The 60,948-nt window shown below is 36.9% G+C and overlaps 2 protein-coding genes across 3 annotated transcripts; both read left to right on the top strand.

Moving 5' to 3' along the window:
- The first annotated feature begins 7,755 nt into the window (after positions 1 to 7,755).
- On the top strand, positions 7,756 to 43,993 carry Clca2 (chloride channel accessory 2). Of its 2 annotated transcripts, XM_020151345.2 has the most exons (14): positions 7,757 to 8,221; positions 9,079 to 9,216; positions 11,671 to 11,821; positions 14,205 to 14,313; positions 15,458 to 15,617; positions 17,536 to 17,763; positions 21,750 to 21,980; positions 22,514 to 22,691; positions 23,423 to 23,529; positions 34,362 to 34,586; positions 36,517 to 36,787; positions 39,720 to 39,890; positions 41,274 to 41,507; positions 42,623 to 43,993. In XM_020151345.2, exons 1-14 carry the CDS (start codon positions 8,036 to 8,038, stop codon positions 43,063 to 43,065), a joined length of 2,832 nt encoding a protein of 943 aa, XP_020006934.1. In that variant the 5' UTR covers positions 7,757 to 8,035; the 3' UTR covers positions 43,066 to 43,993. The 2 variants fall into 2 exon arrangements, with proteins under 2 accessions (XP_073935627.1, XP_020006934.1); XM_074079526.1 differs by lacking the exons at positions 41,274 to 41,507; positions 42,623 to 43,993 and adding an exon at positions 37,238 to 37,308 and having other exon boundaries at positions 7,756 to 8,221; positions 39,720 to 39,852.
- Positions 43,994 to 54,802: 10,809 nt separating this feature from the next.
- LOC141424650 (receptor-type tyrosine-protein phosphatase kappa-like) lies at positions 54,803 to 58,832 on the top strand. Its single transcript, XM_074077930.1, has 4 exons — positions 54,803 to 55,062; positions 57,052 to 57,188; positions 57,390 to 57,539; positions 58,410 to 58,832. The coding sequence occupies exons 1-4, from the start codon at positions 54,849 to 54,851 to the stop codon at positions 58,530 to 58,532; spliced, it is 624 nt and encodes a 207-aa protein (XP_073934031.1). The 5' UTR covers positions 54,803 to 54,848; the 3' UTR covers positions 58,533 to 58,832.
- The last annotated feature ends 2,116 nt before the right edge of the window (positions 58,833 to 60,948 follow it).

The following is a 60,948-nucleotide window of genomic DNA, read 5'->3' as shown; positions in this document are numbered from 1 at the left end:
GCAGAGAAACTGAAGCAGATACCTTGAAAGCAACTGAGGCCAATAGGTAAAGGGGACCAGGAACTAGGGAAAAGGTTAGATCAAAAAGAATTAACCTAGAAGGTAACACACACACACAGGAAATCAATGCGAGTCAACTCCCTGTATAGCTATCCTTATCTCAACTGGCAAAAACCCTTGTTCCTTCCTATTATTGCTTATACTCTCTCTTCAACAAAATTAGAGATAAGGGCAAAATAGTTTCTGCTGGGTATTGAGGGGTTGGGGGGAGACGGAGGGGGTGGAGTGGGTGGTAAGGGAGGGGGTGGGGTCATGGGAGAGAAATGACCCAAGAGTTGTATGCACATATGAATAATAAAACAATAAAAAAATGAACTGAATGTAAAACCTGAATCTTTGAAACTACTAAGGGGAAACACTTTGAGATATAGACATAGGCAATGATTCTCTGGATAGAAATCCAGTAGCTCAGAAAACAATAGCAAAAATTGACAAGTAGGATTGCACCAAATTAAAAAGCTTCTGTACAGCTAAGGAAATAATTACCAGAGTGAAGAGAACTTACAGAATGGGAGAAAATCTTTGCCACCTATTCATCTGACATGGGATTAATATCCAGGATGCATCAAGAACTCAAAAATTAAATATCAAAAGAACAGATAATCAAACCAATAAATCAGCAAAGGAACTGAATGGATACTTATTAAATGCCTTAATTTAATGATGGTCATTAATAAATGACCAATAAATACATGAAAAATGTTCAACATCTTTGGTTATCAGTGAAATACAAATCAAAACTGTATTGAGACTTCATCCCACCCTCATCAAAGTGGCTATCATGAAGAAAACGAAACCAGCAAATGCTGGTGATGATGGTAGTGATGGGTCTGGAGACCTAAGGCAGACGAGTAAGTAGCCCATTCCCCATGGAAAGCCCCATGAGCCCTGCACCCTGAGAAGGAGTTATAAATCTACATTCCTGCATCCTGAGAGGGAGTTATAAACCTGCATTCCTGTACCCTGAAGAAGAGATACAGGGTCTCACCAATCTGCCAGGAAGAGATACAGGGTCCCACAAATCTGCCACAGGACTGATAAACAAAATTCTCTCAATGTTGTTTTCTCCCCCAGTAAGGGGCAAACAGACCAGCTCATCTAAGGAGGCCCCCAAGCAAATACATGACCAATAGGAAAAACCCACCTAACTGATACACTAACCCAGAGTTAAAGCATTCTTAAAAAGCCCCAGACCTCACCTGAGCAGTGAGGTACCGGCTTCCAGGCTCTGTTACTCTTCTTTAGCTGTAGCCTTTCCTTTCTCTCTAATAAATCCTGCTTTATATACCAGCTTTAGCTCATCATTCAGCTGCCTCATGAGCCAGTTCTCTGGCCTGTGAAGGCGAGGACCCTCGACACCGTCCTGAAACACTTCGACACCGGCCCGTAACAGTAGGTGAAAAAGGAACCTTAGACACTGCTGGTGGAATGCAAAATGGCACAGCCACTTCAGAAATCAGTAAGATAGTTCTACCATATAATCCAACTCTCCTACTGAGCATATTCTCAAAAGAACCAAAGTCCAACTACAATGGAGTTACCTGCCTCCCTGTATTTTTTGCAGGACTATTCATAATAGTCAAATTATGATGAACCTAAGTGCCATCAACAGATGAATAGATGAAGAAAATGTAGTATATACCTATAAGAGGATATTATTTAGCTGTAAAGATGGTAGACATCATGTTATTTGCAGGAAAATGGATGGAACTGGAGATCATCATGTTAAGCAAAGTAAGTCAGTTTCAATAAGTTATTTATCACATGCAGAATCTAGATTTTGTTTTTAAGAAAAGTCACAATAGTAGAAGGGGGAACTATTTGGGCAAAGGAAGGGGACTGGGGAAGAGAATAAGAGAAAGTAATGGGGGTGAATATGACCAAACTATGTTATATGCATGTATGAAAATGTCATCATGAGATCCATTATTTGGTACAGTTAATATATGCTAATAAAAATGTTAAAAAAAAAAGAGGACACAGGAAGCACAAAAGACTGGGAATAGCCAAGACAATACTGAGAAAAAAGAGCATCACCGGAGGTGTCACAATACTGACTTCAGACTATACTACAGTGCTGTGACAATAAAAACAGCATGGTACTGACACAAAAACAGACACGAAGCCCAGTGGAACAGAAGACCCAGATATGAATCCATGCAGCTACACCCACCTGATTTTTGACAAAGGCACCCAAAACATACAATGGAAAAAAGACAGCTTCTTCAACGAATATTACTGGGAAAACTGGGTTTCTGCCTGCAGAAAACGGAAACTAGATCCATGTCTTTCTCCCTGTACAAATATCAACCAAAGTGGATTAAAAGACCTGAAACTTTGAGGCTAGTACAGGAAAGATCAGGGAATACACTGGAGGCAATAGGCATAAGCAATGACTTCCTCAGTAGAACTCAAGTGGCTCAGCAATGAAGAGAAAGGATTGACAAATGGGACTATGTGAAATTAAAAAGCTTCTGCACAGCAAAAGAAATGGTCACCAGAATGAAGAGGCAGACAATAGAATGGGAGAGAAAATTTGCCAGCTATCTATCTGACAATGGATTGATAACCAGAATATACAGGGAGCTAAAAAAAACCCCTAAACTCCTCAAAATTCAATGACCCAATGAAGAAATGGGAAAATTAACTAAACAGAGCTTTTCCAAAAGGAAGAAGTCCAAATGGCCAAAAACGCATGAAGAAATGTTCAACATCCCTGGCCATAAAGGAAATGCAAACCAAAACCACATTAAGATTTCACCTCACTCCTGTAAGAATGACTAAATCAAGACCACCACCAATAAGAAATGTTGGCAAGAATGCAAGGAAAAAGGAATCCTCATACACTGCTGTTGAGAATGTACATTAGTATAACCACTTTGGAAAACAGTATAGAGGTCCCTCAAAAAACTAAAAATAGAACTGCCATATGATCCAACAATTCCCGAATGTAAGTTGGATTAAAGGCACCTGACACCCATGTTTACTTCAGCATTATTCACAATAGCTAAGCTATGAAAACAGCCAAGATGCCCCACTACTGATGAATGGATTAGGAAAATGTGGTATTTACATACAATGATATGTTATTCAGCCATAAGGAAGAATAAAATTTTGTCATTTGCAGGTACATGGATGGAACTGGAGAACATCATCTTACGTGAAGTAAGCCAGGTTCAGAAAGCTAAAGATTGAATGTTTTCTCTCATATATGTAATATAAGGTGCAACACAAATACAAGCAATACTATGAAAAACAGTTCATGCTAAGAGGAGGTCACTATTGAGAGAGGGAGGGTAAGAGAAGGAAGTTAAGAAGGTGAATATGGTCTATGTGCTTTCTATGCAAGAATGAATATAGAATTTTTAAACCTGTTGAAATTACCCTAAGAAGGAGACTAAGGAAGGAAGGAGAAAAATAAAGGGGATGAAAAATTTGGGTTGTGGAAATGTCACAATAAAACTCCCTGTATAGCTATCTTGAACAAATAAAAATGCCATTTTTGCTTTTATAAAAAAAGAGAACAGGAAGGCAAAACAGGTCCTGTCTGAGGGGTTGGTACCAGTGGGAAGGGGAGGATATAAGGAAAGGGTGTAGGAGGATGAATATGATAGAAATACTATGTACACATGTATATAAATGGAAAAATGAGACCTGCTGAAACTATTCCAGAAATGGGTGGGGGGGAAATAAAAGAAAATAATGGAGGGGGTGAATCCAACTATGATATATTGTAAGAACTTTTGTAAATGTCAAAATGTACCCTCAGTACAACAATAACATAATTTAAAAAATTTTTAAAGGGTACACAGACTGCATTGGGGTTGTTATCAAGAAGTAATCCCTGTACATTCCCTGCTATTTTCTCATATACCGACTACTTCAAATGGGGCCCCAAGAATCCCAGTCACTTTCAATGTAAATTTCATATATTGGTCACACTAAGGTTAGTGTAAGATATTAATGGTTACCATAATGATTCATAGGTTGTTTATAGGCTATCCTCTTGGGTTAAATATGCTATTGATGGAGCTGAGATGAAAAATTCCCTCTTAATCCATAACTCATCTTTAGGTGGTAGTTACAAAATTTAAAAAAGGCTACATCAGTCATAAATAAATTTGTATTCATATTGGAAATTTATGAGAGCTTGATAGATATGGTAATATTGATCTCACTCTATAGAGTAAGAATCTATCTACATTTGAACTACTAATGATTCTTAAGTATGACAAAATTTGAAAAGTACAGCCCTGAATAGCTTTCATTGCACCTTGTAAAGGAAGTCTGTGGGGATCGATTCCCTTTGCTGAGAATTTTTTCTGGAGATTTGGTGCCTGAGATACAAAAACAGAACAAGAACAGAAGGGGGAGCCCTAATCCAGTTGCCAGATCTTTGATTTGGTTGGCTTCCTGTTCACAGGCCTGGCAGGGTGAAATGAAGTATTAAGAACAGCAGAAAGAGAGGAAAGAAGACAAAAAACCACTTGCTACTCCTTCTTGGTGGGATTGAGGGTAGCAGGAAAATCTAGCAAGGCCCTGGCATCTCAGAGATGCATGGAGACTGGAGACAGGGCAGAGGGAAAACCATAGACACTAGGGAAAAACAGTCACTGAGAGGCTTTGACACCTCAAGATGTCACATCTCCTCATTTCTCTGATACTGATCAGATGCTTTATTTGTATGTCTGTGACTCTTACCAGTGAATTCTATGAAAAGAAATAGGCCCTTCAACCACAGAATCACACAATGAACAAAGATGTTCTTTAGATTCTTCAGTTACTGAAAGAGAACAACTCTTATTTTCTTGAAAGCAGATAAAAGCAGAACAGATTCCTAGACTTTACATAACGTTGAAATAAACCCTTGAAAATTGTATTCCCAGTTTTCTTCACTTCAGGTAGATTTTATTGCTCAGAAAATCTATGGACGTGACCAGTAAATACTTCTTGGATGAAAGGAAAAATTGCTCACTTAGAGTCACATCTTATCAGAAAAGATAAAAAGTCAGGGATGACTTTTAATCATTTAAGCAAGTCAGTTGTCTCCAGCCTTTTAGTTTTGTCTCCTGTAGGGTCAGCCTGGTGAGATGAGAAAGCAGTAAGAAGAAATTTTCACATGGCCTGGCCCCAGGCTGGATGTAGAGTGGGTTCTGAAGCATAGTTTGGAGCAGTTGTGATGGGGTTATGGGAAAGGCTTTCAGAAGTGAATGTGGTTCCCAAGACATGGTCAGAAAACTAGTTAGTTACTAGGGATCTTATAGGGAACAGACAGTAAATGTGGAGTCCAGTAAAGTTGCCAGAACAAGACTTTGGGTCTAGAACCAAGGAGCCAAAAAGGAGATAGACATGAATGAATGTCATGCCTGTTTATAAATTTTAATCCAGGTGAAGTTGGACAAGACTGCTCCCATGCAGTGTTCTTTGTAAAGCCACATGCACTCCCTAACCATGTCTTCCATACTCACATCCTCAGGTTGCCATTGCAGCTATTGACAAAAACAAGTGGAGAGAGTGCTGAATGTCAGTTCATAATTGTCCCTTCAGTCCTTGAACAATTTACCCATGTACATGGTGGCAAGAAACTCTTCCCTGATTGCTGGCAAAAAGCTATTCTTATACTATGTTTACAAATTTAACTTTTGAACAATACTGTCTTCCTGTTGGGGGTAATTTTTTTCTTGAAAGCATGAGATTTGCATAGAAAATAAACTGCCAAAGAAAGCTGAAATGAAGTACTTTGTTCTTCTCATGAGTCACAGTTACAGGCAAACCTTTGGAGTTGCCATACCAGACAATGAAAAAATTCCACAAACCTATGCTGGGAACCAGCTTCAGAAGACAAGGCATCTAAGCTGATCTCTGAGCTGTAGGTAAGCAAGTTTGGCATCCACATGGTGACAAGTGACATTCCATTCTTCAACACACCCAGGGGAACACCAAGACCTAATAGCTGACTGCCTGGAAGGAGCAAGAAGGATGCCTTCTCTCACACAATAAATAAAATGCCTGCATGGTAAGTGTTGGTTAAATACTGTCCGTGGGGCCAGATGCAGTGGTTCATGCCTATGATTCTAGCTACTCAGGAGGGAGAGATTGGGAAGATCACAGTTCAACACTAGTCAGGGCAAAAAGTTAGAGACACCCCATATCAATAAGTAAGGCCAGTGAGGTGGTGTGTACCTGTGGTCCCAGTTATGCAGAAAGCAGAAATAGGACAATTGTGGTCCAGGCTGGTCCTAGCAAAAATGCAAGATCCTATCCAAAAAAATAACTAAAGCAAAAAAGGGCTGGGGCATGGCCCAAGTGATTGAGCACCTGCCTAGTACTATGGCTGAGCTTCCTTCTGAATCACAGTCGGGCAAGAAACCTTTCAACCCCTCTGATTTTATATCTCTTCAGAAGGAAGGGGGAAGTAAGATGAAAGGAGCTGGAAAGCTAAAGGCCCTGAGTTCAAACTCCAGTACCATAAAAACAGAACAGAAGAAAACAAAACAAACAAACAAACAAAAGCCCTGTCTGTTACTATGATTGTTTGTCAGGGCACAGGAGGCCAGAACTGGCTCAGAAGACTCCAGTTGTTTGAAGAGGAAGAATGATATTGAACTGACCCTGTAGACGGTAAGGACTGTGAAATCCATGTGGAGATCTAGGACAGATTCTGCCTGCCTGCTCCCCACCCTTCTCAGAAGCCTTCAGCTGGAAGCCACAGCAGAGAAAAGTGTGCAGGTGACCAAAGTTTACAACAATATTACAACAGCTGTCATTGTATTAGGAATTCTGTGTAAACATAGGCGAGAAAGGGGATTCCTAGGATAATTTGGTAACTGACAGAGAACATGACATAGTGAAAAATAATGGAATTTGGGGTCCATTGGTCTTTTTGTTTTAACACAGTGATTATACTCCCAATCTTAAATAAGCTTTTAAATTTTCTGAGCCTTAGTTTTTCACCTATAAACTAGGCATAATAAAACCTACCACTCAATAAGAACATTCATTCCTCTCTCCTTGGCTAATTTATCATAATTGTTCTGAGACTCAGTGTCTTTACTTAAAAAAATGGGAATAAAAATTATACCTGTAACTAGGAATTGATATTTAAATGAGACAATTCATAAACTCAAAACCAATATATAATTATCAGGTATTATTAATCAGTTATAAAATATTTGCAAAGCTTACTATATACTAAAACCTGTGATGGGTACTGGAGAAATAGGTTATCAATCAGGGCCCTGCCCTCAGTTGCTAGGAGATAAATCCATTCTTTTCCCTGGTCTGGAGAAAAAAGGCAGAAAGGCCAGGGGGAAAGGTTTTGTGGCCTGTGCAGCATCCAAATTCCTGGCACTCAGCCCTCCCTGGGGGATATTTGATACCCTATTCCGGCATGGCCTGAGAGCTTGGCCAGGCTGCATGACCCTGGCTCAGAGGACAGGACTGCAGGGTGATTTCCAAATCCTTCAAAATAAGCAGGCAAGGGAATCTTACAACCAATGACAACCTGAGTGTAGAAGGGAAGTAGCTGTGCTGACTAACCAAGGGGGCTGTCAAGGAGGAGGAAAGAAAAATCACTAGCAGTTTCTGTGTTTCTATTGCAAGTGAATTGACCAATCTTAATACACTGATTTCCACTCCAACCAGGGAGGCCTCCTGCTTTTAAGCACCTTTTGTTTTATTTTTCTCCTCCTTCTGTGAAGATATAAAATGAGTAAGGGGTGGAAGATTTCTTGCCCAACTATGATTCAGATGGAAGCTCAGCCTCAGTACACACAAGTGCAGCTTCGCCTTAGAGAAAAAGAACTTGTAGAGGCAGGTCCCAGAAAGATCCACCCTAGATTTTTCAAAGAAGACACCTCCTTCATCACCTGTCCTAAGACTTACCAGTTCAGGAAGAAACCCTCTGTTTCCACATTGACCCCTGATACAATACAGCCATCGGGCTCCATGTGAGTAAACCAGCAATCTCTACAACATGGCCCACAGGGGTGCTGCAGGCTCTGTCTGCATCCTGAAGTTTGTGGCTCTGCTGGTTGCCCTAAGTCCGGAACTTCTATTCCTGGGGGCAGAAGTGCAGCTTCGAGACAATGGATATAATGGATTACTCGTTGCAATCAATCCTCAAGTACCTGAGAATCAGAACCTCATCCCAAGCATCAAGGTGAGTGGTGATTATAAAGTCAATATCATTATCCCATTAGATTAGACCTGTAGCCGTCTTTAAAAAGCTGACCACCCTACCTTTGAATGTGAGCTGTAAAGAGAGCAGTATTCCTTAAAGAAAGTACCAGAAACTATTATTATGGCCAAGCCAGTTTGTTCTCTTAATTGTGCATAGTCTCAGTATTCAGGTGACAATCTAGCCTCCTTTTGTTGTTGCTGGTGTTAATTTTAGGATTCTGTGGTTCTGTTGTTTTCCTACATGACTGTTTCAGGAAAAGCAACTTAGAAAAACAACTCAGTATAGCAAAAAGAAGATAAGAAGTTTGATGAATAAGCATGATAGTGCTTATTAAAATCATCTTGTTGGATTTCATCCTGAGGGTGAGAATTCTCAGACCGAAAGGGTGAGAGTCTGTGTGGAGTGCCAGAGAGAAAAATTCTTTCCTTTTACCTAACATTCTGTAAAGTAATTGACTATTTTCCCTTTAATATGGCAAGGGAGGATCATTACTTAAGAGCCCTGTGTGGTACTGCTTGAGTGAAAATAGTATACTCATAAGGTGTGGTCCTGAACATGCCCACAGGTGTGACATGAGAACATGTCAGTAAAAGCTTCAAACCCTTTCAGAAAGTTAGGAAAATCATGAAGGCAAGCCCAGACACACAATTAGTGTCCTAAAGTCTCTTCCAAATAATTCTTTCACTATTTTTTATTTTGCTCCTAAGTTTCCATGGGCTCCTTCAAGATATCTTTATTATTATTATTTATTATTACCTATTTTAAGTGTAACCCAAAAGGCAAGACTTAAAGGATTTACAAGCACTAAAATGAACTTTTCTTTTGTTTGGTTATAGGAAATGATAACTGAAGCTTCTTTTTACCTATTCAATGCCACCAAAAGAAGAGTGTTTTTCAGAAATATACAGATTTTAATACCTAACACTTGGAAAGCTAATAATTACAGCAAAGCAAAGCAAGAATCGTATGAAAAGGTAAGAACTCAGGATTTTCACCAAATGAATTTAACTCACATTGAAGGGAAAAATTCAAAATATAGTGTGTCAATGATATTAATGCATGGATGACATTGCTGGGCAGAGTGTTATTAACAAAAATATGTAGGCTGTACCCCATACATATATACGATTATTATGTGTCAAAAATTTTAAATTAAAGAATAGAAAAGAAAAATATGAAAATAAAATAAATGAGTGTAAATTATGGAATAAAAAAGTAAGCAAAATACTATTTTGCCCATGTAGTTCTCAGAAAATCTCTTTATTCTATAACTTGGAAGTTTCTTGTGAAATTTTCTGCTGAGGACCAAGAATCAGTTTTGTTCTGCTGAAGATGAGCAGTGAAGGGAACAATTCCAGCTATGACTGTCTTCATTTACCACCCTGTCAAGGGCAGCAACATGCATGTCCAGACAGAAACACAGACACCCACGCATGTAAAAATATGACTATTATCTCATGCCATGGTGTAAATGAGCAGAATTTGACCTTAGCCCAAGTCTAGGGTACTGACTTATAGTAGTAAGGAGATAGAGAGGAAAGCCAGAAGGTAGTGAGTATTTGAAAGGATGGCTACGTTTTCTTTTCCAACAAAAACAACAAAAACTAATTTAGCCTTGAAGAACTCTCATAAGTGGCAGTTTGTGGGTAAGCACCTATGAGGATGCCGTCACATACTGATATGGACCTATAAACAATTATTAAATAAGTTTGGCACATGACTTGAGAGTTGCTATGAACAAGAGCCCATGGAAGTTATCAGGAGTGCAGGCAACGAGAACAACTCAGCTCAGGGCTTCAGCAGAAGTGGGCTTGAGGTTTGTAAGGGCTCACAGGCCTGTCATAATGACAGATCCCCTTTTCCTTATTCATGTCATTTGGTATGAAATTTCATGAGATTATTTTAATTCTTAGCTCTCCTTTGAAGAAACTCTCAGAAATTGAATGTTATACTAGTGTAGATAAGTAATGTCATGGAGAAGTTAAAGAAGTTCTTAAAAGCATTTGACTTATGACCAGATGAAAGCATTTGATAATGCTCGGCATGAAGATAAGATAGGTAGGGAATGGGATGAACTGGGGGGAGACCTAGTGTTTGTTAAGCTTCAACTAAAGGCTGGGTGTTTTACATATACCACTTAACTTTCATGCAGTCTAAAATTAGTTTTTATCACTAATTTCCTTAAACCTCATAATGTCAATTAAACACTCAGTGAATGGGGCACTGCAGGGAGAGGACTATGCAAGAACATGACCTCTTTAGCCTCTTTTGTGGGTGTTACCTTGCAATGCCCATGTGTTTATTAGTTTATTACAAAAACAACTCATGCTCCCTGGGAAAAAGTCTCCAAGTACGCAAATATGGAAAATTTTTATCTTATCTTTCTCTAGTCCTCAGTGGTTCTTTCTCTTTCTCTCTCTTTCACACACACACACACTCACACACACACACACACACACACACAAACATACACAGCACATGTACTGATAATTATATTTATTAGATCATATTAGATCCAACTGTTCCAAAATCAGCCTCATCCACCTCTTATTTAACAGCATACTTAATGTCTAAGAGCATGTCTCAGGCAATATGCTATTTTGAGTCCTGAAAATGAGAAACAAGCTTTTATACAAAATTGTGCTGTCTTGATGGCTATGTAAATAGATATTTACTTTAGTTTTAGGCTTAAGAAATTGTGTTTTAGTGATAGTAATTAAAATGGTCAGGACACACAAAGAAATAAGAATGATTGCATTCCTGATATGCCTGGTTATGGAAATGAAATGAAAAGAAACACATATAACCCACAGAAATTTGTTTGCAAAAGGCTGCAACTCTTTACAATACAGTTCTGAATAACATGTAAATGCTCTTAAAAGTTCTTTAAACATTTTATTATATTTTATAGTGTTGACTTTTGAAAGTATTTTAATCTGAACAATAAGCAAATCAAAGGAGATAATGAAGTTCCTTGGAAATTGCTAAGTTTTTTTTTTTTTTTTACTCAGAGTTGAGCTGCACCCTCAGGTAATTTGCTTTTACTTGTTTTTCAGATAGAGTCTCACACTAATATTGTCTGAACTGGCCTAGAACTGTGATCCAACCACTTTTACTACTGAGTAGTTGAAGTTACAGGCATGCACCAATGTACCACCACACCTGGTGACATCTGCTGTTTTTAAAATAAATGTTTTTGAAAATGCCAAATCATTTAGTTAATGCTTAGCTATGAGTACATTCTAAATGCTTTCTATAAGGTGCTTCTTTTTCTTTAATCTGTTTTTAAACTAGGATGTAATTATATATGTAGTAAAATGCACAAATCTTAGGTATACAGTTCAAAGTGCTCTAAAACTTGTATTCATTTATATCACCAACATCACAGTCAAGATCTAGAGTACTACAATGCATTTCTTATAATCTAGGCAAATGTCATAGTGACCGGTTGGAATGGGGTACATGGAGATGATCCATACACCCTACAGTACAGAGGGTGTGGAAAAGAGGGAAAATACATTCAATTCACACCTGACTTCCTTCTGAATGATGACTTAACAGCTGGCTACGGATCACGGGGTAAGTTCAACTAACCGAAAAATAGCCAAATAGTACTATTTTCAGTATTTTGTGCTTGGCGCTAAAAGGGACTTAGAAAACCTGGAATCTATCAAGGACTTAGCATTTGGATGGGGAGATAGTCCACATGCACATGCAAAGATGTGTGACAAAGTGAACCAGGAAGGATTAAGCATCAGATTAGTGGTCCAGAAAACTGGGGGGTGGGGGAGCTCTAAGAATTCAATGAAGGAATTTTGAGTCACTGGTGGTTAGAGCAGACCTCACCAAGGAGATATCATTTTGATTAATGGGAAGAGGGAGATAAACTGTGGCTGCAGAGTCCAAGGCATGTTTGAGAGAGGCAGAGCAGTAGAGCTGCTGATACTGCAGAGACTGGTATGGGAGAAAATGTTGGAACGCTCATGGGACAGGTGGTATGATGAATAGACTAACAGGTGACACGATCAAGTCATCTCTGAAGGTTCATAAGCATAGGAGAGACTCCATTACAGCAGTGTTTGCAGAAGATGAGTCTGGCTGTGTGGATAACCTGGCCCAACCAAATCAATGAGGGAGGAAGTGTATATCAGAAGAATGACCAGGAGCAGTCCAGGTAGGAGGCCATGAGACCTGAGTAAAAATGGAGGCAATGAGAAGGGAAGTGTAAGAAAGATAGAACCATGAGAGCTTCCTATGTGCCAGGGACTCTGCTGCTTGATTTGTAAATATTTTCTTGTTTAATCTTAACAACTCTAAGTGATGGGAAATATTTCAGAGTTTAAAATGAGAAATAGAGGTCTAGCCTGCAGCAGAGTGTGCAGGGAAGCATTAAGGAAAAACGAAGTCATCAGAAATAGAGGAGCCAGCTGAAAAGGAAAACCACAAGTCTGGATGTAGGCAAGAGGATGGCAGGTGTGATAACTGTCCTGCAGAAAGTTCAGATTGTGGCTGGAGGTTGATGGTTGGAGCATGGGAGAGAAGTGACCAGTCACCAGTCATAGTCCTGTGAGTGACAGTGGACAGTGAGACAGATCTGAGGGAGAAACTAGTGAGCACAGGCCAGCTGACCAAGGACTGACTCTCCAGTCTTAATTTCAAATGTGGTTTAATTTTTCACCCAACTTAAAAATCTAAATAAATTTTTGTTATCTTCTGTATAGTTAGCAAGAAGTAAGGTGATATGTTCTATAAAATGTACTTTATAAAATTTCATAATTCTTTTCTTCTGGTAACCATGAGGTGCTGTGATCTCTGCACCAGCACATGACTTCATCAGTACTTCTGAATTCCATGAGTTGACACAAACTTCCCCTTAACACTTTCACCTAGGATTGTTCTCCTCCCTTCCTTTGTTTCAACTTTCAAAAATTGCACAATATGCCACAGCCTGAGTCAGCTTGCAAACGCTGCCGGGGTTCCCAGAACTTAAAGTAATTCAGGAATTAAGGAATGTGTGCTTTGGGAGAGGAGTTCATCTGGAAAGCTTCTACATGGAAGCAGTATGTGTCATGCCCCCAGTCCTTTTTACTTTACTTTTTGGGATCTTGCATTTATTCCCCTGGCTGCCTGGACCAGGATATTTATGCTTCCTGCATAGTTGGGATGACAGGTGCATGTCTCACCTGTCATCCAGCTTTTTTATTGGTTGAAATGAGGTCTCACAAACTTTGTTGCACAGGCTAACCTAGGAATAGAATCCTCCCAATCTCCACTTTTCTAGTAGCCAGGATTATAGATATGAGCCATGGCACACAGCCAAGAAGTAAGTTCTGATCTGATCTTTGAAGGGAATATAAGATTTAGAGGGGTTCAGATAAATGTATAAAGGATTTGATGTTGAGGATGAGAATTTCCATGAACTGAGTTGGAAATAAACATAAACATGGAGAATAAGGGATAAAATAAAAGACAAAGGCACATCCAAGCTGGGAAGAGGATTCCATGTTCTCTTTTTTTGTTCCTTCCTTCCTCCCTGCTTCATAGGTGTTGATCATTGTCATATTGTTGTGGAATAGAAGTATCTGCAGGCATGCTAGGATAGCACAGACTGGAGATTAAGAAAGTTTATTTGCTTGCCTGGCTAGACTTCCTCCTCTTTCTCCCAACTCCAAACTTAGGAAGCTAAATTTTCATTGGGAAAATGAGAGGATGCAGGCCTCTTCTTTATTCTTTAATAGATGTGTGATGCTATGCTTTACACTTACAGACCAAGCATATTTTCATACAGCTTTTTAAAAATGATGGTTAGGGTTGGGATAGGAGTGGATGGAAGAGGAAAGTAAGAGATAGAATTGAACTTTAATTCTTTGGAATGAGTACATGAAGTCAAGTTCACTGATTATGAAGGTTCATTGCTGAGATATTTTAGGAGCTCAACAAAGAAAAGATCTCTCTTCCACAGGCAGGGTGTTTGTCCACGAATGGGCCCATCTCCGTTGGGGTGTGTTTGATGAATATAACAATGACAAACCTCTCTACATAAATGGAAAAAATCAAATTAAAATAACCAGGTGAGTACTTTTTCTCATGTTTAAATTTTATTATTTGTTTGACTCTAACATTAATAAATTTACTATATATTTCAAAAAGATAGAAGAAAGAATATTGCATGTTTTTATCATAAAGAAATAAATGTTTGAGAAGGTAGATATGTTTACCTTGATTTAAACATTATGTGAGGTAAATATATAAAAATTAAAAAAAAATTTATAATAGCAACTAAAAATGAATAAGGAGGAGATCTTTCTATTTTTGTTTTTAAATTTTATTGTATTTTTTAACAAAATAGGTAAATAGTTCTGTGGTTTGAATATTAAACAATACAAAAAGTTATACTTAGCTGTCTTGTTTTCATCACTGTCTTCATTCTGTTCCCTCTCATCACCCTCTCATAACCATTTGATTAGTTCTTATTTATTTTCTCTTTTTCTTTGGAAAAATTCAAATAAATATGAATATATATTCTTTCTGGCCCTCTTCAAAATAATTACATAGTATTTCATTGTGTGGATATGCCACAGTTTATTCAACCAGTCCTCTCTCAGTAGACATACAGACTAACATTGCAGATCATGACATTATACACATGCCATTTTTTATGTAATAGGGAGAGCCATATATCTACTAAATTCTTTCAAGAAATACTGGCTCAACAAGTACTCTCAGCTATAATTTTGGTAGAAAGAAATTCAGTGATTCTTCTCCTTAAAATGGCACTGTTTTTCACTACCACCCACGATATTTGAGATTGCTTATTGAGGAAGGAGTATTTTAAATATCATCATTCCACATTCATTCTCTTCTTTCCCTGATGTCCCGTGGACATGGACTCAAGGGAATACTGGCTCCAGATGGTGCTGCTCATGCTCTTCCTTGAGCTACCCAAAGTTCTTCTGGGCTTCCTAGTCTTTTGTGGTGATACTGTTTGGTTGTTGAGGTTCTTTGACACTACAAAACTCTTCCATCAAGAGCTAATGCTTTAAAATAAAGTGGAGTACATTTCTAAATTAATGTTATTAATTGAGTAGTTTTAAAAAATGTTCATGTATATCAAGCAAGCTACAATACTTGAAACAAATTATTATAAAAGCTAATCAAGAAGAAACACAAGTATTTCTAAAACAGACCCACTTCCCAGTTTTTTTCCATTTTTAGGTGTTCTTCTGACATCACAGGCACTTTTGTGTGTGAAAAAGGACTCTGTCCCCAAGAAAACTGTATAATTAGCAAGCTTCTCAAAGAAGGATGTACATTTATCTACGATAGCACCCAAAATGCAACTGCATCTATAATGTTCATGCAAAGTTTATCTTCTGTAAGTATGGCCTTGACAAACTCCTGTAAGGTACTACCACTTCCTTCCATGAACTGATTTGTCTAGTATCTAAAATATAAGACAATTGAGATGGTACCTCAGAGCTCACCTACTTTTTATTTTACATATTAAAAAACTGAGGTGCCTCAGAAGAAAACAAACAGATTTCATTATAAAAGTGATAATTTGCTTCTCAGGGAAGGTGACTTAACAAGGAAACGCTGGAGACCACGAAATAAATTGCTCATATGGGGGTGTTCATTCATAAGAAAACACAGCTGGCTAATGACAGTAATATAACAAATGATTTTATTCCTCTCATTTGAGGTCACAAACCTCTCAGTATTTTAGTTGCATTTCTTAGTACTCTTTCCTTTATTTTGAAATCTAGAACTTTAAAAGAAAGATATCAATTGCCAAGGGAAGTCAAATAACCCTTGCCTTCATCCCCACACCTTGCCAGTATTCCATGGTTACTGACAAGAGACAAGTGTATAAACCCAGAGCACCATTTTTTAAATTATTATTCAAAATTAGTACTCTGTTATGGGGGATCTCATGTTTGTATTCTCTGGCCAGTTCATTTTCTCTATGAAGGAAGCAGCATGGAATAGCCTAATTTTCACCAGAAGCCTTCTCAGAGAGAACATAAAGTCAGAAGTGAAGGACCTGGATGATTCAGAGATTCAGTGGAATTTGCCTTCATGGGCACATCTACCCAGCTTCACAAAACCCTGAAAGTCCTAAGTGGGGTCATCTCCCCACTGGGCTGGGAGCCTGTGGGCATGTGCCTTTGTGGCATTTTCTCTTTGTTTTCATGGCTGACCTACCCCACTTGGATTGAAGTTTATTTTTGTTTTTTATTTGTTTGTTGTTTTAGGTAACTTTTTTTCAGTCTGATTTTAGTCAAGGGTAGGAGTCGGTTCCGCTGTGAAGGTGATTTTTCATATTTGTTGTCCTAGCCATAATGTTTTTAATTTATAGCCTTCATTCCTGAAGCCAACCCAATTTCAGGTATTTGATCCATATTATTTGTAATCCTTTGGAAGACCTACTAAAAAACATCTAGCCACAAAAATTTCATAATCATCTATCCATAGTCTTGAAATGTAGGGAAAGAGAGATAAACAAAACAAAAACAGTTCTGCTCCTGCCTCTACTCTACAGAGAAACTCATGTTCTAAGAAGATATTAATTAACCTTTCGAAACTTCAGGTCCTTGTCTATGAAATTAGAGATGGGACTAGAGTCTATAAATTTCCTTTGACCTATAAGCTCCCATGCTCTGTTATCAGGAATAGAGTCACTGGGAACAGATGGCAGGGCATTTATTTTGCAATGTAAACCATACCTTTAAGTGGAATGTTGACACAAGTTTATTACCATTAAATGAATTTTCTTTATGCTTTAAATGGGGGGGGAAGATTTCAGGGAGATTTAAGTTGGTTTTCCCCTTATCCTATTCTTACAGAGATCAATATTTGAACTAGATAAATATATACTGACTAATTGATAAAGGTACAAGTGGTTAGTTAATATGATTTCACCAGCAGGCTGACCAAGATAGTATCTCCTAGAGGGCTTCTTTAACACAATATCATGATAAGGAAAGCAGGAGATTGTTTTGTGTTTTTACAGACTATTTTATATATGCTTGGTCTGCTCTCTATTATCCAAGAGCAAATAAACCTTAAGAGATTGCTTGCATACCATAAGGGTGCTAATATTTCAAGAAAAGGGTGTTAAGGGTTATTTGCAAATTTGATGTCATTTTTTCAGGAAAGAAGCATATGACTGTAGCACTTCTGATGCTCTTTCTTTCAACTCACTCCTTTTACCTGTACATGGTTGAGAATGAGAAGTATGTTTGGTCTGGGAGAAGTGCTTTTACCTTCTGATAGACTTATTCTTTTTCCAGGTGGTTGAATTCTGTAATGCAAGTACCCACAACCAAGAAGCTCCAAACTTACAGAACCAAATGTGCAACCTCAGGAGTACATGGGATGTAATCACAGACTCCACTGACTTTCATCACAGCTCTCCCATGGATGGGACGGAGTGTCCTCTTCCTCCCACATTCTCCCTCCTACAGGCTGGTGACAAAGTGGTCTGTTTAGTATTGGATGTGTCCAGCAAGATGGCAGAGGTAACATTTTGAACCAAAGTGATTGTAAACCAATCATCACTTTTTTCCTATCAGGTTTTAATTCTTTTTATTTTTCAGGGAGTAATAGTGAGGGTTGGGTGAAGTAAAAAGTTGGAATAGGAAAAGACATCTTATTTTCTTGGGGATGGGAGGAATATACTCAAAATGTGGTCCAGAAATTGAGATAATCAAATAAATAAAATATGCAGATAATTCTTAACCTCATTTTTGCTACTTTTAATGTAAATTGTAACTTTTTTCAACCAAGATCCTTTTATAGAACTCTGATATATAAGGAAAAGCTGCTGTCTGTTCACATTCTACTCACTGGTGACTGAATTTGCATTGAGCATGAATGTCTAGTATGTATATTTTGTCCACATTCTACAAAAGACCCATCTGGCAATCGAGCAGCTGTCTGGAAACCCACTGTGGAAAACTCCATTCCTTACAGTGATTAAAGGCTGGTCTCTAATCAAGCAGATCTTGCTAGGTCTTGGTGCCTTCACTTATAGCCTGTGTAATCGAGAGTAAGCTGGCATCTCTGAAGCACACTTTCTCATGTGTATGACAGGGATATTAGTACCTACTTTCATTAGATTCAACTGTTAAATCTTTAGGAAACATGCAAGTCAGTGGTTAACCACAACCACTATTAAAAATTAAACTGGGGCTTTCAGTATAGATTAGTGGTAGAATGTGTGCTTAGCATGCGTGAGGCCCTGGGTTCATTCCTAGTACCATAAAAGACATTTTTTAACTATGTAAACTTAAATAAAGGCCAAGACTGATCTACTACCTGTTTTTGCATGACTCATAAGTTAACAGTGGTTTTACATTTAAAATAGTTAAGAAAGAAATCAAGTGAATAATATTTTATGACACATGAAAATCATATGAAATTCAAATTTCAATGTTCATAAAGGTGGAATACAGCAACTCATTTACCATGTATCATCTATAGCCTCTTCAGTATTATAATAGCAGAGCTGAGTAGCTATAACAGGGAATGTGTGGCTCACAAAATGTAAAATATTTATTAGCTCACCCTTTACAAAAAATGTCGGCTTATCTCTGATCTATATTCTGAAGGTTATTTCTGGCCTATTATTGTGGGGAGAGATTATGAGAAGCCCATGAGAGCTTGACATAAGCACAGTTGTGTTCAGTGATCTACAGGCTGAGTTTGTCACGGCCCCAGCTGCAGAAGGGGGTGAAGGCAAAATGCAGCACACAGCTTCTTTCCTAAGTTGTTTACAGAGAAAGAAGTAGGAATGCAGGTACAATGTCAGGGCCCTTCCTGAGGACTGTTGCTCCACCTCCTGCTTACCACTGGATATAAAAGACTCGCTGAAGGAGGATGTGAGTTTTTTGATGGGGAATGGAATTGTTGATTGATTGGTGGGCTGCTGAGTTATGCTAGAGATTAGAGGAAACGTGGGACAGCACAAGTCTAGTGGGACAGTGCAAGTCTGAGCACAGAGGCTTTAAGAGAGAACATGGGACAATGCAAATCTAAGGGTGAAGACTCTAAGAGAGATTATGCTAAAGAAGACATGGGACAGTGTGAGTCTAAGGAAAGAGACTTTAAAGAATAGAAAAGAAGACTTTAGAATCAAGGTTTTAAAGAATAACAGAAAAGAATCAAAGTAAAAGAAGAATTAATAGAGAAAAGAAGCAACAAGGCTGTTGTGCGTCTCCATCTGAGTGCCCAGCACACCTGGCCCCAACTTTCTGCATGTTTGTCTTCTATTGTTTGTCCTTTCTGCATCTCCACTAGCCCCCAGTTAGGTCAGGAGAACAGAGCTTGTGAGAAAGCACTCTACATATTATAACTGTACATATTATATCTGTAGATTTATTTTTGTTCAGTAGTGTCACATTGACAACCTAAAATCAGCCATAGTAGGAATATTTATTCCAGGAAAATTGACAGTTGCTACAAATCAGGGTTCTTTTTAAACCAGAAATCTAGCATATCACTGCCTGTTTCATAGAGTTATTGGATGGTGGGGAATAGATGAGGCAATAAATGTGAAGTTTTGGTTCATAAACAGTAGTAAGTGGTAGCTGTTATTTTTATTATACCATTTGCCAAGGAGAGAATTTAGCCTGTCTTCCTCTGAATATTTGCCTTTTTAAAAATCTCTGACAAATTAGGGACTCCACTAGTACAATCAGCATCTGGATAATTGTGTCATGTTGCCTACGTGCAGTTGTCTAGGTCATGATTTTCTCATATTTGGTCTCTGAATAATTTACATTGGCTGTATGCCTCTGTTAAACAAGAACAGATGGAGCGAAAGTGAAGGATAATTGTACTTGACAGAATACATGAAATAAGTAGGACAGAAATAAGCTCAAAGTAACAAGTTCACAGTAAAGTGACCGTTCCTCCCTTTTCCTGCCAATGTTGTCTTTGACCCATTATAGTCACTCATTCATTTATCTGGTGCCCACATTATGCTGGCTGGGGAAAAGAGATGATAAGAGCAGAGTATGTGCCTTGAAACACAATCTAATTAGGAAAAGATTACCCACTGTGAATAAATATATTACAGTGTGATCAGCTCCACAGAGCTGTGAGTGGGGGCCTTGAAGAAGCAGCATTCTATTGCTGTACAGGAGAGTAGTGGGAGAAGACTTCACTGAGAGCGTGGACTTGGATTTGACTCTTCAACGATGATTAGGTTGGGTGAGGTGAAAGAAGAGAAAGGAGGACATTTCCAAGATGGAAAGAGTAAGCAGTGGCCAAGAGACAATATCAGACGGATTTGTTCAAGGGAGGGGTCCGATGACTAACACTGGATGGATCTAAGGAAGTGGCAGATGTGATGGAGATGGTATGGATGCAAGAGAAATTTAAGGCATTGAATTGCAAGGACCTGTTCTAGGTCATGAAGGCTATGAGAGGAAGAGTAAAGGAGTCAAGTTTCTAATTTATCTAGTTGGGAATAGCAATCACCACTGGGAATGATGACTTGACCACGATGTTGGTAGTAGCTATTACATTCTGAGTGTCTACTCAGCGTTTTTTGTGAAAATGAGAAAACCAAGCTCCAAAAGGAGAATTTTTCTATGGCCACATAATTATAAAAGTATGTGACAATATTCAAAGTCCTTTTTCTCCATTCTATTAACTTACTTCCCAATTTGTAAGGGAAACAATATTGGGAAGAGAGGTAATGAATCAAAAATGTGTAGATTTGTGAGACCCACATTAAATTAGTGGTGTGTCCTAAGAAGTGTGAGATACAGACCTGGATATTAAGGGAGATACCTGGGTTGGAGACAGAGGTCACAGTCAGCCCTGAACAGGTGGCCATTGAAGCTCAGTCTGCCCCACCTTTCTCTTCCCTCACAGCCTGCAATCAAGTGATCCCAATGAATTAATTAGTAGCATTACCTGCCCAAATTTACTACTCATATTACTTTATCCTTGGTTAGTACCTCATCTGTAACTGCCATATACCGATCTCAGTTAATCCTCACAACAATTTCAATATAACAACTAATAAAGTTATTATTATCCCCACTTACAGATAAGAGGTGCACCAAAGATGACCTTCATAACAGAGGGTAGTCACAGAAGAGACTCTGGTTCCTCTAATTGCTACTTCTCTCCTCCATAAATCCTTTTGCAATATCTCCTCTTACTTGGACTGACTTTTGAAAGAAGCAGTTATAAACTTATTCTAATTGGTTCTATGGGTTTTTTTAATTCTGAGTTGGAGAGAAATAATAAGGATATGTGTTCTTAATTATGACTAGCTCATTCCAACCACATTTTTCCCGTAAAGTATGCATTTTTGAGCTTGCAATTAATCAAACAATATTCTACCATGTCACTCTTTACAACTCAAAAAATTGTGGTGCGACCTTTCAAAAGACTTAGCAGAGATATTTGCTAATTGAGTTATTTAATCATACTTTTGTTTACCAATCAAATGATGTTACTTTTCCTCTTTTTCCTTTATGGGATACAGGCTGATAGACTCTTTCGAATGCAACAAGCAGCTGAATTTTACTTGATGCAGATCGTTGAAGTTCGTACTTTTGTGGGCATCATCAGTTTTGATAGCAAAGGAGAAATCAGAGCCCATCTTCACCAAATTAACAGTGATGATGACCGCAAGCTGCTGGTTTCACGTCTGCCTACCACTGTGTCAGCTGAAGCAAAACCCAGTATCTGTTCTGGGCTTAAGAAAGGATTTGAGGTATAGTAGAGTATCCTAAGCCTCAATCACCTTCACAGTGCATGATGCCCTTGGTTCAGTCTCCAGCACCAACTTGCTTGGGTTTCAATCCCCAGAGATTCCAATTCATTGGTCTGTGGTATGGCCTGGCCATTAGCATTTTTTAAGTATCTAATTCTAAAGTGCAGCCTAGATTGAGAGACTGCTCTAAGCCCTCTTATTGGTCACATCTAGATCTCAGAGGCAAGGCTCTCATACAATAATTTATCCCCTGTATTCCCTATGATAGACACTGTCCTAAACTATGGGCACATCATAGTGATACAAATAAGGAAAGTCCCTACCCACAAGCAAGCTGGCAATGATGTGTAGGGTGGCAGATGCTGTGACGGGATGAGATGAGAAGTGAGTGGAGGTGGGGCATGGAGTGTAGGGAGCTATGAGGGACTTGGAAGAGGCATATGCCCCACTGCCCGCTGGTGGGGAATTTAGAATGAGAGTGAAGTCTGCTTGATACTACATTTCCTTCCAAGTGACTGATGCCCTATGTTCAGGTGGTTGAAAAGCTGAATGGAAAAGCTTACGGCTCTATAATGATATTGGTGACCAGTGGAAACGATGAGCTCATTGGCAACTGCTTGCTCACTGTGCTGAGCAGTGGTTCTACCATTCATTCCATTGCCCTGGGCTCATTTGTGGTTCAAAAACTGGAGGAATTATCACATCTTTCAGGTAAAAAAAATTCTACAAAGTTATCTTTGATGGCATTTCCTTTAACTTTGAATATTCAAAGCACAAGCATGAAACTTAGCTACATGGCTTCATTGAAAAAAATAGAAAAATGCACAAATCATAGCTAAAACTCAGGCAAAATTTTGCTGACTTTTTAACATTTTTCCCTAGAAAGTCCAAATTATATGCATCCATCATATTACTATTTTTATAATTTTTTGTTAAGCCAGACCAATAATGTATAATCATAGAACTAAAACTTATGTTTGACTAACTATACTAACTTCTATGATAGGAAAACACACAGTATAGATAGTATTGTAAGATACTTAGCTTTTTTGTTTTAAATGAGGCACAGAATAATTTTATATCCTCAAAATTCTTATTGAATTAGTTTTAAAACAATGTTCTCAGAAAATATATAACAAAGTATATAATAGCAATTGACCTAAAGTATTTAGGAATTAGTTTGAGCTCAGTAAATTTTTGTTGAGTTCTTTTATAGGGGGAATAGTTCTAGCCCCTAACAACATAGCTATGAATAGAACAAGTGGCCTTAGGGCCACTTGCCATGTGACTATGTAGTATGTCATGCAAAATTAGTCAAGCACAGCTCCTACTTCCCCAGAACTTACTCTCTAATGCAAACAAAATTTGTCGGAAAAAGTTTAGCTTTTTATTGTTTGTTTTATTTTATCTTTAATAGTTAATATTTCAATCATGTTTTTCAGGAGGTTTAAAGTTCTTTGTTCCAGATAAAACAAACTCCAATAGCATGATTGATGCTTTCAGTAGAATTTCCTCTGGAACTGGAGACATTTTTCAGCAAAGTATTCAGGTCAGAATTTCCTAAAAGTTGTATTTATCGATGGGAGAAGTAGGAAACAAGGGAAACAGATGAATTGTGCTAACTACTTTGTTAACCTTGTCTCTGTGTGGAAGGTTTTTAATGGGCTTCTTGGTGTCATCAGAACCATACTTCATTTTCACCTGATATCTGTGCTTCTCATTTCTAGGAGCCATTTTCTACCATAAGTATTTCAGTTTTACAAGTCTGTGAGATAGCTTACTTCTTTGGGGCTCAAAATTCAGGTAGAGCTAGGGGTGGAGTGGAGAGGCATGGCCTAAAAGAAAAATAAGAAACTGTATTTAATTATAGATACACTATAATTTCAATTCACTGAGACGGCATTTTACTTTTACTTCTCTACCATCTTTGAAGTTCCTCACTTGTATAAAGACTATCAACTAATTCATTAAATTCTAAAAATTTCTAAATATATCTTTAGTTAGTACAAGCTATTTGATTTCGGTCATAAAAGCTTATTTTAATCAAACTGTTTTTAGAAGGGCCAATTTTTCTTTCTAAATACTTTAAAGATATTTTGGGCATAATTAAATAATGTTTTAAAAGGAATTTCATCTGTAGTTTCCTCATAGATGGTGAGTGAACCTGCCAAGTCAATGGCTTGATGTAAACAATGAGCTCAGTAAATTACTGTAAGGAAATATTTAACATGAAGATTATGTGTACACAGTAAAGGCAGTAGTCATCATTAGAAGTAAAAAAGAAAGAAAAAGTCCCAAGATAAATTGGAATCAAGCTCTCAAATGTGAAAGATAAAGAGAAGATTCACAAGGTAGTAAGAGAAAAAAAATGAATGACACATAGGGTGTCCCAAATTGTCTGACAGCAGACTTCTCTGTAGAAATCTTATACTACTAGAGAAAGTTTCATGATACTGAAGGAAACAAAGAAAATCTGCCCACCAAAGAATACTGTATCTACCATAACCAGCAAAGTTATCTTTTATAAGTGGAAAGCTAAACACAGTCTTAAGAACAACAGCTGAAACCACATATGTCCACCACACCCATCCTGTAAGAAATGCTAACTGGAGTTCTCAGGACTGACAGAGTAGCTCGAACGGTAATAGTGGCTGCCCAGCAAGCATGAGACCCTGAGTTCAATCCCCAGTCCTGCCAAAATAAATAAGTAAATAAAAATAAAAGGGTTCTCCAAACTGAATGAGCAAGAGGAAAACATCAGGGTACATAACTCACTGTTAGAATCTTTATACAGACAAATTCAGAATGCTCTAATATTACAAACTTTGCACATAAAACATTCATATCTTTAGTGAGAAGACAAAAAATAAAATGATCAAAAATAATAATCACACTAATATGTTTAAAGATAAGCAATAGAAAAATGTAAAATGAAACATCAAAAATTTAAAATGTAGGGAGGAAAAGAGTGCAAGTGCAGTTTATTAGTATATTTTCTCTTTCTCTTTTTTCTTTTTTTATCTTTATGATGTTATTTTGCTATACTTTCAAAATAGCTTGGCATAATCAAAAATTGGTTTTTGTAAGCTTCATGATAACCACAAAGTAAAAATCTATAATAGACAAACCAAAAGCAGCAGAGGAACAATCAAGGAATCAAAATACACTACTAGAGTAAATCATATAACCACAAAGGATAACTGTGAGAGAGGGAGAAAAAAGGAACTACAAGAGAAAACAACTTAAAAATGGCTGTGATAGGATCCTACCTTAAATGTAAGTGGATTAAATTCTCCATTTAAAAGATACAGAGTGACTGAATAAATTAAAAACAAAACAAAACAAGCCCCAGATATCTGTTGATTATAAGAAACTCATTTCACCTATAAGGACATACATAAATTAAGAGTAAAAAGAATTAGATCTCTCACACAAATAGACTCCAAAAGAAAGCAAGAGTAGCCATTCTTCTATCAGATAAAATATATTTTAAATCAAAATCAGTGAAAAGAAACAAGGATGGTCATTATATGACCTAATGGTACATCTCAAACTCCTAGAAAAACAAGAACAAACAAATCCCAAAACAAATAGGAGAGAAATAATAAAAATAAGAGCGGAAATCAACGAAATAGAAACCAAAAAAACCATACAAAGAATTAATGGATCAAAAAGTTGGTTCTTTGAAAAAATAAACAAGATCGATAGACCCCTGGCAAACCTGACTAAAATGAGGAGAGAAAAAACCCGAATTAGTGAATCAGGAATGCAAAAGGGGAGATAACAACAAACACCATGGAAGTCCAGGAAATCATCAGAGACTACTTTGAGAACCTATATTCAAATAAATTTGAAAATCTTAAAGAAATGGACAGATTTCTAGATACATATGATCATCCAAAACTGAACCAAGAGGAAATTAATCACCTGAATAGACCTATAACACAAAATGAAATTGAAGCAGCAATCAAGAGTCTCCCCAAAAAGAAAAGTCCAGGACCTGATGGATTCTCTGCTGAATTCTATCAGACCTTTAAAGAAGAACTGATACCAACCCTCCTTAAACTGTTCCATGAAATAGAAAGGGAAAGAAAACTGCCAAACACATTTTATGACGCCAGTATGACACTTACCCCAAAACCAGGCAAAGAAACCTCCAAAAAAAGAACTATAGGCCAATCTCCTTAATGAACATTGACGCAAAAATCCTCAACAAAATAATGGCAAACCAAATTCAACAACACATCAAAAAGATTATTCACCATGACCAAATAGGCTTCATCCCAAGAATGCAGGGGTGGTTCAACATATGAAAAGCAATAAACGTAATAAACCATATTAACAGAAGCAAAGACAAAAACCACTTGATTATCTCAATAGATGCAGAAAAAGCAACACCATTTCACGATAAAAGCTCTAAGAAAACTAGGAATAGAAGGAAAGTACCTCAACATTAAAAAAGCTATATATGACAAACCTACAGTCAGCCTTATACTTAACGGAGAAGAACTGAAACCATTCCCTCTAAAATCAGGAACCAGACAAGGATGCCCACTATCTCCACTTCTATTCAACATAGTACTGGAATTCCTAGCCAGAGCAATTAGGCAAGAAGAAGGAATAAAAGGAATACAAATAAGTAAAGAAACTGTCAAAATATCCCTATTTGCAGATGACATGATCCTATACCTTAAAGACCTAAAAAACTCTACTCAGAAACTTCTAGACATCATCAATAGCTAAAGCAAGGTAGCAGGATATAAAATCAACATAGAAAAATCATTAGCATTTCTATACACTAACAATGAGCAAACTAAAAAGAATGTATGAAAAAAATCAAATACCTAGGTGTAAACCTAACAAAAGATGTGAAAGACCTCTACAAGGAAAACTATAAACTTCTGAAGAAAGAGATTGAGGAAGACTATAGAAAGTGGAGGGATCTCCCATGTTCATGGATTGGTAGAATCAACATAGTAAAAATGTCGATACTCCCCAAAGTAATCTACATGTTTAATGCAATTCCCATCAAAATTCCAATGACATTCATTAAAGAGATTGAAAAATCTACCGTTAGATTTATTTGGAAACACAAGAGGCCACGAATAGCCAAGGCAATACTCAGTCAAAAGACCAATGCTGGAGGTATCACAATACCTGACTTCAAACTATATTACAAAGCAATAACGATAAAAACAGCATGGTACTGGCACAAAACCAGACATGAAGACCAGTGAAACAGAATAGAGGATCCAGATATGAAGGCACACAACTATAACCAACTTGTCTGACAAAGGAGCTAAAAATATACGATGGAGAAATAGCAGCCTCTTCAACAAAAACTGCTGGGAAAACTGGTTAGCAGTCTGCAAAAAACTGAAATTAGATCCATGAATATCACCCTATACCAAGATTAACTCAAAATGGATCAAGGATCTTAATATCACACCACAAACTCTAAAGTCGATACAGGAAAGAATAGGAAATACTCTGGAGTTAGTAGGTATAGATAAGAACTTTCTCAACAAAACCCCAGCAGCACAGCAACTAAGAGATAGCATAGATAAATGGGACCTCATAAAACTAAAAAGCTTCTGTTCATCAAAAGAAATGGTCTCTAAACTGAAGAGAACACCCACAGAGTGGGAGAAAATAGTTGCCAGCTATACATCAGACAAAGGACTGATAACCAGAATATACAGGGAACTTAAAAAACTAAATTCTCCCAAAACTAATGAACCAATAAAGAAATGGGCACGTGAACTAAACAGAACTTTCTCAAAAGAAGAAATTCAAATGGCCAAAAAACACATGAAAAAATGTTCACCATCTCTAGCCATAAAGGAAATGCAAATTAAAACCACACTAAGATTCCACCTCACCCTTGTTAGAAATGCCATCATTAGCAACACCACCAACAACAGGTGTTGGTGAGGACAAACCCTCTTTTTTTTTTTTTTTAACTGCATTTGGGGCCCATTTATTTATATAATTACACAAAGAAAAGTTAGCACATTTTAGCCTCTTCAGTCTGGTCAGAAAATTGAAAGCCATGTAACATGAAGTAACTAGAAAATTAACTTTTGTCTGGTATTTCTTTTTTTTAATTGTTTTATTATTCATATGTGCATACAAAGCTTGGGTCATATCTCTCCCCTGCCCCCACCCCCTCCCTTACTACCCACTCCACCCCCTCCCTATCTCCCCCACCCCCTCAATACCCAGTATAAACTATTTTGCCCTCATCTCTAATTTTGTTGAAGAGAGAGTATAGGCAATAATAGGAAGGAACAAGTGTTCCTGGTTGAGATAAGGATAGCTATACAGGGAGTTGACTCACATTAATTTCCTGTACGTGTGTGTTGCGTTGTAGGTTAATTCTTTTTGATCGACCATTTTCTCTAGTTCCTGGTCCTCTTTTCCTATTGGCCTCAGTTGCTTTTAAGGTATCTGCTTTAGTTTCTCTGTGTTAAGGGCAACAAATGCTAACTAATTTTTTAGGTGTCTTACCTATCCTCACCCCTCCCTTGTGTGCTCTCACGAAAAGGAACCCTGTTACACTGTTGGTGGGAATGTAAACTAGTACAACCACTCTGAAAAAAATTTGGAGGCTACTTAAAAAGCTAAACATTAATCTACCATTTGATCCAGCAATATCACTCTTGGGGGTATACTCAAAAGACTGTGACACAGGTTACTCCAGAAGCACCTGCACACCCATGTTTATTGCAGCACTATTCACAATAGCCAAGTTATGGAAACAGCCAAGATGCCCCACCACTGATGAGTGGATTAAGAAAATATGGTATTTATACACAATGGAATTTTATGCAGCCATGAAGAAGAACGAAATGTTATCATTCGCTGGTAAATGGATGGAATTGGGGAACATCATTCTGAGTGAGGTTAGCCTGGCCCAAAAGACCAAAAATCGTATGTTCTCCCTCATATGGGGACATTACATCAAGGGCAAACACAACAAGGGGATTGGACTATGAGCACATGATAAAAGCGAGAGCACACAAGGGAGGGGTGAGGATAGGTAAGACACCTAAAAAATTAGCTAGCATTTGTTGCCCTCAATGCAGAGAAACTAAAGCAGATACCTTAAACGCAACTGAGGCCAATAGGAAAAAGGGACCAGGAACTAGAGAAAAGGTTAGATCAAAAAGAATTAACCTAGAAGGTAACACACACGCACAGGAAATTAATGTGAGTCAACTCCCTGTATAGCTATCCTTATCTCAACCAGCAAAAACCCTTGTTCCTTCCTATTGTTGCTTATACTCTCTCTACAACAAAATTAGAAATAAGGGCAAAATAGTTTCTGCTGGGTATTGAGGAGGTGGGGGAGAGCGGGAGAGGGTGGAGTGGGTGGTAAGGGTGGGGGTGGGGACGGGGGGAGAAATGACCCAAGCCTTGTATGCACATATGAATATTAAAATAATAATAATAATAAAAAAGATGGTCATTATACAATGACAAAAGGGTCAAGTCAGCAAGAGAAAATAATTCTAAATTTATATGCACCCAATATCAGAGCACCCAAATGCATAAAGCAAATACTAATATATCTAAAGGGGGAGAGAGAGAGACCTCCTCAATAAAATTATAGTAGGTGACTGAATATCCTACTCTTATTAATGGACTATCATCTCTAGATAGAAAATAAACAGAGAAACAGCACAGTAAAATGGCACCCTAGATCAAACAGACCTAATAGACATCTACAGAGCATTCTACCCAATAACTACAGAAAGCACTTTCTTCTCTGCAGCACATGGAACCATCTCAAGGACAGATTAGATGATTGGCCACAAAACAATTCAAAAATTATTTAAACTTGAAATCATATTGTGTATTTTCTAATCACAATGCAATAAAAGTAGAAATCAAGAAGAAGAAAAACTTTGGAAGCTATACAATATATGGAAATTAAACAACAAATGGATCAAGGTTGAACACTGTGACTCATGACTGTAATCCTAAGTACTTGGAAGATGAAGACCAGGAGGATTGCAGTTTGAGGCCAGTCCTGGTTCCAAAAAAAAAAAAAAAAAAGTGTGAGATTCCATTTTTAACCAATAAAGCTTGGGTTTGGTGGTAATGCCTATCATTCCAGCTATGTGGAAGGTGTAAATAGGAGGACTGTGGTCTGAGCCAGCCTCGCTATAAACAGGAGACCCCATTTTAAAAATAACTAAAAAACCAAAAAGGGCTGGGGGAGCGTAACTCAAACGGTAGAGCTCCTGCCCAGCAAGAAGTTACCCTCTGCTCTCCTCCAAGAAAAGAAGTTTAAAATTTTCTTGAAAGAAAAGAAAATGGAAACACAACATACTCAAACCTATGGAGTGCAGCAAAAGCAATATTACAAAGGAAGTTCATGGTATTAAACCTATATCACAAGAGCAGAAAGCATGTCAATGATCCAGAAAAACAAGAACAACCAAGCCCATTATTGGAAGAAAAGAGTTAATAAATATTGGGGTAGAGATAAAGAAACAACACAAAAGATCAATGATGCAAAGAGGCTATTCTTCAAAAAGAAAACAGAGAAACTAAGGCTGGGCTGGAGGCATGACTCAAATAATAGAATTCTATCTGACAAGTGTGAAGCCCTGTTCAAACTCCAGTACCACCAAAATAGATAAACTCTTAGCAAGACAGAGAAGACTCAAGTAAATAAAATCAGAGATAAAAAGAGAGACATTGCAACTGACACCACAGAAAAAACAAAGGATTATAAGAGATTGTTATGGGTAACTGTCAACAAATGTGATAATCGAGGAGAAATGGACAAATTCCTAGACACAAACATTTTGCAGAGATTGAATCACAAAGAAAGAGAAATCCCAAACAGATCAATAACAAGTAACAAGACTGCATCGGTCATAAAAAGTCTCCCATCAAAGACAATACCAGGAGTAGAGGGTTTCTGAGCTCTACTGAACACTTAAGCTTATTCTTAAATGATTCTGAAAAATTGAAGAGAGAATTCTTCCAAACACATTCTACAAGTGGAATTTATCCCAAAGATGCAAGAATAGTTCAACATAGTGCAAATCAGCAAATGTGCTACAACGCGACAGAAGGAAGGACAAAATATAAAATCATCTGAATCGATACAGAAAAGGCATTCGATAAAATGCAGCATCCTTTCTTGATAAAAACTTTGAATAAATTAGGTAGAGAAGGAATACAGCAACATAATTAAGGTCATATATAGTGAGCCAACAGGTAAAAGGCATCTTGTGTTCATGAATTAGAAGGCCAACTACTGTCAAAATGTTCATTCTACCCAAGATGATGTACAGATTCAGTGTAATACCATCAAATACAATGACATTCTTCACAAAACTATAGAAACAATCCTGAAATTTGTATGGAACAACAACAACAACAAAAAAGCCAAAGCAATCTCGAGTAAAAAGGAACAAAGCAGGAGCCAGTGTACTACCTGACTTCAAAATATGCTGCAGTGTTATGATAATCAAAACAGCACGGTATTGGCATAAAACCGGACACATCGACCAATGGAATGAATAAACAGCCTACAGGTAAATTCACAGAACTGATTTGCAATAAAGGGACTAAGAATACCAATGGAGAAAGAGCAGTCTTTTCAATAAATAGTGCTAAAGAAATTGGATATACATATGCAGAAGAATGAAATTAAACCCCTATCTCTCTCAAGTTACAAAAATTAAGTCAAAATGGATTAAAGACTTAAATGTAAAAAACCAAAACTATATATCTACTAGAAGAAAACAGCAGAAATACTTCAGGGCTTCAAAATGGGCAAGGATTTTTTTGGACAAAAAATCAAAAGCACAAGAAAAAAAACCCAAAACTAGTCAAATAGGATTACATCAAATTAAAATGCTTCTGCTCAGCAAAGTAAATAATCAGCAAAGTCCAGAGGCAATCTACAGAATAGGAGAAAATATTTGCAAACTGTACTTCTGACAAGGGATTAATACTCAAAATATATAAGGAACTACAAAAGCTCAACAGAAAAACAAACCAATTAAAATATAGGCAATAGACCCAACAGGCGTTTCTCAAAAGAACAAATGGCCAACAGGTACATGAAAAGTTTCTCAATATCACTAATCATTAGAGAAATGCAAATTGAAACCATCATGAGATATAGCTTATTCCAGTAGGAATGACTATTGTCTAGCAAATGAGAGATCACATGTGTTGGCAAGGATGTAGGGAAGAGGGAACCCTTCCACACTGTTGATGGAAATGTAAATTAGTACAGCCATTATGGAATATAATAGGAGGGTCCTCAAAAAATTAAAAATACAGCTACCATATGATTCAGCAATCCACTATTTACTTGGAATATCCAAAATAAATGAAATTTGCATGTTGAAGAGACATCTGTGCTCCCATGTTTATTGCAGCACTATTTATAATAGCCAAGAAATGGAAAAAGCCTGTCCATGAACTAAGGAATAGATAAAGAAAATGCTGTACATATACACAATGTAACACCATTCAGTAGTTTAAAAAAAAGGAAATTCTGACATTTGCATCAACATGGATGGAACTGGTGCTCATAATGGCAAATGTAGTAAGTCAGGCACAGAAAAAACAAGTACCACACAATCTCACTCATATGTGAAATATGAAAGTGTTGATCTTATAGAAGTTGAGATAGAATGGTGGTTACCAATGACTGGGGACAACAGGGAGGAGGCAGGGATGGGGAGAGGTTGGTCAAAATGTAATATTCAAGTTTTAGTCAGATAGGAGTAAGAACTTCTGGTGTGGTATTACACAGTAGGATGACTACAGATAATGACAACGTACTGTATACTTCAAAATGCTACAGAAGGGATTTTGAAACTTTTCACCATAAGGAAATGATAAATGTTTGAAAAGAAAATGTTTAACTTGATTTAAAAATTACACAACATGTATTTTATACGTGGTTTTGAAATACACCATGGTGCCAAATAAGTGTGTATACTTTTTATATTTTTATCTATCAATTCAAAACAAATTTAAATTAAGAAAAGAAAAAAGAAGTAAAATTATGAATTATAATGATAATATACATTATAGATTAGACTATAATCAGCTCTCCTGCTGATGATTCTTAATAATTTTTATACCCCATTATTTCCTCTTTAATATGGAAAAACAAGTGCTAAAAAACCACAAATTTAGCATAAAATAGTTTTCGTATGGCCTCAAATTCATCTTAACTTTCCCAGGGTTGGCTGCCCCTCCTCAGTCGTTCACACACCATTCATCCCCCTGGACGGAAGGCTGGAGCTACCTCAAAGCCCTTCAGCAGCCCAGGCTCCAGCCCAGAGTGGGGCACAGCAACTGGCAGTCCACAAATACTTGTGAAATTGCTTTGAACAAATAATACCTAGTTATCTTTGCTGTAATCTACCAATATGATTTGATATGTTTTCTGGATTTGAGCAATTATGCAAAGTGTTCCTAATGTGTTTAACAAATTTCAAAGCTATTTACAGACTTGTATCCAATGAGAATACACAGAGATTAAATGCAAGGGCTCTGGTATTGACCCACCTGGATTTTATTTTAGTTCTGCCTTTTTGCTATGAGACATTGGGCAAATTACTTCTCTAAGCCTCAGTCTCCTCATATGTAAAATGTGGATAGCAATAGTACGTATCTCAGAGGGTTTTCATAAAGATCAGTGAGATAATGCAGTTGAAGTATTTAGCACAGTGCCAGGCATATGTATGCAGTGTGCTCTTGTTACATGCCCGTATGCACACACACTCATGTACATGGCTTATTGTGAATGGCTAGTGATTTTATTTAAAGGTACCAAGAACCAATTTCTTGTTAAAAAAATGTAAAAGTATATGGATATATTAATACACAAATTAAAACAATTTATGTGTATTCACAAACAAAAGAGCTTGTTAATCTGAAGTCAATGTTTATTGACTTCATTTTATATAATCTCTCAATGATGATATAAGAACAGCTGATTCAGCAATGAATATAAGATGATATGAGAGAGATGATATAAAAACAGCTAAATTATTTTTGATAAGAGAACAATGAAGTGACACTATATGTACTTGTATAATATATAAGTATAAATATTATACAATATACAATATTTTGCTTTGGAAAAGTACTTTTAACTTTTTTTGGTGGGATGAAATTTGAACTCGGAGCTTTGCACTTGCAAAGCAGGCACTCTACAACTTAAGCCACACCTCCAGACTTTGATGAAGTATTTTTATACAAAGAATGATTTATATAACTGTAGCACATGTCAGAATTAAGGGATTTTTACTTTTTGTTATAGAAGTAAAGAAAAACAATTATTAAAGAATTACACACTAGAACCTTTCACATATGTATTCTCTTTAACAGCTCGAAAGTATGGCTGAAACTGTTGAACCTCACCACCAGCTGAAAAACACGGTGACAGTGGATAACAGTGTGGGCAATGACACTGTTTTTCTAGTCCTGTGGCGGACCGGTGGTCCTCCTGAGATTGTATTATTTGATCCTGATGGAAGAAAATACTACACAAGTGATTTTATCACCAATCTAGCTTTTTGTACAGCTAGCATTTGGATTTCAGGAACTGCTAAGGTAGGTGTGTGAGTTTGTTCATAATGATAGTATTCAGCAAAATATATGACTTTCAGCCTAATCACATGATTAAATGCATTGTAAAGGAAGTTTTGTTTTGATACATCAAAACTTTAACTTTATGAAGACACTTTGTAAATGCTAAAATTTAAGAGGAGCAACTGAAGTATGTTCAAAATGGGATAAAAGCTTCTCTCCTTTTGACAACAGAAATTAGTGTTTTCACTAGTAGTACAAATAATTTTTTCTAACCTACATCTTTCTTTACATAATCTATATAGATATACTTTTCTAAATGTTTAGGGAAAGCTATACATAAATTATAATATGAATAATGCAATGCATGTGGTTTTGAGCATCTCCTCCTCTGCACTGGGTCTCGTTGTAGATACTTTACAGTAAAATGCTCTGATAGAGCACTAGGTACCAATGTGTACAGGAGGGCAGGAACGAGAAAGCTTCCTGGAAGTGAGGACACCATAATGGAAACCTGGGGACAGAGGAGCCTAAAAGTGGGTATGATATTTTGGGCAGAGGAAACAGCACATACAGAGAGTAAGAGGGAAAAAATTCAGGCTCTTCATAGAACTGTGAGGAGTTTGATATGGATGACATGCAGAGTAGCAGATAAACTGGGCAGATAGGGGAAGGAAGAAGAGGAGAGAGGATGGGTAGACAGATAAGCAGGAGCCATGTCAGCAAGAGATTTCCAGACAGTAAAGACATCCTGTGTAAAGGGAGGCACTGAATATTCTGAGGGCTGTGAATTGATCAGACCAACTCTTTCACTATCACTGCTGGCAGCCTTTTTTTTTTTTTGATATAGGGTTTTGATATAATGCCCAGGATGTTCTTAAATTCCCAGACCCAAATGACTCTCCCACCTCAGCTTTCCAAGTTCACAAATGCTGGGATTAGAGACACACCACCTTGCCTGGCTCGATAGCAGCCTCTTAACTGGCCTCCTTGACTCTGAACTGTCATTCATGCAATCCACTTTGACCTCTAGCAGAGTGATCTTTCTGAAGCACAAATCTGATCAACCTGTCTCCTGTTCAAAACTTTTTGGTGATTTCAGGATAAAATGGCTACTGTTACACGAGTTTTTTCATGCCTGGCTTCTGAAAGCTTATCTCTTACCTTTCTCCCAAATATCCTATGATCTGCTCCTACAAACTTTTCTGCTACTCACTGTGTCCTTTCCACACCTTACCACAAGGGTAATGGACACTATGCCTCCTTCTTGCTCCATTGCCTGACCCCTTAGTCTGGATTAGGTGCCCTGTAGCAAAACACCAAAGAGAACTCTGTGATGTGGAGGTTCCGTCTGTGTTTCTGCTACTAATATCATAATTTCAAAACAAGCATAGCTATATAGATGATACTTGAATCTGACTTCACTGGGAAAAGGAGAAGCATATGAATCCCACTGAAGGCTGATCAGGGAGTTGTGGCATCTTACTCCCCACCCAGAGTCTCACCTTAGCCATTGTGTTTCCCTGTAGGTTCCTCCTGTTACTTAGTGGAGGAAAAGAAGAATATAATTGCTGTATTAGTCCAGGGTGTCTTCATAAATCAAAATGACCCAATTTGATATCATGGTCCATAATTTGATATGATTTTCTCAGTTATGAAAAGAAATCTGGGTAAAGAAGCCCATATTAATATTTGCAAATCTTTGAAGGTGGATACTGTTACAAGATATATCATCTCCCCTCCAAAATAAACCCAGGGTATAATCCCCTAAGAGTTGTCTAACAATAAAAGTGTCTTGTTAGTTGTCCCTTGTTTACTTTTCCTAATATTTTTGTCGTATTAAAAAATGCAGCATCAACAAAACTAGAGCAAAAAAACCCTGAGGGCTTAGATGCCTACTTTAATTGTTGGTATTTTCTTAGTACTTTAAAAACTGAAAGCCTTTGTTTTGCAGCCTGGGCACTGGACTTACACCCTGAACAATACCCACCATTCTCCTCAAGTCCTGAAAATGACAGTGGCTTCCCGCGCCTCCAGCTCTGCTATGCCTCCCGTCACTGTGGAAGCCTTTGTAGACAGAGACAGCACCTATTTTCCCCACCCCATGACCATTTATGCAAATGTAAGAAAAGGGTCTTATCCCATTCTTAATGCTACTGTCACTGCAACAATCGAGCCGGAGACTGGAGATCCTGTTATGCTGAAACTTTTTGATGATGGAGCAGGTAACAAGGAATGCCACAGTGTTTTCCATGTTCTTAAGAGCTGTGTTATGATGAGGTTGCATTGATATTAAGCTTATCTATAAAATTTCAATGACTTTCTTATTCAGTCTTATATGATTCTCATAGAATTCTTACAGGATCACTGACATACTGAGTAGCTATGGGCTAACTTGGATTAAGAAAGTCCTGTAGGCTCCTCAGAGTGGCTGTGTATGAGCAAAAGGGTAGAGGAAGCTGCTTGACACTTCAGTCTTAGCTTACACAGGGCTAGTGACATTGGTCACTCCCACTTCATGGGGTCACACAGGAACAGGGTTATATGTGCTTATGACATGTGTATATTTCTCTAAGATTCCTTATCTTATTCACTGAAATTCTGGACAACTAAAATAGCAAATAAAACTCAAGAAGAGAGATAACAGGTAACTCCTATTTTCCTTTTGGACACAGTGGTGAGGAAAACACTTGGAAACTGAACTGGGGATCCATGAGATGATCCTTGATTACAGTGCTTTGACCAGGTAACTGAATTGATGAGAAGACAATTCAGAATTGCATGTGCACAACCAGTGCTCTTTATGTGGCTGATTTAGTCCTAAGAAGACCAGAACAGCAGGTTGGTGGAATCAGGATAGAGATTTCCCCACCACTGACAAAACTCCACGTCAAAGTTCTCATTCTCCACAGACTGAGTTCAGAGCTCCTCATTATACAGTTCAGACAGCACTGCATCAGGCAACACACACAGTAGCACTTACACTCTTTCTAACTGACTTTTTTTTTTAACTTAAAAAAAATCCAGCCTCTTTTTTTCTTCCATCTTTCCTACTTCCTACTTCTTTACCTACACTGAATTCTCAGAATGATAATAGATTTTAAGTATATTGGCAGCCCCAAGTATTTGATCTACTGATAAAATTATATACCTTGGTTTTGTATTTCAAAGTTAACTTTTTTCAAGATTCTTAAGTTTGGCAACTCATTAGTATTTCTTACCATGATGATAACACGTGACATTTGTGAACAAAAGTTCATTCAGAGGATTTTAGTTCAATCCCACCTCAGAAAGGTACCAGAGAATCTTGTTTTGTCTACTGGAATGGACCCAAATAAACAGCTCATGTTCTGATCACTTATGCATGGCCCTTCCTTCCTTCCTTCCTTCCTTCCTTCCTTCCTTCCTTCCTTCCTTCCTTCCTTCCTTCCTTCCTTCATTCCTTCCTTTCCTCCTTCCTCCCCTTCTTCCTTCCTCCCTCCCACTTTCTTTTCTTTCCTTCCTTCCTTTTTCATTCTTTCTTTCTTTCTCTTTCTTTATTTCCTTCTTTCCTTTCTCTCTTCCCCTCTTTCTTTCTTCTTTCCATATAGTCCAAAAGGCACTTTGCAGAATGTTTCTCCCTTGCTCTGGCCTATGGGCTAGCTTGGAGAACAGATCCTGCTCTCTTTGGGAAAATCACCTGATTTGGCTCAATAAGCTTTTATATTTTTCCCCTGGAATCATTTAACATCTAAAAATTTTAACCTAGTGAAAGAAAATAAAAAACTTTGCTTAGACATCAAAATGTAAATTAGCTTTTCCCCAGTATTTAATGTACATGTATACAGTTGTGTAATATTTTTTATAATGGAAGGAGTACTTATATACTGAGTAAAACTGATGAACTATAATAAAATTTGTACTCGAAAGGCTTTATAGTTTACAATTTTCTTTCTCATGCACATTCTTAGATAATCACAACCCCATGAGATAAGTTATCCTCACTTTATAGGTAATAAAACTGAGCCTCAGAGACATTACCATTAAGGCAGATTTGGACTATAAAACCAAGTTCCCTGACTCCAAAGCCAGTGTTCTGTTCTCATTTCTTTCTGAGTTAGTGGTTAAGGGGTGGCAGTGGTGACTATAATGTGGAAAGATTTTCTTTTGCAATTTCAAAGACAGACTAAATGCCAAGATTTGTTTTTTATCAATAGACCAAAAAAAGTATCTTCTAACTCTACATGCATAATAAGATGTTTAGCAGTTATTTTACTTCAACTTTTCTCATGTTAAGGACCCTGCCTCTGCAGTGGGGAAAAGAGAATTCTAGAGCACTTTAGTGATGACACAATGCTCAGATGCAGGGCTGGGAGTGAGGTGTGAGAACTGAATGTTTCTCTAGGATAGGACAAGCTGCTCATCTAGTGAGGCCACCTGCATCTGAATAGTGAATGTGGGTTGCGCTTGGTCTAAACTGGCTGCCTCACTGCTGCCCTGAGATTTCGTTTTTTGTACCCTTCAGTTGTGGAGTAGGCCATGTTTTCAGGGGCCCCCTAAAGCAAGGCAAGGCATAGTGGAAAAACACCAAAGCCTGCCAAAGCCCAGTTCAGCAAACCCCCTAGAATCTAGAAAAGAACCATGTGCCTTCTAATGGGGAAATTAAGTAATTACACACTGTTTTTAAAATCAACTATCAAGGTTCTTTTGTTTATTTGCTTCCATCCAGGTTCTCAGCCAAGTGGTTTCAAGGCATTCACAAACCCTTGAAATTGTAGGAAAATGTGTACATGTATTTCTTGGGAACAGAATAGTTTTTATTTCAAAAGGGTCTGTGATCATAAAGAGGCTTGACAATGTGCTCGGTTTCCATGGAAAACTAGTTATTTTCAGTGATAAGAATGAGAGCCTTAAAGATGACTTTTAAATGTTGTATTAACACTGAAGCAGGTACAATTCATTCACATTTAGAAAAAAATTTTTTCAGATTAAGGAATCACAGGAATAAATTATGGAACCATCAGATTTTAAGCCACCTGCCAAGTCAAAAATAATGCCCATGATAACATGCTAAAATGGAAAGGACAGGGAAGTAAATCTTATTTTTAATAGTTTACTAAAGATTAGCAAACAACTGTGATGACAGTGTTGACAATGAATTTTTGTCTATATATTCAGGTGCCGATGTTATTAAAAATGATGGAATTTACTCGAGGTATTTCTTCTCCTTTGCTGTAAATGCTAGTTACAGCTTGAAAGTGCATGCCAGTCACTCTGCTGGCAAGAGCACCCTAGCCAAGTCTGTCCCAGGAAGTCATGCTATGTATGTACCAGGTTACATAGAAAATGGTAAGAATCACTAGCTCTGTTAATTTGAGTAATATCATTTCGTGTATATACCTCTGATTCTGTGTGTGTGTGTGTGTGTGTGTGTGTGTGTGTGAGAGAGAGAGAGAGAGAGAGAGAGAGAGAGAGAGAGGGAGGAAGGCAGAGAACGGGAACGAGAAAGAATTTCATGAATCCACATGGTTTTGATAACATCACTATGCTTAGAATCTTCAAATTCATACTAAAACCTCTTTTTGAGCTTAACATTCATATTTAACTGGCTCTTGCTATTTTGCAGGATCACAAATCTTGTAACTTAATTTTTGGTCTCTTTTTTTCCTTAGCCTGCTTCTCCCAAAGTGCTCAGATTAGAAATCTTGGGGAAAAAAAAAAATATATATATATATATAAAACCAAATCTCTCTCCTTCACCAGTCCATATTGAAATCTTTTACCAGCTTTCGGTGACTTTGTCTCCAAAGTACACCTTGAAGAGCTCATTCTTGCTTCTCTGCTTGTGGTTACCAATCCCAAGCTGTCACCTTCTCTCCTCTGGACTATTGAATGGCTCTCTAGGTGTCACCCTGTCTTCAACCCATTCTCTACTGCACAGCCAGCATGGCTTGTTAGAAAGCACATATGATCCTGTGCCTCCCTTCTCCCCTTCAGCACCAAGATTAAAATCTAAAAGTACTACGCTGACCCACATAGGTCTAACGAACTTCTCTCTTCTGTCTCATCTCAAGCTACTTTCCACCTGCTTTTCTCAAAAATTTGTGGTGCTGGGGATTGAACCCAGGGCCTCACAACATGCGAGGCAAGTGCTGTACCACTAAGCTACAGCCACAGCTACTCTTCTGCTTTCTTTAATTTAGTTTTTCTAACCTGTTTCAACAGCTCAGAGTTTTCACACAGGCTGTTCCCTTTGCCTGGGAAGTTCTTCCCTCCATTGCTTTCCTGGCCAACTTCTCAGCTTTTAGGAACCTTTAAATGTTACTTCCTTGGCACCACTCTAAACCATATATATGAGTTATTTTCTTTCATAGCACTCTGTCTTTTTGCCTTCTCACACTTATCACAATTTGCAAATGTGTATTTACTAATAAGATTACATGACTATGCATTCCATAAGGAATACTGTTTTTGTTTTCAGGTTTTTCTGTGTGTGTGTGTGTGTGTGTGTGTGTGTCTGTGTCTGTGTGATTACTAGTAAAGTATATGCCCTCAATAAATAGTTGTGGAGTGAATGAATGGATGAATGAATGAATTATGGAATCAATACAGTTATTCTAAAGATGTGGTTTAAATAATGTTTAGAAAAGTCTCTTAATAGTCTGCCAAGAACAAGCTAGTCGGGAGATTTGTTACTTGTTATTTTGACTATTCTTTTCTTTTGTGTTACAGGTAATATTCAGATGAATACTCCAAGGAAATCAGTGCACAGAAGTGAGGAGAAGCAAAAGTGGGGCTTTAGCCGAATAAGCTCGGGGGGCTCCTTTTCAGTGCTGGGAGTTCCAACTGGCCCCCATCCTGACATGTTTCCGCCATGCAAAATTATTGACCTGGAAGCTGAAGAACAGGAAGAGGAAGTGGCTCTGTCTTGGACAGCACCTGGAGAAGACTTTGATCAGGGACAGGGTAGGTTTGCTGACTTTATGGCCTATTTTTCCACAAGATAGAATTTCTAAGAACTGTGTCAAGGGTTAATTGAGTGAAAATAGCTTGATTGTTAGGACTGAAAAAGTTTCCGAGAGTTGTCATAAAACAACAACAACAACTCTGAGTTGCTAATAATACCTAAAATCCCGGAGTCCAAGAGTGAGAACCAGGCAGGTTCCCCAAGAGTGGAGAGGCCCTGTAGACTCACTGGCTGTAATCACACAGCAGCCTTGAATGTGGTCTACTCATCAGAAATGGGTTCTGCATTGTACAGCAATACTAGAAGTGATTATTTTTCTGAAATTGGCTAGTGAATATTAAGACATGTATTTACAAGTCAACTTTTGGGGACTATTTCCCATGACTCATGTGAACCTTGACATACTTATCCTTTCCCATCTCTAGCCACAATTTTTGTTACAGAGGCTGGGAACAGTCCCCTGAGTTGAGTCTATGGGCACTGATGAGAACCTTTTTCTACCCTCCCTTTTCTAAGGCCTTTGCTAACTTTTGGGCTGCAACTTATATCTTTTTCCAGACTTTTACTCAAATTTCACAGCATCTTATATTGAGTAACTTTTATTTCCTCCAATTAAGTTGAGTTCTACCTTTATATGTACTTTGGATATATACTTGTGGATATGTTTATTAGTGTACTAATACCCTGGTGTTTTAGTTATTGAGGCATTATAGCATTTTTATATGTGGTAGGATTAGTCTTTCTTCATTACTGTTTTTTAGACTTTATATGGCCATTTTATTATTTATTTTTCATATAAACTTTACTATAATTTTCACTAGTTAAAGCAAGAGCTAGAATCATTTAAAATCAAATCACATAAAATTTACATAATAACTTAGGAGAAAATGACATCTTTATTATGTGTATTTGCTTTCAGAAAACATAAGTCCTCTTGCTCAAGTTTTAATATGAGTTTTTATGGGTTTTTCTTGAAGAAGTTTGGAGTTTATTCACTTTTCTTGTTTATTCTCAGATATTTTGAGTTTTGTTGCTATTCTCATTAGTCATTTCTAGTAAACTAGAAAATTTACTCAAGGTGACTTAACCTTTCCATTTATATTTTTAATTTCAGCTACAAGCTATGAAATAAGAATGAGTAAAAGCCTAAAGACTATTCAAGATGACTTTAGTAATGCCATTTTAGTGAATACATCAAAGCTCTGTCCTCACCAAGCTGGCACCAGGGAAATATTTACATTCTCACCTGAACTTTTCACCAATGAACCTGAGCATCAACCTGATGGAGAACTGCAAGAAAGCCACAGAATTTATGTGGCCATTAGAGCAATGGATAGGAACTCCTTAAAGTCTGCTGTGTCTAATATCGTCCAGGTATCTCTGTTTATTCCCTCAAATTCTGTTCCTGTACTTAGCAGAGATTATCTTATATTGAAAGGAATTTTAACAGTAATAAGTTTGATAGGAATCATTTGCCTCATTATAGTTGCAATACATTATACTTTAAGAAGAAAAAAGAGAGCAGACAAGAGATGGAATGGAACAAAGTTACCATGAACAAATGTACATAGTGCTTTCCTTCTTAGAGTTAAGACCCATGGCCTTTGCACTCAAAAAAACCACACTGTGAATTTAATATCAGGCTATTAAAATGCATTGGGATTTTTACAATACAGTTGAGATTTTTACATAGTAAATATACAAAAAAGCTTTTATAATACTCATTGAGAGAAGAATTACAAAACCCTTATGCTTTGGTTATGAAAAAATAACTAGAAAATTATTCTTCAAAGTAATGTCTTTAAAGGCAAGGGCAAAAGCAAAGTTGAATCTGAGTCAAGAAAAGTTTGTTTTATTGAAGTGGAAAAATAGCTCCAAGTAGAGAAAAGGGAGTTAGGTCTGAATTATATGTGAAGCAATTGTTTAGTTACTTTGGTTAATTTTTAAATTTCTACTTATCTGTGCCAAGCAGGTTGCTTGCTTATGACTGAAAATCATGCATTTTATATATGAAACCTCTATTTTATAGTTCTTATCTCTTGCCCATTTTGTTAAATATACTATAAAACAAATCCCACCACCAATGCTTGGAGATTTTTTCATTGTAAGAAGTAACCTTAAAATATGGTCATTGTCCTTGTCTCTTGACACTGATTTTGTAACAAAGGTCTGCTGTGTTTATTGTTTATAAGTTTCTACTCACATCAAGACAGCTTTCTAAGTTATTGCTTTGGGAATTATTGAATGAAGATGGTTATGGCTCTCATAAGGCTTTAAGTAAGGGATAAAAGACATTGTTGTGAGATTATTTTAATACATACATGCACTATATAGTTTTATTCAATTTCAAATAAAGAAGAGGAAAGGGGAAAGAAACTGATCTTTGGAAATGAGTAGTAGATTCTGTTCTTTGGTTAAAGAAGAGTATACAATCCTTTTTCCATCGAGGGGAGGGAGAGGGAAATAAAAATAATCTTTCATCTTCCTCTTGTTTTTAAAAGATTATTGAACAATAGAATAGTTTTGTTTTGAAATTTTATTGGATAAATATAAATAGTAATGTAAAAGAGGTCTTGGTTTTATCACTGGTACCAATTAAGAATGAAAATTAGATCTTGTTTTGGGTGGTAAGGAGAGAAATGTTGGGGGTCAGGAAGAGAGGGCACATGAAGTCCTGAATAACTCAGAGCAGTGCCCGGGAGAAACACAACCAACCTGGGGTGTCTCCTTGCAGTTTACACTACACCCATGTCTACTCTGTTACCTTCTGAGTCTCACTGTGCCTAGTTAACTTTGGAGCTGGGAGCTTCAAGACACTTGCAGCTCAGTTCTTAGCTTAGCTGTCAGTCCTTCCTCCCTCTGTTGCCATTACACCTGCTAGACTAGAATTTGTTTCTCTATGACTTCAAACTAAACTAGTAAAATACAGAGAAAGAGTATGGTGAGTTCAAGTTTTCATTTTTTTTCTTATTTTACAGACAGGAAGTTAAAGAATTAAGTGAATAATTCAAAGTTGTGTGCAGGTGAATGGCAGAGCCATATAGAAATAAAGCCAAGTTCTTGGATACTCCTTCACTTTGCCTCTTTAAAAAAGATAAGAGGCAAAACTAAGGAATTTCAAAGATGTAAGAGTAACAAACATAACAGAGTGATCACATAAAGTGAATAGGTAAACAATGTTCAGTGTTGAGAGGGAGTGACAACATGAAAGATGTGGAAAGTGTAGGAAAATACTGAATTCAAGATTCAAGCAATCGATAGAACACAGTCATGGTCAAGGCCCTGCTCATCTTGAAAAAAATGATAAAAAAAAAAAAAAAAACCAGAAGCTGGTAAAAATTGGGCCATAGAGAATGAAGAACTATGAAGCACTAGTCACCAACAGGATACTGCATGAATAATGACATCATTGAGGATTTCACCTAAGATGGCAAGAAAAGAAAAATGTGAGCTATATGTTAATTTACCTGGGAGGGGAAGACATGTCTAGGTAATGAAGGTGTGTTAGTGTTTCATCACTGAAATAAAATACCTGACATAAACAACTTAAAGAAGGAAAGATTTATTTTGGCTCCTGGTTTCAAAGGTTCCAGTCCATCATGTGGGGAAGGCGTGGAAGAACAAAACAGCTCACAACATGGTGGCCAGGAAGCAGAGGGAGAGATGTGCCGTTTTTCTCCTTTTCCTCTTTTATTTCATCTGGGTCCCTAGCCTATAAGGTGGTGATACCAACGTTTAGGAGGGGGTCTTCTCCCCGCCACCTTACTTAATACTCCCTGGAAATGACCTCATAGACACATCCAGTGGCATACTTTACTAATCTCCTAGGTGGTGCTCAATAGAATTAAGTTGACAAATGAGATGAACCATCACAGAAGGTAACAAGGGGAGATATTTTTATTTAAATGCCAGAATTATTGCTATGCAGTAGATAGAAAACTGCTCTGGAAATGAAAGAAAAAAAATTCACATTGCTTATGCTCAATTCTTTTAGTGCTAATAGATTAAATCTCAAAGGGACAGAGAAAAATGTAGGAGATGGAGACTTCTAAAGGGTGTTGCTATAGACTGCACTGAGAGGGTTGCTACTTAGTGAACACTGTTGATTGTTCCCCAATACTATTGTATTTGCATACTCATATCATAAAATCTGCAAAAAATCATTAATGCTTTGTGTTTTGTTACAATGTAACTATTCTTGAAAGAGGTGACCCTTAGTATATCATTCATTTAAAACTTTGACAAATTCAATGACACTAATGGTAGAGTTGCAGTTGCTCATATCAAGTTAATCCCTTTAATGATAACAATTATAACTCTGGATAAAATATAAAACAAAATTCCTGGGTGGAATGTGGTGGTGCATGCTTGTAATTCCAGCTATGCAGGTGTTATGAGTAGAAAGATCATAGTCTAAGGCTGACCCCAGGCAAAAAAGCACAGAACCCTGTCTGAAAAATAACTAAAGCATTAAAGGGCTGGGGGCATAACTCAAATGATAGAGTGTGTATCTAGCAAGTGCCTGAGTTCAAACCCTAGTACCACCAAAATAAAAATTTTCTTGAAGTTACTGGACACTGACAAAAGCACACAGAAACTGGAGGAGAAATGACTCTTAAACAGGGGAAAAAACCTAGATGAGATCCACATTTTAAGAGTCGGGTTCTTAAACTTTTAAACTTTTACCTTGAAGATTTTCTCCAGTTTACCTGGAACATCTGGGCAACATTCAAGCACAAGGAAGAAGTCTCACTGGATTGACAAGGAAGAATTAGGAGCTCTAGGGTACCAAAGCAGTTGGAAAGTAAGGGAAGAAATCTCAGAACAATGCAACCATAAAGGGAGAAGTTCTCCAACCTACACCCTCTCAATCTTTGAATGAGTCCTGAGCTCAAAGGAATCTAGTAGAAAACAAGAGCTGAGAGGCTAAAGGAGCTGATTTCTGCCTGGTTCTGAGGAGACAGAGTTTAGGATTTAATCCCACCTATATTAGAGGGCCTTGGAAGGGTCCTTGGGTTTCCAGTGGAACTCCAGAAGGGATCCAATAGGCATAATGACTAATGACCTTGTTACCAGACTAAGACTTACACCTTAGAATTAAGGACAAATCTTAGCTCTAACAAAGCCTAAAGTCATCTACAGACTTGAGATGACTCACCAACAATTTACTGCTAGAACGCAACTCAGAGAAAGATAATATAATACAGAGTCTCTACAACATATGATCTAGTGCACAACAAAAATTACTAGATATGCCAACAAGGTGCAAATGGGTAAACAGAGGAAGAGCCAAAAATATCCAGATTTAGAGTTAGAAGTCAAAGAGTTAACACACTATTACCAATATGGTAAACTATAAGAAGAGATAGCTATACATGATGAGGACAGGAGGAGTTTTGAAAAAGATGTAGAAATTCTTAAAAAAGAAATCAATAGCAGACTGGGGATATTGTTCAGCAGTTAAGTGAGATAACAACAAACACCATGGAAGTCCAGGAAATCATCAGAGACTACTTTGAGAACCGATATTCAAATAAATTTGAAAATCTAAAAGAAATGGACTGATTTCTAGATACATATGATCATCCAAAACTGAACCAAGAGGAAATTAATCACCAGAATAGACCTATAACACAAAATGAATTTGAAGCAGCAATCAAGAGTCTCCACAAAAAGAAAAGTCCAGGACCTGATGGATTCTCTGCTGAATTCTATCAGACCTTTAAAGAAGAACTGATACCAACCCTCCTTAAACTGTTCCATGAAATAGAAAGGGAAAGAAAACTGCCAAACACATTTTATGAAGCCAGTATTACACTTATCCCAAAACCAGGCAAAGACCCCTCCAAAAAGGAGAATTATAGGCCAATCTCCTTAATGAACATTGATGCAAAAATCCTCAACAAAATAATGGCAAACCGAATTCAGCAACACATCAAAAAGATCATTCACCATGACTAAGTAGGCTTCATCCCAGGGATGCAGGGGTGGTTCAACATATGAAAATCAATAAACATAATAAACCACATTAACAGAAGCAAAGACAAAAACCACTTGATCATCTCAATAGATGCAGAAAAAGCCTTTGATAAGATCCAACATCATTTCATGATAAAAGCTCTAAGAAAACTAGGAATAGAAGGAAAGTTCCTCAACATTATAAAAGCTATATATGACAAACCTACAGCCAGCATTATACTTAACGGAGAAAAATTAAAACCATTCCCTCTAAAATCAGGAACCAGACAAGGATGCCCACTATCTCCACTCCTATTCAACATAGTACTGGAATTCCTAGCCAGAGCAATTAGGCAAGAAGAAGGAATAAAAGGAATACAAATAGGTAAAGAAACTGTCAAAATATCCCTATTTGCAGATGACATGATCCTATACCTTAAAGACCCAAAAAACTCTACTCAGAAGCTTCTAGACATCATCAATAGCTATAGCAAGGTAGCAGGATATAAAATCAACATAGAAAAATCATTAGCATTTCTATACACTAACAATGAGCAAACGGAAAAAGAATGTATGGAAACAATTCCATTTACAATAGCCTCAAACAAAATCAAATACCTAGGTGTAAACCTAACAAAAGATGTGAAAGACCTCTACAAGGAAAACTATACACTTCTGAAGAAAGAGACTGAGGAAGACTATAGAAAGTGGAGAGATCTCCCATGCTCATGGATTGGTAGAATCAACATAGTAAAAATGTCTATACTCCCAAAAGTAATCTACATGTTTAATGCAATTCCCATCAAAATTCCAATGACATTCATTAAAGAGATTGAAAAATCTACCATGAAATTTATATGGAAACACAAGAGGCCATGAATAGCCAAGGCAATACTCAGTCAAAAGAACAATGCAGGAGGTATCACAATACCTGACTTCAAACTATATTACAAAGCAATAACAATAAAAACAGCATGGTACTGGCACAAAACCAGACATGAAGACCAGTGGAACAGAATAGAGGATCCAGATATGAAGCCACACAACTATAAGCAACTTATCTTTGACAAAGGAGCTAAAAATATACGATGGAGAAATAGCAGCCTCTTCAACAAAAACTGCTGGGAAAACTGGTTAGCAGTCTGCAAAAAACTGAAACTAGATCCATGTATATCACCCTATACCAAGATTAACTCAAAATGGATCAAGGATCTTAATATCAGACCACAAACTCTAAAGTTGATACAAGAAAGAGTAGGAAATACTCTGGAGTTAGTAGGTATAGGTAAGAACTTTCTCAATGAAACCCCAGCAGCACAGCAACTAAGAGATAGCATAGATAAATGGGACCTCATAAAACTAAAAAGCTTCTGTTCATCAAAAGAAATGGTCTCTAAACTGAAGAGAACACCCACAGAGTGGGAGAAAATAGTTGCCAACTATACATCAGACAAAGGACTGATAACCAGAATATACAGGGAACTTAAAAAACTAAATTCTCCCAAAACTAATGAACCAATAAAGAAATGGGCACGTGAACTAAACAGAACTTACTCAAAAAAAGAAATTCAAATGGCCAAAAAACACATGAAAAAATACTCACCATCTCTAGCAATAAAGGAAATGCAAATTAAAACCACGCTAATATTCCACCTCACCCCTGTTAGAATAGCCATCATCAGCAACACCACCAACAACAGGTGTTGGCGAGTATGTGGGGAAAAAGGAACCCTCTTACACTGTTGGTGGGAATGTAGACTAGTACAACCACTCTGGAAAAAAATTTGGAGGCTACTTAAAAAGCTGGCCATCGATCTACCATTTGATCCAGCAATACCACTCTTGGGGATATACCCAAAAGACTGTTACTCCAGAGGCACCTGCACATCCATGTTTATTGCAGCACTATTCACAATAGCCAAGTTATGGAAACAGCCAAGATGCCCCACTACTGACGAATGGATTAAGAAAATGTGGTATCTATACACAACGGGATTTTATGCAGCCATGAAGAAGAACGAAATGTTATCATTCGCTGGTAAATAGATGAAATTGGAGAGCATCATTCTGAATGAGGTTAGCCTGGCTCAAAAGACCAAAAATCGTATGTTCTCCCTCATATGGGGACATTAGATCAAGGGCAAACACAACAAGGGGGTTGGACTATGAGCACATGATAAAAGCGAGAGCACACAAGGAAGGGGTGAGGATAGGTAAGACACCTAAAAAACTAGCTAGCATTTGTTGCCCTTAACGCAGAGAAACTAAAGCAGATACCTTAAAGCAACTGAGGCCAATAGGAAAAGGGGAACAGGTACTAGAGAAAAGGTTAGATCAAAAAGAATTAACCTAGAAGGTAACACCCACGCACAGGAAATCAATGTGAGTCAATGCCCTGTATAGCTATCCTTATCTCAACCAGCAAAAACCCTTGTTCCTTCCTATTATTGCTTATACTCTCTCTACAACAAAATTAGAAATAAGGGCAAAATAGTTTCTGCTGGGTATTGAGGGGGGAGGAGAGGGAGGGGGCGGAGTGGGTGGTAAGGGAGGGGGTGGGGGCAGGGGGGAGAAATGAACCAAGCCTTGTATGCACATATGAATAATAAAAGAAAAATGAAAAAAAAAGTGTTTGCCTAGCATACATGAGGCCTAGGTTTAATCTTCAGTACCGAAGGAAGGAAAGAAAGAAGGAAGGAAGAAAGGAAGGAAGGAAGGGAAAATAAGAAAAAAGAAACAGGAAATTGAAAAAGCAAAATATGTGGAAAATTTTTGTAATGGATTAATAACATGAATAAATTAGTAGTACAGAGGAAAGGATCAGTTGACTTGAAGACAGGATATATATATGTGTGGTATATGTGTGTCTGTGTGTGTTTGTGTACACACTGAAGGGAGGGACAAACTGTGCTACAATAATAGTAGGTATAACTTCAACATCTCACTTTCAGCAATGGACTGATCATCTAGACAGAAAAATCAACAAAGAAGCATCAGGTTTAAACTCCTCAACTGCTCATGAAACAATCTCCAGTGTGCATCATATGTTAGGCCATAAAACAAGTCTTAACAAATTTAATAAGATTGAAAACATGTCAAGTATTTTTTTCTGATCACAATGGTATAAAGCTAGAATTTGATAATAAGTGAAATGAAACTTTACAAATAATGAAAATTAAACAACATCATCCTAAATAACTAATAGGTCAATCAAGATGAAAAATTTAAATTTATTGAGATTACTACAACATTTCAAAACATAAGGGTTACAGCAACAACTGTTCCTTCCTTTCTTCCTTCCTTCCTTCCTCTTTCTTTCATACTTTCTTTCTTCCTTTTTCTCTTTCTTTCTTTCTTCCTCTTGTGGTACTGGGGATAGAACCCAGGGCTTCCCACATTTTAGACAGGTACTCTACCACTTGAGTCAAACCCACAGCCCCAATTTATTTATTTAGCAACAGCACTTCTAGGAGGAAAATGTAAGGCACTACATACTATATCAAAAAGAAAGAAAGAACACAAATAAAAATAATAAATGTTGGATCTCAAGGAACAGAAAAACAAAAATAACTCAACCCAAAGTTAATGGAAGGAAAGAACTAATAAAATTCAGACTAGAAATAAATGAAGACTAGAAAAAATAATACAAAAGATCAACAAAATGAAGTTGGTTTTCTGAAAGGCATAAATCAACAAACCTTTAGCTAGACTAAGAAAAAATAGAGAAGACAAAATCAGAGATGAAAAAAGGAGACACTACTACTGTGTAGCAGTCTATTTTGTGTTACTATAATGAAAGGGAATACCTAATGCTGTGTAAGTTTATAAAGATGTGAGTTTTAATTTTGGTTCACAGTTCTGGCCCAAGGTTAAAGACCCACCAGGGCATTATATGGAAAAATACAGTGTGTATGTTTCTTCTAGTTTCTCTCCCTCTTCTTATAAAACCATCAGTATTCAATCATGAGGTCTCTACCCTGATGACCTTATCCTGATCACTTCCCAAAGGCACACTTCTAAACACCAGATTAAGTTTCTACCCTCTGAACACCTCATAATAGAGATTAAATAATAGCACATGAATTGTTGGGGGATACACTCAAACTATATCCAACCCATAGAAAGCTGACACTGCAGAAATAAGAGACTTTATAAAAAAAAAAATTGAGAAACCTAGCGAAATGGATAAATTCATGGAAATATATAGCTTACCAAGGCTGAATTATGAAGAAATAGGAAATCTGAACAGATCTATGATGAGTAAAGAAATTGAATAAGCAATAAAAAGTCTCCCGCCAAAGAAAAGTTCAAGATCTGATGGCTTCTCTGCCGAATTCCACCCAAATACATGAAGAACTAATGTTCTCAAACTATTTCAAAAATTGAAGAGAAGTGAATACTTCCAAACTCACTCTATAAATCAGTATTTCCCTGACCCACAAACAGACAAAGACACAGCAACAACAAAAAAAGAGAGCTACAGGCCAGTATCTTTGATGAACGTAGGTAAAAAATTTCTCAATAAAATACTAGCAAACTAAATTCAACCCCTCATGAAAAAGACCATTCACCATAATCAGATGAAATTCATCCCAGGAAGCAAGTCAATAATTTGTGCAAGTCAACTGTGATCATCTCAATAGATGGAGGAAAAGCAGTTTTCTTTTGCCTATCTAGAGCCAGCAAGCAAAAGAAAGAAATAAAAGGAAGAAGTAAAACTATCCCTATTTGAAGACAACATGATCCCATGCAGAGAAAATCTTAAGGTCTCTACCCAAAGACTGTTAGATCTAATAAGAAATTCAGTAAAGTTGAAGATACAAAATCAACATACAAAAATCAGAAGTCTTTTTTATGCACTAGTTACAAAGTATCTGAAAAAAGAAATCAAGAAAATAATCTCATTTCAATAGTTACAAGTCAAAGAGGTGAATTTCCATACTTCCCAAAGTCATCTACAGATTCAATGCATTCCCTACCAAAATACCAATGACGTTCTTTACAGAAATAGAAAAGGCAATGAAATGAAACCCCGAGAGGTTTTCATTAGAGCTTGCATTTAGATTATTCTGCTGTGTAGCACACAAAAGAGTAAAGTACCTGGATAAGATCAGTCAAAATTAAAATGTAGGCTTTTCTACATTTCTACTCCATACGAGATTCATAACTTACAAAAAACAGCTTTAGAAAATACCTAAATATTCTAAATAACTTTAGAAATCTAGGTATTTCTAAATCTAGGTTTGGTACAGATCACAGTTTGAGGTCAGACTGGCCAAAAAGTTATGAAGATCCCATCTCAGCAAATTGCTAGGTATTTAAATATTTAATTTTATTTAAATTATCATTTGAAGTAACATTTTAATTAGGAAACATGATTTAATGATAACTAGTAATATTCATGCTAAGGAATGGAAAATTAAACACTTAGCTTTTTATAATAAACTAATACACGGGCTATTATTGCTGTTATCTTTAGGAAAATGATGTGGATTTATTCTCACTAGTACTCAACACTTAGATTTTTAACAAATTAAATAAAACAGCAAAAAGAATAAACTGTAACAGAAAAGACAATTTTTTAAAATATTTTATGTCCAGAAAACTAGCAATAATATTTTAAAGGAAACTGATAAACATTGATTTCAATGTTTATCAATAAACATTGAAATAACATTCAATAAAACATTGAATAACATTCAATAAAAATAACATTCAATAAAAATATTCATAAATCATAGCTTTTCTTTACTAGCAAAAAATGATAAAAAATTCTTTCATAAAAATAAGCTCCAAAATATCCTTGAATGTATTTAACAAGATAGAGATTCCAGATGAGTAATACACAGTACACAGAAGTTACTCACAAAAGTATTAGAGAACAAAAAATAAGTTGTGAATGAACAGACACACACTGTGTCCCAGAACACGGAAGAGTGTGGTATTAATATTGCTAGACAGGTTTTTTACAGTTCTAATGGGAACATTGCTGGAGTTGTATTTTTAACATTTTTCTTGCTATTTACAACTGAAGACAGTGATTTATTTTGGTTGGGGCGACACCTATTTAGTCAGTACTCAAAAAATTTCAAACAAAAGAGTGATAAAAGGACATCCACTACCAGATAAGGGAAAATTACTTTTGAAAGAAAGTCTTGCACATGTAGCAGAAGGAGAAAGGACGCAAGTTCCATACAGCCACTCTGGTAAATGGCTAATTTGTAACAGGTGAAATAATTGTGTAAAATCAAGTCTTAAAGTAATTTATGAGCTTCCTTCCTCAAGTTAACTTGAAAGGTAGCAAAGAAAAAGTGAGTTTCCCATTCCTGTGAATACAGGCTGATGTTTGTCTTGTGGGTGTTATAATTGTATGTTGAGCCCTCCTTTGTGTAGCTTATTGTACTGGAACCTGGAACTGAAAAAGATGATAAGATGTGATTGCTGGTTTTCAAGGTTTTGATAATATTGTTTTAGATATTGATTACACTCTAAATAGTCTTTCTCAATTTGTCTTTTTTTATTTCATTATTAACTTATTTATAATGTTTTTACATTTTCTGATTGAAAAGGTGACATTGTGTCATCATAGGCAGCTCACAGTAAAGTTAGAATTACATGGATTAAAATGATTTTTCCTTTCTACAAATGTGAATTGTTCAAAATAAAATTTTATGTATTTCCTTTATGACATCAAAACTGTGCTACCCCAAGTTTACTCTCATCCAATAACAAGAAAGAAAGAGAAGGCTTTAAACTGTTCATCTGCACAGTTCTCTTCAATTAACCCAATAGGAGAGATGCACTACAATGGATGCTTCACTTCATTTTTTTTTTAACTTTTGTTCCTATGGATAATACTTTGTGTGCTGAGCTAAGAAAAATAGTTTACCCGAAGAACAGTTTAGCTGTCTATATATTTTCACAAAGCAATCTAGAGTACCAGTGTCCTGGAAAATCCCTATATGCTATGCTTCAAAACCATTTTCAACATGGATAAGAAAGGTATTAAAATCTCTTTGTGAGGTAAGGGACTGGAAAGTTGCTGTTTATACACCACTTGAGAACTCCGTGCTTTGGGTCAGTAGGGCTGCATTTAGGCTTTCCCATTTCCTTCTTTTCCCCTAATAATTTTATGTGTTGTCATTCCTAGTAAGAATCAAGCTGTCAAGGTAAATAAAATTTACCTAAACTTGTAGAGCTGAGCAAAACGTCTAATTTTCTTTCTTTGGTGGCAGTTGTTGAATGATAAAGGTAAGTTCCTAGGTAGGCCATGTTAGGCCAGTATCTGCCCTGCACCTCTATTTTTTTTTTTTTGTCAGAAAAGATATGATTTCTGGTAAATTTTTAATTGTTATCACTGTCAGTCAGGTCTAGTACACCTAATGGTGCTGAATGGCTTTATTTTGTTTCTTTTGAAAACCCTTCTTTCCTTCTTTGCACAGAGAGGATACAGTGAAATCCGTGAGGTTAAACAGTTCCATTTCACCGGCTGGCCTGACCATGGAGTGCCATACCATGCTACAGGGCTTCTCTCCTTTATCCGGAGAGTCAAGTTATCCAAGCCTCCCAGTGCTGGCCCCATCGTTGTGCACTGCATAAGTAGCAGTCCAACTGGCATTGGCTATGTGCAGTCAGCTTTTCAAAAGCTGTCAAGACAAGGTTCTTAAGCACAGAAGCTAATATGTGCTTTCAGAGTTTTTGTTTGCAGTATGTATTACAGCTAATATAAAACACCAATAAAAGAAAAGTTTGCTTTAAAGTAGGATATAAAACAAAAAATTAAGAAATACATATATTCATCCTAATGTGTGTAGAGTTCTCCACAATTACAAGTTTGGGAACTCTGCCTTTTAATGGCAACATCTGTTTTTTTGGAGGATTTTTTTTTTTTATCATCTCTGTAAATCCCATATTGTATGGAATGGTAAGATAAAGTAGAGATTTCTTGCTAATCTAGTAAATTCCCTCTAGAACTCCAGCTTTTAAAGCTAAATTTGAGCCATCCAGAGTTACTAAATGTCCTAAATTGCAAGAATTTATGCTGCAAAACAGCTATTTAACTTTTTTCAAAACACAGTCTAGCAGAGGACCTTGAAAACTACATCAGTGAGATTCAGCAAATATATATAATGAACACTATATCCAGACTGCTTCTGATTAAAAACTTCTCTTAAAACAAGCATTCCAAGACACTAAAAGCAAATTTCATGACTTTGAGATGTGGCCAGAAAAAAATAAAAAGCTTTTCCAAATGCCACATACCATTCACAAATACTATCCCCTCAAAACTACATAATAGTTTGTATTTAAGCATTTTTTTCTTTCTGAAAATCCAACCTGTTCAGAATTTAAGTAACCTGTATAAAAAGAGGAAAAAAGACAGCAGAGAATGAAACAAAGGTAAGGCATTCCTAAAGGATCAGATACACGCCCCTCCCAAAAAAATTTTCATTTCAATCTTCCTCAAGAAATCTGATGTGCTTTTCAATTACTTTCCTGCCTCACATCCTAGGAATAGTGATTAAGAGGAGGATGGGGATAAAAAGAGGTAGCCACAATGTCTTTTGCTTAAATTCGTAAAAGAACAGAGAGTCTAAGAGAAGTGAGTAAGTCTGGTTAAAAAAGAATAATGTTATTAGGCCTGTAAGCATCTAGAAAATTAGATAAGTAGGTTTTCAATTCAGAGATTCCTTGATTTATTGTAGAAGTTTACTTTCTTGTGAATTGCTTTCTTCAGAAGTGCTCCAGGATTCTCAGACACTCTTGAAACAAAAGTATCATTTTCCTCCACACGCTGGCATCTCTGGACTCACAGAAAAGAAGAAGCTGACTACAAAGTGGAATTTAAATTTTACCTTGTTTGCTCCATTGATTTTGACATATAAAATTGGAGAGACATTTCCAAAGGGTTTATAATCTGCTTTTTGTTGAAATATGAGATAGTGGGCTTCATTGTGACTTACTGGAAATAGTATTCTATAGCAAACAATTTATTTTTAGTTTTTCTTCAGGTCTTGATTAAGATATCCTTTTCTCCTACTGGGCTCCTCCTCTGATCACCATCATTCTTTCCCTACCTATCTCCATTGGCATTTCCTGTGAATTGCAGATCCTCAGATTTTCCATTTGAAGACTTTGGGATTAATATTCTTTTGCTTTATGTTTACATGGGCCTCTCTGAGACAGCGAACCACCATTCTCACATTTTTTCCAGAGAATACATAACTAGATGAGTGTGAAAGAATTTCAGTGTGTAGTTAAATTCTGTAGCATGAATCCACCTCTTGGTCAATCCCATGAGTTTAAAATTATGTACATTCCATTTGCATAAAATGAAGATATGGCATACCTACATCATTTTCAGTGTGGAAATAATTTGGAACTCTTGTCCTAATCTTCAGTTTATACCAAACCAAATACTCCACATGAAGTTATTTGTGAATTAATAAGTTTTTACACAGCATGTAAAAAATGTATCTTGTACTTTGTTATATCAATTTGATTTCACCTATCTAAAAATGGAAATATATTCAAGGTTGCAAAGACAAACATGCTTCTCACAATTCTTTAAATTGAATTTTTTCAGTGCTGGTGCTGGACGAACTGGCTGTTACATTGTGATCGACATCATGCTGGATATGGCTGAAAGAGAGGGCGTGGTTGACATCTACAACTGTGTCAAAGCCTTACGATCTCGCTGCATCAATATGGTTCAGACAGAGGTAGACTGATTGTGATGAACATCTTTTTTTTTTTTTGAACTTCCAACATTTATCAAACAAAACAGTGGATGCTTTTTATATGTAATGAACATTAGCTCATATAGGCAGATTTGGATATCTTCATGTATATTCTCTGTATCCTCTTCCTTCACAAGAAAAGTTTTATTAAAATAGTATGAATTTTTTTCTTTCTTTTAATAGGAACAGTACATTTTTATTCATGATGCCATTTTAGAAGCCTGTTTATGTGGAGAAACTGCCATACCTGTCTGTGAATTTAAAGCTGCATATTTTGATATGATTAGAATAGACTCCCAGACTAACTCTTCACATCTCAAAGATGAATTTCAGGTATAGACTATTTCTAAGGCCTCTTTTATGACTTAATAGAATTTGTTCTGGGCATTAATAATTCTTCTAAGAAAGGTCTTACAAGTCAAATTTACAACCCTTGACCCCACTTCAAGTATAATATAATACCTTTCTCTTTCATTACACATATTATGGAATCACTTTTGTATTAATCAACTCTTATCTGTTATGTCCTGAAGAGCAAATGAGTTTATACTCATGGAAAAGTATGAGAAAAAGGTATTATAAAAGTCAAATTTGGTGATGATTTGTGTGTGTTTATAACCTCTTTTTCTATGTAACCTTATGGATTTTGACCTTCTGTGTCATTCCCAATGTGAGGAAATGAGCACATTAACATTAATAGCTGAAGTTTGTATTACACATTGTCTCTAACTAGCCCCAAAGATTTTCACTGCCCTTACAGCATCCCTGAAGATGGATGGAAATGGAGCCAGGGTAGTTTTAGAAAACCAACCCTTTGATTCTTGGACTAATGTTCTACCCAGCACTCCACAGTACATCTTCAAACGTGGTGTGCCAAAATGTGATTGCAAATGATAGTGCCACAAAACAACCATGCTGACTGTATTTTCTTTAGTTGAATAGTGTATTTCTCAGGGAGATGTGGTGTTTAGCTTCTGTATTCCTTTTAAGAAGAGGCACATTGGGTAATGTGTGTGTGTTGTGTCTTTGGTACTTCTCAGGCTTCGTTAGCTTCAAAAGTCTTCTCTGCCTACTATGGAGGCAAATGCCATTGCCTTGCACAAATCCTTCATTTTCTACTTGGCCTCCTAAATCTTTGATGGGTCTGTGTTATGCTATTAAATGGGTCGCTGTTTTTTAACCTGGATTCCCTCTTCTTTTTAGACTCTGAATTCAGTCACCCCTCGACTACAAGCTGAAGACTGCAGTATAGCATGCCTGCCAAGGAACCATGACAAGAACCGTTTCATGGACATGCTGCCACCTGACAGATGTCTGCCTTTTTAAATTACAATTGATGGGGAGAGCAGCAACTACATCAATGCTGCTCTTATGGATGTAAGAGACTGCTCTCTTTGTTGGTGTAAAGTACCATGAAAATCTACATAATGCAGCTGAACACTGGCTACTTTTCTAGGAAATTAAAGTGGGCTAGAAAGAAAATTGAAAACTCTCACTGAAATACAAATTCAAGGGGAAAGTGTTTTAGATTCCACCTGCAGAGTAATTATAATTTTTATAGCTTTATTGTAAATTTTGAGCTTAATTTTCAATTATTATCTTCATACAGGAGATACCACGAGTTATATTTTTCATCATAATTACTTACAGAAAACAAAGTTATGCCCTACTATTTTGAGTATCATTAGGACTGAAATTTTAAAACTCACAGAACGCTACATGCTTACAAAGTTGTGCTACTTTGGGAAATTTTTATCTGCGATGTGTACGGTTCCCATAATTTATAGGTAACTTGTTTCATTTGCTGTTAGTGAATACAGACTATTTGTAAGTAACTAGGAAGCAGTATACATTAGCGTGTTAATATATCCACCATCATGAAAAGCTATCCTGCCCCATTCCAGTCTGTCACATGCTTGGGGTGCTAGCACCTACAAACAGAATGCCGTGGAAAACAGCATTTTAAACTGTCTCTAGCCATCTTAGTTTGGCTTCTCTGGAAAGAAGCAAGAAGGCTATCAAGGTTTGGAACCCTTCAAACAGTTTGTCGTCTTCCTTTTTAGCTTTCTCATTTTCACTTATGAAATGATAGCAGGAAAAATTAGAAGCCAAGATTCATTGCTGATTATAGTGAAGATGTCTAAGTTGTTGCTTCTGTGTTTTTTCTTCCTTCTTATCTTTTCTTTTTTGTTTCTTTTCTTCACTCCTAGGTTTTGCACTCAGTGCCTTGGGCTTGCCAGGCCCACACTCCACCACTTTAGTTCCACCCCCGCCCTCTACTCTTTTTAGTTTGGATTTTTCTTTTGTTTGGATAGGGTCTTGCTTTTTGTCCAGGCCAGCCTCAAGTCTGTGATACTTCTACCTACGCCTCTTGTGGGATTATGGGAGTGTTCCACCATACCTAGCGATTCATACAAAACCACAAAAGACCCCAAGTAGCAAAAACAATCTTGGCCAAAAAGAGCAAAGCTAGAGGCAACATATTCCTGACTTAAAAAATTCTACAAAGCTATAGTAAACAAAACAGCAGAGTACAAGAATAAAAACAGACACACAGACTAATAAAGAATCCAGAAATAAGCACATACATTTATAGTCAACTTATTTTCAACAGAGGTCAAGAATTTACAATGGAAAAAATAACTATCTTCAATAAATAATGCTGGGAAAACTGGCTATCTATATACACAGGAATAAAATTAGACCTGTATCTCTCATTGTATATAAAAATAGACTTAAATGAATTAAATACTTACATGTAAGAATCAAAACTATGAAACCACCAGAAGAAAACATGGGGGAAAGCTCTATGACATTGATTTGGCAATGATTTTTTGGATGTGATTTTAAAAGCAAAGTTTGAAAAGTGGACCTAACTTCAACTAAAAACCATCTGCACAGCAAAGAGAACAATCAACAGAGCAAAGAGAACAAACAACAGAGCAAAGAGACAACTTGCAGAATGGGAGAAAATGTTTGCAAATGACAGTCAGCCCTCCTTATCTGTGAGTTATACATCTGCAGATTCAATCAACTGTGGATCAGAAATATTCAGAAAAATTGCATCTGTACTGAATGTGTGTGAACTTTTTTCTTGTTCGTCCCTAAACAATTTGGTGTAAGAACTACTTACAAAGTTGTTAATTTTTATTAAATATTGCAAGAAATCTGGAGATCACTTAATGTAAACAAAAGAATGTGCATAGGTTATATGCAAATACCATTACACTATTTCATATAAGGGACATGAGCCACTATAGATTTTAGTATCCTCAGGGAGTTCTAGAACCAATCCCCCACAGGTACTATGGGATGACTTAGAGACATCTGATAAGAAGTGCTATGGCTTTAATGCTCCCACCAAAATTCATGTTGAAATTTAAATTCCCACTTTAAAGTATTAAGAGGTGGTACCAAGTTGAACTTTTAAGAAGTGATTAAGTCACAAGCACTCTGCCTTCATTAATGGCTAGCCTATTGTCTGAAGAGAGAATCTGGTATGAAGCCACTTTGGCTCTAACTCACCATGTGCTGCCCTCCAGCATGTTATGGTGCAGCAGGAAGGTCCTTTCCAGACACCAAACACATGAGGGTGCCATACTTTTGGACTTTGCAGCCTCCAGAGCCACAGCTTAAATAAAACTCTGTTCTTTATAAATTAGCCAGTGTGGGGTATTCAGTTACATCAACAGAAAACAGATTAAGACCTGGGGTTAATTTTCAAAAATTGTAAGTACAAGGA

The sequence above is a fragment of the Castor canadensis genome, chromosome 7 (genome assembly GCF_047511655.1).
Source record: "Castor canadensis chromosome 7, mCasCan1.hap1v2, whole genome shotgun sequence".
In the NCBI taxonomy this organism is placed as follows: Eukaryota; Metazoa; Chordata; class Mammalia; order Rodentia; family Castoridae; genus Castor; species Castor canadensis.
This window is presented reverse-complemented; position numbering and strand designations above follow the sequence as displayed.

Excerpts from the sequence above, each read along its gene's own strand:
- Clca2 (XM_020151345.2), top strand. The coding sequence starts at position 8,036 with ATGGCCCACAGGGGTGCTGCAGGCTCTGTCTGCATCCTGAAGTTTGTG. Across the intron at positions 21,981-22,513 it reads GGCTTAAGAAAGGATTTGAG|GTGGTTGAAAAGCTGAATGG; the intron begins GTATAGTAGAGT and ends CCCTATGTTCAG. Across the intron at positions 41,508-42,622 it reads AGACTTTGATCAGGGACAGG|CTACAAGCTATGAAATAAGA; the intron begins GTAGGTTTGCTG and ends TTTTAATTTCAG.
- LOC141424650 (XM_074077930.1), top strand. The coding sequence starts at position 54,849 with ATGGTGCTGAATGGCTTTATTTTGTTTCTTTTGAAAACCCTTCTTTCC. Across the intron at positions 57,189-57,389 it reads TCAATATGGTTCAGACAGAG|GAACAGTACATTTTTATTCA; the intron begins GTAGACTGATTG and ends TTCTTTTAATAG. Across the intron at positions 57,540-58,409 it reads ATCTCAAAGATGAATTTCAG|ACTCTGAATTCAGTCACCCC; the intron begins GTATAGACTATT and ends TCTTCTTTTTAG.